General features: G+C 39.5%; 1 protein-coding gene across 1 annotated transcript; it reads right to left on the bottom strand.

Moving 5' to 3' along the window:
- Positions 1 to 40,121: 40,121 nt before the first annotated feature.
- Positions 40,122 to 65,468, bottom strand: ZFP64 (ZFP64 zinc finger protein). The gene is made up of 6 exons (XM_036751284.1): positions 65,261 to 65,468; positions 63,250 to 63,489; positions 51,849 to 52,010; positions 46,595 to 46,657; positions 45,635 to 45,886; positions 40,122 to 42,341 (listed from the first exon to the last, which is right to left on the bottom strand). Exons 1-6 carry the CDS (start codon positions 65,304 to 65,306, stop codon positions 41,008 to 41,010), a joined length of 2,097 nt encoding a protein of 698 aa, XP_036607179.1. The 5' UTR covers positions 65,307 to 65,468; the 3' UTR covers positions 40,122 to 41,007.
- Positions 65,469 to 72,089: the final 6,621 nt, after the last annotated feature.

Genomic DNA, 72,089 nt, shown 5'->3' with positions numbered 1-72,089 from the left:
ACTGCTATATTGAATTGGAGTCATTGGTCTTGGGATTGGATCCTCTGGTGTTTAAATAAATGTTATACTTCCTCTGTCTGCTACTTAGAGAATTTTTCATACTTTGCGATTCTGAACCATATGGACATGTTCATGGTCATCATTGAAGTCATGAATCTTGCCTTACTGATACACCCCTGCTCTGAGAAATGGACCTGGGGATGTTGGTCTCTCTTCTGTGGTATTTATTCTCAGTTTCAGGTACAGGAGGTGATCCCCATGGGCCCTAGGAGATTGAGCATAGTGACCTTAGGGCCAGGATTGCAAGTAGGATGGTATAAGCCAGCCAGCTCATCATGGAAACCCTGAGAAGCCAGGGTGCCTGGGAGTTGAGTCCCATGCAGGTTTAGACTTGGAACTGGCACTGTGTTTTAATAGGAACTGAGTTAAACTATGAACCTTATCTCCTTTTCCCCAGAGACTGAGCTTGGTATAATCCATCTTTTTTCATCTTGCCAATTTCTAGTGAATAAGGTAAAATTTCAGTTATTTTCATTTGAATTCCTCTTACTTTTAGTGATTTGGAGCACATTTTTATGTGATTATAATTTGCCAATCTTTTAAAAATGGTATTTGGGAATAGTTCTTAGTGCCATATGTTTGTGATGATTTCCTGTATATTTTGGATATCAGACATATATTGGTGATATTGAATACAATTGTTTTCTTTTCCTCTGTTTCTCTTATAATAATGTCATTGATTTTATTCATGTAGAAACCTTACATTTTATACATATTTATCTTTTATAATCTCATCTATCTCTTGCTTGGTTAAGCATTCAGCCTCTCCCTGTAGTTGTGTGCCATACATAATCTTGTTCTCTTGTAATTTTTTTTAAAGGTGTGACTTTTTATATTCCTGTCATTTTAAAATTTATTGTAGTATATGGTATAAGATATTGGTGCAATCCTAATTTGTTCCAAACTGCTTTCCAGTTTTTCTAGTAGTTCTTGTTAAAAAAAAAAAAGAATAGTTCTCCCAGTGATTTCTGTTTTGGACATTGGTCTACAAGCTTAGTTTGTTTGTTTCTTGCTTACCTTGCCTATTCTACTGATCTGCTTTTCTATTGGTTTTTAATAAGTACCAGATAATTTTGGTGAATATTGCTTTATAATGTAGTTCAAAGCCCAGTAATATCATGGCCCTTTCATTCAGACTTTTTCTCATTATTTCTCTTGAGATTCTAGGTCTTTTATTTTTTTTTCTAAAGAATGACAAATGTCTTAATTTTCAAAAACCAGTAGAGAATAGAATCTTTACTTTTAGGCTGGTGAGTTTAATTTTTATTCCTGGGAACACATGGAGAGAATGAAGAGTTGATTAAAAAGAGCCAGCATATTTTCCTCAAGAATAGGTCATGTCAGGCTAATCTTTTGGACATCTGAATTATAAGATGCCTTCTGAGCATCTCAAATTCAACACTTCCAAAACAGAACTCATTATATTTTCTCCCAAATAACTCTTGTCTTTCCAAGTTCCCCATTACTGTTGAGGACACCACCACCTTCCCGGACACTCAGGTTCTCAACTTTCATATCATCCTTAATGCCTGATTCTTCCTCATCCTACATACTTATTCCATTGCTGCATCTTGTTGTTTTTGTCCGATTACCCTAATTCAGACCTTCGTCATCTCTTACCTGGACTGTTGCCATAGTCTTCTAAATGATCTCTCTGTCCCAATTCTCTCACCACTTTGCTCCATCCTCCACTTCACTTTCCTAAAGTTTTTTCTAACCATGTCACCCCTCTATTCAATATACTTTAGTGACTCCCTAATACCTTCAGAATCAAATACAAACTACCCTTTTTTGGCATTTAAAGCTTTTCTTAATCCAGCCCCTTCCTGCATTTTCAGTCTTCTTATGTTATGTATGCTTGCCAAAAAGACTATTTTATGGAGAACTCACACAGGGCAAGCATTCACATGGTGGTCAGAAGAAGTGATACAAGGACACTCTCAAGGTCTCTCTTAAGAACTTTGGAATTGATTGTGTGACATGGGAGACACTGGCTGAGGACTGCTCAGCATGGCATGCCCGCATCAGAGAAGGTGCTGTGCTCTATGAGTAAAGCAGAATTGAAACAGCTCAAAGGAAACACAGGATGCTCAAATTTAGAGAATCCATCCCAAATGTTTACATGGGCTATTTGTGCCTGACTCGTGGTAGAGCATTCTGAGCTCCTGTTGGTCTGATCAGCTACAGCTGGACACATTGAAACTTGACTCTAGCATAGTGATGTCATTTTGGTCTTCTTTGAGAATGAAGGACAACAGCCAACCAACCATGTTTTACACCTCTACTCCCTTCCATACATTCTAAGATCTAGCCACACTGGCCTATTTGCTATTCCTTGCATATAATAATCCATTTCCCCACTCCTTGTCTCTCACACTTGGTGACTCCTTCCTAACCTCTGCCTCTTAGTTTCCCCTAGCTTTCTCCAAGACATAGTTTATTTGCCACTTCTTAGAGGAGGTCTTTCTCGTTGTCTCCAGCTACCTTTGCCTTCTCTTTGAGATTGCTTCCCATGTACTCTGTATATATTCCCTATGTACCTAGTCCCTTAGATGTTGTCTCCTCCATTGGAATGTGATTTCCTTGAGGGGAGGGACCCATCTGATACACATGCAACACTGTATAAATGAGAAGTTTATCAACATCAGATCCCTGGGCAATCCATAGGTGTTAGATATCAAGTTTGGCCATGCAAAACATGGGCACAAGAATTTGGCAGACCAAACAATCTTTCTCTTCCCACATGGTGATGCCTGAAGACCTATCAGTTAGGTTTATTCCCCTTTCTACGCACATCAACTTCACTTTTGAAGTCTTTGTCATGACAAGGACAACTCAGCCCTGAACTACATTCATTGACTCCTTGTATATCCAATAACTTTAGACAAATAAGAAAAGTATTAAGTTCAGGACTAGTCCTGTGGAAATGATGGGACCCCCTTTAATATCAAGTGGCCTGGGGTGGGGAGCATGGGCTCAAGGAAACAACATGGAAATCAGTACAAATCTTTCATGGCTCAAAATGATTGGAAGTCTCCTCCCACTGTTTTTCCACTAAGCCATGGCTCTGAGTGCTGGAAAAGCATAATATTCAGTCTGTCACAGTTTCTTCAATTGAATAATTAGGAGGTTGTACTAGATGACCTCTGGCGTATCTTCAAGTTCAAAATCTGTGTTCCTCTGAACCTTTTTGGCTTTGACAATCTCATGATGTCTGCCTTGTCCTCTAGACTAGTTCTGTCTTTAACAATCTTCTATGTTTTCCTCCACCTTTCTCCATAACACTTGTCTCTTGCCTTTCAGCCCTGTTAATTACTTCTGCTCTCTTACTTCTGAATATCTTTGTATTTCCAACTTCCTTATACCTACATTAGAAGGCAGGGACTTAACAATAGCAGATCAAATAACATTGATTGAGCTCCTACTGTGTCAAAGCCACTATGCTGGGCAATGGGGGATACAAAGATGTACAGGTTTTGTTGTTGTTATTCAGTTGTTTCAGTCACATTGGCCTCTTTGTGACCCCATTTGGGGTTTTCTTGGCAAAGATACTGGAGCAGTTTGCAATTTCCTTCTCCAGCTCATTTTACAGATGATGAGGAAACTGAGGCAAACAGGGTTAAGTGACTTGCTCAGGGTCACACAGCTACTAAATGTCTGGATGGATCTTCTTGACTTCAGGTTAGGTGCTGTATCTACTTCACCATCTAGCTGCCTATGGGAGGTTCAAGGCAGAGTCCTTATGTAGGAACAGGCTTTTACAATATGTAATAACAATAGTCCACATTTATGTAGCACTTTTTCATTTTTAAAGAACTTCCCTTATAATAATTTAGTAGTGCAAGGTCCTGTTAGGGTTATTATTCCAATTTTACAGTTGAGGAAACTGAGGCTGGAGGATGGGGGGCAGTTTGCCAGCTGTTCTGCCTCTGACACTATTTACCTATGTGATCTTGGGCTAGTCCCTTAATTTCCTTAGACTTAAGTTCCTTCATCTGTAAAAGGAAGGGGTTGGCCTAAATGGTCTTCTAAAGTCCTTTACAGCTCTAGATCAATGACGTTTGGTCTGTCAGTAACCAAAGGGAGCAGAAAATGTGTTCTTAACAGGTCATTTCCTCTTCTCTGGTCTGATTTCCAAGTGCCTTTACAAACTGAATGAAGAAGCCCAAGCTAAGTCAGTTAGTGACATCTTAAGGTGAGGAGAAGAACTGTCAGCCTACAATAAATACTCCGAGTCTTAAACGTGACCTCAGAATCGGGGACCTAGGAGAACATCTGATTCTAGGTTCCCATACTTTTTTAATAGTACTGGAAAATAGAAACCCAGAAAGGAAAATGATTTGTCTGTATCATGCAGTACTTTTATGTTTAGTCATCATGTTTATAATGATTATAAAGCTTTCTTTCTATGGCACATCAGTATATACATCTTAAAAAGTGTTTTTTTTAAATGCTATTTTGTTTCAGAGAATAATTACTATACTTCTTAAGTAACACAATAAGATTTGTAAAGTACAACAGCTTCCTTTGTTGTCCACAAAGATAAGAGGTAGAAAGTGCAGCGATTTTTTTAAAAAGCTCCTCCCCTACCACCACCACCCCTCCATATGAAACTAAGACAACGGAAGAACTTAGAGGGTTAATATCTTTGTACCTGGATTTCCTGAAGGAAAGAAAATAGTTATACCATTTAGGGCTTGTGTTGGCTCTCTTTTCAAAATTTCTAGGGGGATGGAATAGAGAGAATGCCAATTTTCACTTTATCTAAAACAGGGTCCATGCTGAGTATTAGGAATGAAATCACTAAGAAATGGATGACTTGCTGTTCCCTGACCTTGTCTGGCATTTGACTGTCAAAGGCCCTGCCTAATCCATCAAATGTATTTCCTCCCCATCTCCAACTGTTGAAAATCCTTCAAGGCTCAGCTTAGGAGCCACCTCCTTTGTGAAGCCTTCCTGATTTCCTTTATATGAATGCTATATCTACCTCCTGATGTTTTCTAAGAATCATTTGCCTGGACTCTTCCTTTCTATCATATTCTACCAGTGTCACATTTCTTGGTATACTTGTTTTTTTATTTATTTAATTTTATTTTAAATTTATAGAATAAAACAAGCATTTCCATAGCATGGTATAATAAAAAAGATGATTGTATATGAAACTGCCAATCTATCATGTACAACTTGCTATTCTTTCAAAATATATAATAATCTTATAAATTTTTTCCACTTTTTTTTCCTTTGTTCCCCCCATGGCTACCATTAGACACAAATATGTATATGCATATACATATATATATGTCAAATCATTGTATGTATACTTCTATTTATCACTTCCTTCTCTGGATGCAGATAGTGTTTTCCTTCATATATCCTTTGTAGTTAATTTGGGTAATTAATAATAGTCAAAATGACTCAGTTGCTCAAAGTTGTTCCTAAAAATTACTGTATTCAACATTCTCTTGTTTCTCGTCATTGTGTTCTTCATTATTTTCGTGCAAGTCTATCCATGTTTTCCTAAAATCAATAAGCCCATTATTTCTTATAGCTCAGTAGTGTTATCCCTCCAAGTAGATCTTAGGCATAGGTGGGGCAGCAGGGAAGAATGCTGGGCTTGGAGTGAGGAAGACCTGAGTTCAGGTCAATTCCGAGACATATTATCTGGTAAGAAAGACACTTAACATCTGTAAGCTTCATTTTCCTTATTTGTACAGTGGAGATAGTAAAAGTATCTGCCTCCCAGGATTGTTATGAGGCTTAAATAAGAGGGCTTTGTAAACCTCCAGGCTATATATAAATGTTTGCTATTGTTATGATTATCATCTCGAGGGCTAGGACCATTCTGCTTTTCATCTTTGTACCCCACCCCCAGCACCAAGCCTTCTATGTAGATATTGTTTAGTAAATGTTTGTTGAACTTCTGAATGAATGGATTGGGTTATTAATTTGTGTTTAAACCTTTAGTCTGTGGGAATTGTAAATACAATTTGTGGAGTATAAAGTACACAAGCTAGACCTCCCTCCAGAAAAATGTATCTAGTATCTAGACTGCTTCCAACCAGTTTCTCTCCCCTCATCTGTTGACAGTGCTCAAGAGTGGCGCTGTTACCTGCCTATCAACCTCTTTTAGTAGAGAAAGAATTCTTTTCCCAAACCTATAACCAAAAGATGAGGAACAAAAGATGAAGAGGCTGGAAAGGGGAGGGGGAAGGGGGAGGGATTTGAGATGCTTTCTTTGGCCATTCAGAAAGTGAAATTTAGCCCGTCGCACTCCACATCAGACTGTAGGCAAGGTGTATGAGGCTCTGCAGGGGGAATGCAGAAAAAACTTGAAAGAATCCTGGAGATAATCTAGTTCAATCCCCTTTTCAAAGAAAAGGAAACTATTGCCTAAATAAAAGTGGCATGTGCTGAAAGGGGGTTCTCAGAGGTCTGCAGATTCTTGAGGGTCCTCAAAACACTTCCAAGGAGTCCACAATTTCAAAACTATTTTCATAATAATATGATGATGTTATTTGCCTATTAAAATACTCTTCTCTTTTACAAATACCTGTGTAAGGCTAGCTTTTCTTCATATACATCACACTTTAACCAGAACAACAATTCACAACAGACTGATTGCAGAAGAGAATCCACCTGTCTTCTATTAAGCCAGATGTCAAAGAGATTTGCAGAAATACATAATACAATGTCACTCTTCTAACTAATATTTTTGTTTTGGAAATATAGTTATTTTCACAAAATATGTTATTTATGTCAACACATAATGGGTTTATTATTTTTATATTTAAATGGATAAATACTTAAAAATTTCCACTTCCATTTCTAGTTTGGTAAACATTAATAATCTATAACCCTCACAAACAAAAGCTCTTTGGAGTCTTTAATAATTTTTTAGAGTGTCAAGGGGTTCTGAGATCAAAAAGACTGACTGCCTGAAGCAAAAACTAGTTGGTGGAAAAGCAGGGACTAATAATACCTGTGTTTCTTGACTTCCAGCCCTATGCTTTTCCCACTATGCTACATTAGCTCATAAAGACGTTTGGCACATGACCAAGTTAAACAGCTGTTTGAAATGCTACCTTTGGCTCCTTGTCATGATGCTGGATGGAATCAGCTGGAAGATTTAACTTTGGCTGTGCATATGGGGATTATCTACTTTCTGACTCATCGCCGGCAAAAGTTTTCTCCGCTACTCACCACATTTGGGGCACACCCCTCTGCTTTCGGTTAGAGTGGACTTAGGGAGTGCAAACTTATCTAACAAAAAGCGTAGGAAGCTGTTTATTGCTATGTACAAAAACACAGCCACATATGCCAGAGAAGGAAGACCTGCTTCTATCAGGAAGATTAGTCTGCTTCACATGACCAGAAAGGAAGGTAGTGTGGTAGGGTGAATAAGTGTCAGGAAGACCCGGGCCCTGGTCCTGCCTCTGACAGGTACGGTGCCGCTGGGTCAATCACTTAACCTCTGAGATCCGGGCTGCCCTCTAAGACTGTGAATTTTGGGAGTCCTTCCTGGTAAGAAGCTCCCTACACCAACCGTCTTGGTCCTGTAGAGTAAAATAAGGAAATACACCTGGAGCCCAAACTGCAGTGATTTGTGGGTTAGAGACTGCACCATGTTAGTCCGGATAATGTAGAGTCTTCATCAGTGAGTCCAGCGAGTTCACCTTCAAATTACCTTGTATTTATTTTATATGAATATAAATCTATAAGAGCTGTTAGGGAGCTAGGTGGCCCAGTGGATAGTCAGCTGGGCCCGGTCAAGAAGACCTGCGTTCAGATCTTGTCCTAGTCACTGTGTGATCCTGGGCAGGTAACCTAATCTCTGTCTGCCTTAACTATGAAATAGGAATAACAATGGCACCTTCCTCCCAGGTTTCCTACATATATAGATAGATTTATAGAATATATACATATATGGAAACTATGCTATATTTTAATGCTACATGCTATATAATCAGATACAGGAATTTGTATGTTATGTAACATATATAATATATAACCATACTGTATACTATACACACATCCTTCTCATCTGTGATACTACGTACAACATATTATATATGTAATAGATATGCTATATGTAGTATAGCACACATGAGATACACAATAGAATAGACAAACTATATACTATACAATGTGATATACTATGTATATATTGCATATTGTCATATATTTTGTATGTATACATGTATATACACAGATGTATACAGAAATAGATGAGATATATGATGTATATATGTCACACAATATATAATACATTATAACATACTATATAACATATACATATAAAATGTATATATAACATACATATATAAATAAATGCATATATAAAGCTATTCTATATATAACTAGTACATGCTATGTTGCTATATATATGGTATATGTAGTATCTATATACTATACTATGTAGTATAGTATGATACACAATATAATATATACTATATGATATGTAATACAGCCCATATTATACATAGTATATATTATACATGCTACATATAATATGCTACATATTGTACATATAACATCTAGTATAGTTATATAGAATATAGTGAGCACACAAATATATATATATATATACACACATTATGCATAGTATGCTATTTTATGTATATATATTCATGTTACGGGTTAAATGACTCACCCAGAGGTACAGCATCTGTCAGAGGCAGGACTAGAGCCTGGGTCTTCTTGACTCTCTTATTCACTCTGTGACACTGCCTTTTTTCCTGGACACAGAGAGCAGATCTATCTTTTTGATATAAGTGGGTCTTCCTTTTCTCTACTATATACTATGTAGATAGAGCGTGTATATATCATAGTCCTATACATAGGCATGTAGGATACATTATGTCTATATCTATAACTATCTATCTATCTATCTATAACAGTATACATAGTATATTTTCCTATGGAAATCTCTCTCTCTGTGTCTCTCTGTTTCTGTCTTTCTCCCATGAGAGGTTGAGAGGTACAACAACAGTACAACGCAAAGAGAACAGAACTGGGTGCGGAGAGACCCGAGTTTTTGTTCTGATTACCATTAACTAACCATGAGACTTTTGGCAATTCTTCTCTTTTATGATTTTGGCTCCTCTGCAAAATCGCTAGGTTGACCCATATCCGAGGTTATTTACCTGGGGCCATGGCTTGTTTTAAAAATATTTTGATAACTGTACTTGAATATAATTGGTTTCCTTTGTAATCAATGCAATGTCTTTTATTTTAAGCTTTTAAAAACATCACCCTCCCCCCCCCCGCCCCCTGCCAGGTTTCATCAGATTGCTCAAGGGGTTCCATGGCACAAAAACTTTAAGAACCCCTAGACTGTAGATAATCTCAAAGATCCTTTCCCTTATCTAAAATTCTATGGTTCAATGAAAATAAAGATGACCAGATTACTCCTTTTATCCTTCTTTCCTTAGGTTCTTCCTCTGTTTCCAATTCCTGTATGAATTTTCCTTTCCCTAGGGCTTCTTAAGATGTATCCCTCTATAATCCTTTCTTTTTCAACAGTTTCTACTCATCTTCTTGAAGCTGAGACAAAGCTAATATATAATATGAATGGAATGGGATGAAAGGAAGGAAGTCTCCATTTCTAACCCCTCATGGCACTTCAAACAATTGGCTATGTGTTTTGTGAAGAGTCTTACCCTATTATAAAGCTAAAGGTATTACTTACTGACAGTCAAGTTTGACAGGACAATAGCTCAAGGCAGAGAAGAAAGGGACCTATGGGTATATTTTTGAAATCCTAAGACAGAGAGATAGTGTGGAATAGAAAGAGGAGAGGACATTTCATCATGGCACACACCTGAGAAAACAGACTGGGGACTGATGAGAAAACATTGGCCTTTCTAAAATGACGCAATTTCCCCTAGAGTTGCAGTGTTTTAGGACGAATTAATTTTCTCCCTTTTTCCATCCGTCCTCCAACCTGCTCCCAGATCTGGCAGCGGCTAACAGTTGGTGAGTCAGACTGGCTTGGAATGATGACATGAAATTGAGTAATAACAAGAACTGGAATTACTGATGCATATTTTTGATAAACAACTGCTGGTGTCTATATACAGACTTGACCCTTTATTGTACGCTTGACAGCTAAAATAGAAGATATTATCCTGTTCTGACTGCTCTCTCATTTGATAAAGCTTCTTTAAGGACTGTTAAATTTGGGACTTTGGATTTATCCTATCTACCTCCCAGTGTTGCTTCAATTCAGTTCAATTCAGTAAGCATTTATAAGGATCGATTATGCCCAAGGCACTGTGGATAAAAAGAAAGAAAAAAAAAACCAAAGATAAAAATGAGAGTCCCTCCCTTCAAGGAGCTTATATTGTCCTGGAGAGATTTGAGATTACTGCCTTGTAAAACTTAAAGTACCTTAGAAGAATAAGCTATATTGTTATCATTACTATTCCCAGAGTCAGAACACTGTAATTCAAGTCTTTATTGTTTCTTACCTGGACTATTATAATAACTTCCTGATGTGTTTCTCCACCTTTGGTTTCTTCCCCCTTACAATCTATGATATATCTCACCACCAGATTTGTCTTCAAGATGCACAAATTAGATCATGGCATTTCCTCTCTTTAAATATCTTCTTTGGTTTCTCAAAGCCTATTTATTATTTTTTCCAATTAACAGAATTTTATTCTTTCTCCCTTTCACTATTCCCAATCCCATTAGAAAAGGGAAAAAACAAACCTTTATAACAAATATGTATGGTCAAGCAAAATAAATTTCCACATTGACTGTGTCCAAAATACATCTCTTTCAATGTCTTGACTCTGCCTGGAAGTAGGCAACATGATTCCTCATTGGTCCTCTAGAATTGTGGTCTAGGTGCTTTTTGTACAAAGTTCAAACTTCTTCCACTCAGTGCAGTCCAAAAGCTTGCACAGCCCTATATTTCCAGCCACTGATTAACTCTTTTTCATTCAGTGATAAGTCAACACTTATTAAATGCCTACTGTGTGCAACAAGGCATTCTGCTAGGTACTTGGGATACAAAGACAAAAAAAAACCAAACCCTATCCTATCCTCTAACCCAGGGGTTCTCAAAGGGTGGTCTATCAACACTGGGAGGTCTCCAAAATCTTTTCAGAGGATCCACTTCAAAATTATTTTCATAATAATATTAAGTGGTGTTTTGCCTATTAAAATATTCTTCTCTTTTTCAAATACACATCTCTGTGAGGCAGGACTTTCTTCATCTATTTCAACCAAAACAACATATCAAAACAGATTAAATGCAGAAGCAGATATGAGAATCCAGCTGTCTTCCATTAAGGCAGACATTAAAGAGGTTTGCAAAGATGTAAAACGAAGCCACTCTTTTCACTGGATTTTTTTTTTGTTCTGGAAAATATGGTTATTTTCCATAAAGCATGTTATTTATGTTAACATTTAGTGGGATTAGTATTATTTTAGTATGAATTAATAAAGAAATTCAAAATTTATCAGTTTCATTTTCTTATGTGGCACATATATAACCCGCATAAACAAAAGATCTTGGAGGTCCCTAATAATTTTTAAAAGTTTTCATAAAGGACTCTTGAGACCAAAAATTTGACGACTACTGCTCTAGCCAAAGCTGTCTAGTTCTGACTTCTGAATACAACTAGTACATGTGTCCTCCGTGTGATTCCTGATTCCTGCACCTCTGACAGTCAAAATGCTATCCAATCTTCAAGGCCCAAGCCAAATGCTTCCTATTCTGTAGAGCCTACTTTGTTTGATCCCACCCCAAGTCAGAAGAGATCCTTCATTCTTGTAAAACTCTCAGAGTACTTTGTTTGCACATATCTTATGAGCATCTAAAGCCTTCTCCCACCCTAGGTTGAAAGCTTATGTCTTCTTCATCACTACATCCCTTTTAATACTAAACACAATGTCTTGTCCATAGGTCAAAAAGATGTCTGTTTAACAGAAATTAGTTGAGGAGTTGATCAACAAACTCATTTGCTTACTTATGGTATTTAATTCTATACATTTCAAATGTGTGTTCATTTGTGTCTTGTTTGGCTGCCACACCCATAGTGGTCTTTCTTTCCCTTCTCTTAATTCCTAAGGGGATTACATTAAAAAAAATTAGCAATTGGTTTATCTGTTGACATATTAATATTTGCTTCTAGTGGGGGCAATAAGGAGTAGTGGAATGAATGTTGGATCTACAATTTGGGAATTTATGGGTTCAAGTCTTTCCTTTAATCTGTACTAGCTGGGGCAGTGCAGGTCTTGGGGATACAAATATTAAAATGAAACATTCCCTGCCCTCAAGGAACTTATATTCTATTGAGGGAGATAACAAGGTAAATTGTGGGAGTGTGGGGGAAGGGCATTAGCAGTGGAGGAGATCCAGAATGGCTTTTGTAAAAGATGGTGCTTGAACAGAGAATGGCAAGCCTTTTAAGTTATCTGTACCTCAGTTTCCCTCTCTGTAAAATATGCAATAAAAGAACTGTATAGATGTCAGCTACAATTATTAAAGATGTTACTCTTAGCCTCTCCATCTTTATCCCCTTATTCTTTCTTTGAAAGAAGACAGGAAATTATTTTTATCTCCTGTAGAACCCAGCACATTGCTGGACACACAGTAAACCCTCAATGAATAGTTTTCAATCAGCTTGTCTAAGTTGAAGTTAGAAAACTCCTAGAGAACAGGGACTCTGTGCTTTGCAAAATATTATGGGTACATAAACAGAAAAGGGCTTAACACAGCAAATGCCAGAATCCCTTTCTAATGCAATCATTTCATTTTATACATTAAAAAAACCAGGCCTTTGGGGGAGACATTTATAAGGAAAATGTGTGTTTTTGAAAGCAAGCTTTATAATAACAAATCTGTTACTATATATAAAAATGAATTTTACCATGTCAATTGAACATGTAATATAAAATGTGTTACATGTAATGTAAGATGAACATCTTAATTTAGAGGGTTCATAGTCTATAACAGGATGGACTGGCCAGTGAGTCCAGTCATCAAAAAGACACAGTGAGCCTCTAAAGTGAGCCTCTGCTTCCATCCTTACTACCTGGCTGTGATGAAGTGAGGAGGTAGGGACTAAGCACTCAGTGAGGAGAGACTCCAAACCTTTATCTCCTCAGGGGCCATGAAGCCAAGAGCACGTGCAGTTGCTTCTGTCCTTGTTATAGCTATTTTTTTTCCTGTTTTTAGGTGAAGCAGATTGGAGATGGTTATGACCAACTTTGTGCATTTCAAAATGTTGGGAGAGTGAGGTAACAGAAAGGCAGGAGCTGTAATCTAAGCCAGGATTTGCCAGAAGTGAGAAAGTATGAGGAGCAGAGACTGCAGTCTAGTAGAGACGCAGACTCATTCATCCAACAGCAATGCCACATTTTGAAGTGAACTTGGTAAGGCGAATGCTATGTAGAAATAGTGTTAAGACTATTCTTCCCAGGAAACAAAGTCACATAGGGGCGAGTATACTCCCAGGTGTTGGGGATAATACTTGTACTTCTGTTCTTACCGTATCTTTGGAATAAATGTCTCTTTGTAAAAGCTGATTGATGTTGGTTAAAAGGAACTGGGGTACTAATCACTAGTTGTTAACAGTGGGGAGAGGGAATACACCAACATTGGGGTTCAAGCCTTAGCATTGGTAAAAGATGTCCCCCACCCCTTAGGGCTACCCCAGAAGCTGGAGGGTTAGTTAGCCTTCCCAGCTCTGAAAGAATGATCACAAGGTGTTACTGCATATCTATTTCAGTGTTGAAAGAATTAGTTTTCAATGCCCTCCCAAAATTTTTGGATGAAAATTTCTCAAAATGGAAGCTCACAGATGCCCCTCATGTTGCTAAAAATTAAAACTGTAAAATTCTGCTTTAGTTACAAAAACTCAATGGAAAACTGAATGATATTATTATGTTGACCTAACACAAACACACTGGTGTTTTCTGCTACCAAATTGCAGCTGTTTTAGGAATTATTCATCTGTGGTTGGCTCAGGTCATCAAGCCATGAATTTTCATTCTCACTCCCCAATCATACTAGGGAAGTGTGATAGTAACATCTGCTCAGGGAGGCTAATGACTGCCCAGCCTAGAGGCATAAATGAGAAGTGGTTTCTTCAAAGCTGAAATTAGTCCATTGTGGATCTCATTAGGAGAACTCTACCAAAAACATGCTAGGAGAATATATTATTCAATTTGGACACTATGTTACTCAAGTGGCATTCTCTGGTATATTTTAAGCAGGGAAGAAAAGAAAAGTCTATTGCCCCGGTGTCTTGTGTATCTTTACGAACCCTGGACTTGGAGGCAAAAGGTCTAGGTTTTAATCCTGACTCTGCAGATGCCTCATCGATAGACTAAAGTCACAAGTGACTTCACCTATTTGAGGCTTAGTTTTATTAGATCCCAAATTTAAAGCTAGAAAAAAGCTTAGAGACCATCAAATCCACCCCCTGCATTTTAAAGATAGGTAAACTGAGGCTGAGAGGTGGTTCTCCTCCCCACCCCCAGCTGCTTGTCCCTTGCCCTCTGTCCCTCTGTTTATGGCTTGCATCTACCTAGTTATGTACATGTTGTCTCTCCCATTATAAATGTAAGGTCCTTGAGGGCAAGAACTGGGTTTTTTTTTTTGCTTGTTTGTTTTTGCCACAGTCCCTAGCCCATAGTAATTGCTTAATAAATACTTGTCGATGAATTGATTCATGATTTCTCAAGGTCACAATCTAATGTTAAAAGTATTATCAGGTGTTCCTGACTCCAAGTCCATTGTTCTGTATCCACTGAGCCACCTTGCTGCCCCTTCGTCTATAAAACCAGGGGGTTAGATTAGATGATCTCTGGACTAGGAGCTCTGACACCACCTGATTCTAGAATAAAGGATAACCACTGCCACCTATAAATAACTCATTTACAGGGTTTATCATGTTTCTGCTAAATTATTTATTGCTCATTGTATTCTCCTAAGATCTTTTCCCTTCCTGCACTATATATCCAGGACTGAGAAAATGACATTCTACCCCACTTATTTGACTCCTGAACCCATTTGCATGACCACTTCCCGACTCTGAGTAAAAATCTGAGTAAGCTAACACAACTTCTTCAGACATTTATTCCAAGCATTTGAGAAATATTTTTTGATAGTGATCTCTGAAATGTATGTAAGATGTCAGTATAAAATAAGGAGACTGATTCTACAAGTCAGCAACTTGTACAAATTCCTCCTGAACTCCATCCTACTTACCCAGAGAAGTACATTCTTCATTCACCCCCATCAGTGGGTTTCTTTTTGGGAACTTCTAAGCCCTGCATGGACTACTTGAACCAATCAATCAACAACCATTTAATAAGTATGTATTATGCACCAGGCACCGCTAGCCTGTGGCTCTGTAATCACAAAAGCAAAGTGATTTCTGCCTTTGAGAAACATATATTCTACTGGATGGTCAGAGAGGTGTGTTCCCAAATAAGTAAATACAGAATATATCCAAATAAAAACAAAGTGTGAAACACAATAGAATCAGAATTTTAGAGCTGGGAGGGATCTCAGGAAATGGAAACTATTTTTTGTTTTATTTTAAGAGACGTGTTTCAATTCTCTAAGGTTTTGATGAGTATGTAGGCCTAGCTGTGTCTGGCTTAATGAGGCTAAGTTATTGTAAACATATGTGAATAGCCCTTATGTTTTAGTTTAGAAGATATAACTTTGACCCACTTTTACACCACATACTTTGGATTTAGAGCTGAAAGAACCCCTAGAGATTATCTAATGCAACCCCTTCAATTTGCAGAGGAGGAAACTGAGGTTCATAGAGGGGGAAGGGCTTGCCCCAGGTCTCAGAGCCAGTTGGTGGCAGAGTTGGAACTTGATGTGAAGATCCCTTCTAAATTGTTCTTTTCAGACATGGCAGTGATTCTCCCAACTTATTGCATACTCTTTGTGACACAGGAGGAATCAAAACCAATTAGGGCAACCTAGAAGAAAATCATTACCTACTTCCTTTGATCAACAAATACTTAATGGTGTACTTAGAAGCCATGTGAGCTTGGGCAAGTTTGCAAAATGGAGACGATAGTACTTGCAAGTGGTGAGATTGACATAGTTGGGGGTAGCTAGGTGGCGCAGTGAGTAGAGCATTGGCCCTGGAGGCAGGAAGACCTGAGTTCAAATGTGACCTCAGACACTTGACACATTTACTAGCTGTGTAACCTTGGCCAAGTCACTTAACCCCAATTGCCCTGCCTTCCCTCCTGCAAAAAAAAAAAAAAAAAAAAGAATGACATAGTTGTTCAGAACACCTGGATGAGCTGGGAATCACCTCCCAACTCTAAACCTTCTGGTGACATGAGGCACCGAAGGAACTTTTCATCTGCCCTAGCTAGCACTGTCCAAAAGTCCTCTGTGCCTTGCTATCTCTCCTTACCTGTGTCCTCTAGATCCCTGTGCATTGTTGTCTGATGTTTTGGTACACTCTAAGGACCCCTGGGCCTTGCCATCAACCTGGATTCTGAACCCTTAGAATTTCTGGGCCTCCGGCAGCTGAATTTTTAAAATACATGCTATATCTCATAATTAAAAAATGAGCTCCTTGAGAACAGGCATTATTTTGTTACTGTTTTTTCTATTTGTAAACCCAGAATTTAGCACAGTTCTTCGCACCTAATAAGCTTTTAAAGAAATGTTTTAAATCAATCAATTAGTTAATTTACTGTTACACTACTTATTCCATAAGGGTTGTTATGAGGAAAGTATTTTGTAAACTTCAGATTGCTAAAGTAGTTGACTGATTGTTGTCATCTAATGTTAATGAAAAAAGGAGGAAAAAAGGTTAGTCTAATTTATTTAACTTGCTAGGTACTTGGAAGGGCTGATTGATAATGCAGTTACCGCTCTTCCCAGTAATGAGAGTTCCCATTTCTTTAGCACTCATCTAAGGTTTAGAAAATGCTTTCCTCCCAACAATCCAGTGTGGGGGGGAACGGGGAGTACAGATATTAAGATTTTCCCATTTCACCCAAAGATGAGAGTGGAGCTCAGAGAGTTAAAGTAATTAGCCCACTATTACATAGCTGGGAAATCTGGGAGCCAGGATTCACATACTTCTGACTCCAAGTCTAGACCCCTTTCCACTATGCCTCACTGCTTTAAAATAAACAAACCCCCAAAGTGAGATGCCTACTTTATTCAGAAACTTAACAGGGTTTTGCTCAGTGGTAGATTTCTAGTTATGTTCCTGTAATCAGTTGGCTGCCCTATCACAACAGGCTTTTGTGAAGATTATAACACTGAGCTTTTAGGTTGTTTGGGGGCATTTTCTATATCAGTTTCAGAGGCACCCAGCACGTGCAAATTAATACAGGATCCCTTGTTTCAGCCATTCTCCATTGAAAAACCGAAACCTAACAAAAACTTCATTCACAGTGTCAGTGTCTGGGCTCAGTTGTCAGCCTTACATACGTCCAGCTGCGGTCCACATAAGCTGTGCCTGCACCAATATTCTGAAGCATTCCCCCCAACACCCATTAATAAATGGGGTGTAAATGCCCGTTGATGGCATTGTGCTGAGCCTTGAAAGCTGTAACCATTCTGTGACTATTCCGCATGGACCCCTTCCTTGAAGAGATTTCATTCACTCCCTGATAGAAGCAGCTTTGTCAAGCTGGGTGCATTTTAATTTTCAGATTGCCCTCTGACTTCCTTTAAGTTTTGCAAGCTGTACATTTATTTTATTGTGTTCCTCCCTCCCTTTTCTTGATCATCACTTTGTCAAGCTATGAAGATTTACATTTAAATGTAGAAGTGGACTGTCCACAGAAAAGTCTTTGAGGCTATTAGCAATGAAGGATAATCAATTGGAAATGGTTCCCTGCAGGGCAATTTCCAAGCAAAGTCATCCCCAAAAACCAATTTTGCTGGCAGCTTTCTGAGATCATGAACATCACTATCCAATTAGAAGTTATATCCGCTGCTGAGCTACGTGATTTACAATGCAGGCAGCATTTAATATTGCTTACACAAATTGATGTGTGATAAATTCATCATATCCTGGAGGTAAAAAAAGATTTTCAATATTTTCCCTTATTTCAGTAACAACAGCTATGCTTTTAAGGAATTCAAGTAGCAAATTTTCCTCGTAAATACAATGAGTACAAAGTCATCTTTCACTTTTGTTGCTCATCTTTTACTAAAATGCTGCATTAATACCATTTCGAATTTTGAAAATTGGGAGATATACAGGGATCCTTCTTAAATATTTCTGTCCAGAGCTGTTATTAAAAGATACTTGTATTTCACCGAAAAATAACTAACATGATTAAACTTGCAGTAGGAGTGTTGGGTCTTAAGCTTGCAATAGGAGTTTTGGAATTAAAAAGAAAAAGATAAATGGTGTCATTTTTATTAGCGAATAAAATAAAATCTAATTCTACTTTCATTTGCAAAAATGTATTTTTTTTCAAAATATTATCCTGGCTTGTTTCACCAAAAATTATAAGATATTTTTGTGGGAATCTTTGTTATGATAAAAGTATAGGAACGAAAAGCAAATTTTAGAAGCAGGCAGCCTGACTCAAACCTAGTGACAAACCAAGGCCAAAAGAGGAAAAAAAAATTTGCAAAAATGAGGTTTGCTACTGCCAGGGCCTTTGTACTAATTGAATAAGCTCCTATTTCACCCTGAAGTTATAATCCCCAAGGAATAACAAAGAAAACACATAAAGTCAATCAATTCAACATAGTTCTTACAGACACACATTTGGAAGGCTAGGGGCTTGGGCAGTTCCTAAATTATATCATTAAGGCAATTTAAAAAATTTACATTCTCAAGCAAATACTTTTGGGAAGGGAAGAAATAAAAATATCACAAAAGCCAGATTGGGCAGAGGGAACTGGGCAATTGTTCCTCACCCCTACCCCCATCCTTCTTGCAATTTAAAATAACATAGTTAAGATTTTGATAGAATATAAGGTTTGTGAAGGTTTTTTTTTTTTTTTACTAATTTCACTTCATATTTGGCTTTTCTTTAAATTAATGATAGGCATTGCATTTAATAGTGGGCCGGAGTGGCTATTCAAGCCATTTTTTTTCTGGCCAGAATCAAATTATAGACTGGCAGAGCTAGGTAGAAATTGTAGGGAGTGGCTGTCATGTCAATGGTTTAGGTCTGCTTCAAACTATCATCTAATTGCAGAGAACGAGGGGGTGGGGCGGGGGGGAAGAGGACCAGGATTTCTCCTGGTGTGCCCAGTGAATGCAGAGAAATTCAACTATAAACTTAAGAAATCCGAAAGATAAGTTTGCTTGCAAAAGCAACTATATAATGTCTTCCAAAGCCAAACATAAATAAATTGGGGAATTATCTCAACTATTGCATTTTTTGTCCTTCGTATGTATAATTTGGAATCAAAATATAGATCCAAAACACAACATGTAAAGTTATAAGATCGCAATGCTTTCAGAACAAGGACTGGGAGCATAGCCCTATTAGTGGTCATTTAACCAGCATTCATTGATTTTCATGAGGTTTGAGACTCTTTGTCTATGCTCTGAAGCAAAAAGTGGGATTCATGGTTTCAAAATGCATTGCAAAATGTACCTTTTGGATTTTCTCTAATTTCACTGTCACTGAGACATAGAAGAAGCTCTGTTTGCTTATGTTTTAAAAAGTAGGCCCTTCATTATATTTCTGAGGTGGGAAATACCCCAGACTCTGTTGAACCTTTTTGTACAACTAGAAGGCCCACAAAGTGGTGTTTCAGATCACTTAATTTTAGATACTTGTATAACTCTGGCCTCAGAATTGGTCAGTTCTGGTGAACCAAAATGATGGGGCGGGGGGAGCTTTCATATTTTAGACATATGTGGCCAAGGTTTCTTTGCGTTTCCACTATATAATTAGGAAACTCATTAACCAAACACTTCCTATGTTCATAATGCTACTGTCAGTGATTTTTCAAGACATAAAAGATAGGTTTGTAATTAAATACCATGTTTCATAAGTCCTTCTGGATGTTTTGTGTCTAGAACAAAGGCTGAGAAAGAAATGGATATGTGAGAGAAAAAAGCTTGCCCTATGAAGCCTTTTAATTCACATTGATATCTGAGACATTATTTCCTTGAGGTTTCTGGAGAAACCATTGTCTTATTATACCAAAGGGTCGAATGGATAATTGATAGAGGGAGAACCAGTTGTGTTTAGACTCTCCCTTCAAAATCCAAGTATGTGGAAATATGTTCAAAATGAGTTTCATATGGAGGGAATAAAGTTTTCTCAAATTTAAAGGGAATGATCTATTGAAATCTCCAAAGGAAAAACATGGCTTTAATTACCACTTACCTCACAGGATTATGGTGAGGAAAGAACTTTGTAAACTGTAAATTGCTATATAAATGTGAGATATGGTGATGATGCTTACTGTGAATATCCAAGTTTTAAAAATTTGCAATCTAAATTTCCTAGTGTATTAAAAAAAGAAAAACATTTCTCCAGAAGTGAGTCTGTTTAAAATTCATAGGGTCAGGGAGGAAGGAGGGATAGGAATTTGGTCATAATGTATTTACAATCCTTTTTAGTTACTCCCACGTGCAGTTGAATCCTGTAATGAAGTGCAAAGTTGCACCTGGAATAAGTTGAATTCCAATCAGAAAGCTATTTGTGGCCTTCCAGGAAAAATATTCTCTAAAACGGAGGAATGGTTTTCATGACTCCAATTAGAATCATTTGACAATTTTACATTGTGTGTTTTTTGGATACCTCAAATAATCAATCCTCCTAGCTGGGACTTAATTGGACTGAATGGTTTGGTCCTAACATGGAGGTTCTCAGGTTAGATTTGAAGGATTGTTCAAGGATCTCATCCCCCAAGAAACGTGGTATGGTTTAAGAAAAATAACAAAAAGGTTCAACCGCTGGTTATTGACAGGATTCTGAAACAGTAGCATTATCACATTCTACGGAGGCTGTTGGGTTTCTAACATTCCTTTGCCTCTTTCTTCCAGAGGCCATGGGTAAAACTCTCCAAGGAAGTTTCTTATCCGTGGAAAAGTTTAACACGGCTCATAAAATGAAATGGATTAAGACTATCAGGAGAAAAGAGAAAAATAAATTCTATAAAATTGCTCGAACATGTCATCAATTTAGGAAGTGGCAATATACAGCTTGGGGGTAGCTGTGGCCTGTCTGAACCGCAGCACTGTACAGGGAACTTGGAGTCTGGAAGATCTGGGTTCACATCCTACTGCAGATCCTTACTAGATCTGTGACCCCTGCATGATTTACTTAATCTCTGAGCCTCAATTTCTTAATCTGTAAAATGGGGATCATAGTATTCTTCACTGGGTAATTGTGAGGCTCAAATGAAATGACATGTAAAACACTTTACAGACCTTTAGGTTCATTAATGTGAGGATATTATCCTTATTCATATCCCTCACTGTACCTTTCACAGAATAGATTCCTATTAATTCAATTCAACTGATATTTATTGTGCTATTGTGAGGCCCTGAGGAAGATATAAAATTTAGCTAAGACCGGGTATTTATCCTCTTGGAGCTCACAGCCTCGTAATGAGAAAAGGATACAGATACAAATAAATGTAACATACAATATTACGTGGTAAGGGCACCAGGAAGGTGCAGAACAGGATGCTCTGTGGAATCTGAGGGAGATAGTCATTATAGTCAGAAGAGATCGGGGAAGGTTCTAGTTCTAGAATTGTATTAAAAGTATTTAATGAATGATTTAAACAATCAGTCAAACAGTCATCAAGCATCTATTAAGCATCATTGTAAGATGGGGACGCTAAGAAAAAAAGTTTGAGATAACCAAGAGGCAGTTAGTGATTTGTTACTTATTCAGTCATGTGTGATTCCTTGTGATGCCATCTGGGGTTTTCTTGGCAAAGAGACTGGAGTGGTTTGCCATTTCCTTCTCTAGCTTATTTTACAGATGAGGAACTGAAGCAAAGAAGGTTAAGTGACTTTCCCAGGGTCACACAGCTAGCGAGTATCTGAGACTGGATTTGAACTCATGAAGATGGGTCTTCCTGATTCTAAGCCCATTGCTCTATCGACTGCTCCAGCCTAGATGAAATTCAGGAGAACAGTTAGACCTGGATACAAAGATCTGGGAATTATCCTCATAAAGATGATCATTGAACCCATGGGAGATAACGAGATCGCAGAGTGAGATAGTATAGAAAGAAAAAAGATAATGATCAAGGACAGAACCCTAGGGGATACCCTTAGATGTTGTTTGCCCTTTGTTCTCAAAGAGGACCAATGACATCACTGGGTGATGATTTGATTTGGGCATGAATTGGATTTAAGAGAGGCAGAGTTGCTCAGAGTCATCAGCCTCACTCTCTCTTCTACTTCATCGAAGTCCAGTGGCAAGACAAAAGTCAAGAAGACTGGCAATGGCTCAGGATGCAGTGGATGACCTTGGCGTCTTTGATGACTGACTAAGCTCTACGTGCTCCACAGTGCCTGCTTCAGCAGAGTAAGGGGGATGTCTAATCCAAGCGTGTGAAGACTTTCCCTGGTGGAAAGGGCTGATGAGAACAATATTCCAACGTTTAGTAGGTACGACCTGGATAAAGATTCAGCAGAGGAAACTGAGGAAGAGCTGTTAGACAGGTATGAAAAGAAAAAAGAAGAGTGCTTAACAGTGTTAAAAGTTCCAGAGAAATAAAAAAGAATGAAGATTGAGAAAAGGTGTTTAGATTTGGCCATTACGAGATCTTTGGTAACTTTGAAGATTGTAGTTTCACTTGAATGATGAGAATCGAAGCCAGATTGCAGAGGGTTTAGAATGAGAAGGGAGGGAGTGGAAGCATTAATAGGCTGTATTAAGTGGTTTAGCCATGAAGGGGAGGATATATTTATATGATGTATCATATCAAATGTATCAATAGCTGGAGGGAATAGTTGGATCAAATGAAAATTGTTTTGAGATGGGACAGTTAGGGGCTTTTTTATAAAGAAGGCAGTAGATAAGAAGAGTGAGTGGACTAACAAGTGAGAAGAGTAAGAAGGTTAGTGGAGGTGGGGATGGTAGAGGGTATTATCTGTTGAAGACAGGATGGAATGGAATCAAGAGTATGTATAGAGAGGTTTGCCTTGAGAAGAAGAAGGGCCACTTTTCATATGAGACAGGGGTGAGGGAGTGGCAGAAGACATTTGAAAGATGTGAGATGAGGAGGAGGAGGAAAGAAGAGCTAGCTCTTGATGAATGGTGAGGTATGAGGCAGTGTCTTCACCTGAGAGGGCAGGGGCAGAGAGTTATATGGGAGGCTTGAGAAGGGATGAAAAGGTTTGGAATAGCTGCTGTGGTGAATGGGAATATGAATTGATTAGTGATGTGTAAAAGGATTGCCTTGATGCAGTGAAGGGCCATTGGAGAGCATTTAACATATTTGTAGTAACTGGTGAGCACAGCTTTGTGATTTTTCTCCAGATCTTTTCAGTAACACCTGAATAGGAGAGAAGGAGTTGGATTATGGGAGTAATCCTAGGTTTGGGTTTGGCAGGGCATGATTAGTGATAGGGTAAGGGGGCAAGAGACTTGAGTATAAAGGGTAATAGAGAGTTAAACTACTTCACTAAGGAGTAGAGATAGGGAGAGTAAGAGATTATAGCCAATTCAGGGGTGATGACCTAGGAACCTGAAGGGTAGAAGGACTAGATAGAAGACATGATGAGGATAAAAGGTTAGTAGCCATAAACCAGAGAGAAAGATTGAGTGATAAAATACAATGATCAGATAAAAGAGTTTATGAACATGGAAGAACATTTGTGGGTAATGTCAAGACCAAGGACATGACCATTTCTATATGTAATGAAGTCATGGGAATCATGTAGATTGAGGAAGGAATGTGAAGAAGTGCTTGTAGGAATATCAGTATGTATTTTGAAGGCTTCTAGTATGAGAGCAGGAATTGGGTTTGAGAGAAGACTGTGAGCCAGGCACTGAAATCATTGAGGAAGGGAGATTGTCCTGGAGGTTGGTAGATAACAGTTACCAGTATCTTAACTGTGAGATAAAGTTGAATTGAATGGACATCAAAGGAGAGATTACTACTGAGTGATAGGAGTAGAGGGAGAGTCTGGAAGTAGCAATGGGGAGCAAAGAGTGTTCTGACTCATCCAAGACCAGTTATCTAGAAGAAGACCTGCCAGCTGGATTCCTGAGGGGTGGAGTGGGGGTATCTTTTCTAATTCTATATAGTGAATGAGTTCCCATTGGTATCCTTTTTTCTAAGATTTTCAGTTGAGAATCATTTGTAACCAGATAGACTTAAGCAGCTTTTAGAAAGAGGTATTTTAAAAGGCAGTAGAGTTGGTATTAAACTTCCTGACAAAAATCTGTAACATGTTCTCCCACCAGTATAGAGTGCAGAGGAAAGTGGGTTCAAGCTGAGAGACCATATGTGGCAAAGGGCTAACTCACAGATCCTGGTTGCTTTCAGTCCTCTTCTTTCCTTTGTGGGGTGATCAAGAAGTTCCCCTTAGGCATGGCGTAGCTTCTCTGCTGGATACTTGGAGGAGCTATAAATCTATATCCAGTTTGTCCTTGGCTCCCAATACATAGGCCACCTTCAGCTGATTTGGGTATGTGGTCAGGACACCAGATGCAGATGGTAAGTTGAGAAATAATAAAATCTTCAGATCCTTTGAAGCTCACAAAATCCTTCTCCAGCCAAAAGGTTCTGGAGATCTGCACCAAGGCCTTGCCTTCCCCTCAAGTGGTTCCTTCTCAAGGTTTTGTACGTACTTGCTCCAATCTCTGTAATACAGTTCTAAAGTGGCTTGCTATTTCTTAGATTACTCTTAGGGCGTGGTTATGGTTCTTTAGCCAATCTGAATGTGATTCCTGCATGACATCACTCCAGTTTGAAGGAATTTTGCTTCTAACGTCTATGATTGATTGATTGATTGGTTGAAACTAAAGCCCAGGATTGAGATATGGATTGATATTTGTTTTCACACTCTTAAGATATCTAGGCATTTTGTCACTTATATTAATTGACATTGGGTGATTTGATTGATTTACTCACTCTATTCTTACAAGTGAAAGTGTAATCAGTACTATAAGGGTGGCCAGGGATTGTCATCAGGATGGAGTCAGGTGTCGGTGAATGTGATAAAATAGAAGGAATGAGAAAGGAAAATGTTTAAGATGAAGGCAAGTTTGTCACTTATGGAGTGGGCATTTGAGAGAGCACAGTGGAAGAGGTAGATAGATTTAGAATGGGATATTATGGAGGTAGGTCAATGAGGGTGGGATTAAGGGGGTAGGCAGTGGGGGATGTGAAATATGGTTTGTATAACAATAGCTGGTGATTCTGAATCACTGGGATGAGGAGAACATGTAGCAGTGAGAATATGCTAACCAGGGGCAGCTAGGTGGTGCAGTGAGTAGAACACCAGCCCTGGAGTCGGGAGGACCTGAGTTCAGATCCAGCCGCAGACACTTGACACATTTACTGGCTGTGTGACCTTGGGCAAGTCACTTAAACCCAATTGCCTTGCCTTCCCCTCTCCAAAAGAAAAAAAAAAGAAAGAGAATATGCTAACCAGTGAGGAATGAATCCCGGCAGAGTATCAGTGGCTGGAGAAAGATCCACTGAGAAAGGCAGGTTGATTAGATTGTTCAAGTCCCTCCCATGATGCTTGAACCATGAAGGTGTGTATCTTATGAGGCCAAAGAGACCTGCTTCATAGCAGGCAGCAACAGGTGAAGGTATGGTCTGGGAGGCAGGAGCTATTTGAGTGGAGTTTGAGTTGGGTATGGTCTAGGATCAACCTTCTGTGTGCTGGAGAAAGCCTTAGGGTGAAGACCAAGACCTCTGAGGCAGATAGACTAGATCAGGACTGACACAGGGCTTCCTGGGAAGACCCTGGAGCAAAAAGGTGAGGGCAGGTGGCCTGGATCCAGGTCTGATGCCGTATAGAATAACACTGACTTATGTGAGACTTTGAAGGACATATCATTGTCTGCTTATTTTGACACACGTGCATAAGCCGTGTCATGTACATGCATCATGGAGAACTGATATTCAATTCCCTTTTGAGTGTTTCTCTATTCATAAAGGGACGATAATGATAGTACAATCTGACATATATATGTACGTTGTTGATGTTTGTCCTTTGTTTTTGAAGAGGACCAATGACATCTAGGTGATGTTCTGACTGGTGTGTGAATTGGATTTAAATGAGGAAGAGCTGGGCAGAGTCATCAGCTTCATTGTCTCTTTCAGAGTCATTGAAGTCCAGTCACAAGACAAAAGTTAAGAAGACCGGCTATGGCCTGGGATGCAGTGGATGACCTTGACATCTTCCATGTCTGACCAAGTTCTAAGCATTCCACAGTGCCTGCTTCAGCCACCTTCACGGCCATTTGAACAAATTGTTCTCATCCGTCAATCCACCATGCAGAAGTCTTCACATGCCTGGGATAGACATTCCCCTAACTCATCAACAGGTATGAGGCCTGTAGGTTACCCTCAACCTGGTTTAGCCCATCTGTGAATAGATGAATAAAATTTAAGGGGGCAGATATACTAGCCTGGTATCCCCTATTCTCGAGGAGAACAGAGTGGCCAAGTTTCTTGCTCCAACTTCTTGTTTGCCCTCCTGGCAGAAGTTAAAGTCTTCCTTGGAGAAGGGTGGCAGGGAGAGGAGGCTATCAATGTCTATTCTGCCTCCTTTGGAGCCACACAACACCCACATGCTGCATGTCTTGGATAGCCCTTGCTATCCATCTAGCTCTGTCTGTCTGTCTATCTATCTATCTCTCTATTGATATATGCATATATACATATGTATATATAATTTATAAAGAATTTTGCATTAGAATCTCAATTCTAACCACTATTCTGTGAGACAGATACTGATTATCTACATTTTACAGATAAGGTAACTATCTCAGAGAGGTTAAGTGACTTGTTCATTGTCACATAGCTTAACATTGGCTAAGCCAGAATTCAAAATTAAGGTGTTCCAATAATGAATACAATTAACCAAAGCTGCTTCCCACAGCATGAAATAACAGGCCATTTAAAAAAATGCACACAAAACTTAAGTTTTTGAAGGATATAACTTCAAGAAAAAAATAGCTATAAATCTGAAACAAGAGCATGCAAAAGATTCTAACCTTTCACTTTAAATTTTATATTTTTTGCAGCATTCTTTTTTAGCATGGTAGTGTTGGCATTCCTTTCACCATGCCAAATCATTCTCTTTCTGTGCCTTCTCTGTATATGTGCTTAATATTTTAATGTTTTTTTTAAAATTTCTCCATTGAGGATATAAGTAATTACCACTACAGTTTACTAACTCTGTTCCCTCTCTTCCTCCCTTGAGTCCCTCCCTACCTCAACTTTGCTCAGAGCTCTCCTTATGTGTCTTGCAACAACAAAAAGACAAACAGGTCAAACATCTGAGAAACTTATTCCCTAGTGTTTTATTGGTCACAGAGTTCTCCCCAAAGCCCAACATCCTGGAATGTCAAGTTTAATTTCCCTCCTTATGAATGCCTCACAGTTCTCTATTCCCTTTTCCCCAAATCTCATTAATTCAAACTCCTGAGCTGCATTTATTAGTTTTAATTTAAAAAAAATTTTCAATTAATGAGCATTTATTCTTTCTACTTTTTACCACCCCCATCGAAAGCCAAACTGAAAAAAGAAAAAAGGAAAAATCCTTGAAAGAAATATGCACAGTCAAACAAAACAAATTCCCATGCTGGCCGTAATGTATGGCTCATTCTAGGCAGCTAGGTGACACAGTGGATAGAGTGCTGGGCCTGGAGTCAGGAAGACCTAAGCTCAAATTTGGTCTCAGAAACTTACTAGCTGTGTGACCCTGGGAAAGTCACTTAACCCTGTTTGCCTCAGTTTCCTTATCTGTAAAATGAGCTGGAGAAGGATACTAGATACTCTAGTACCTTTGCTAAGAAAACCCCATATAGAGTCATGAAGCCTAAGACATGCCTGAGATGACTGAACAGCAAAAACAACAGATGGCTCCTTCTGCATCTTGAGTCCCTTATCTCTCTGTCAGGAGGTGGGTAGCTTGTTTCATCCTCTGTCCCATGGAATCCTATTTAGACATTCACTAGTCAGAGTTCTTAAGTTTTTTAAAGTTGTTTATCTTTAAAATGTTGTTATTGTAGAAATTTTGCTCCTGATTCTGCTCAAGTTTGTACAAACCTTCCCAGGTTTAACCGAAACCGCTCCTTTCATTATTTTTTATGGCAGAATAATATTCCATTATATTCATATACCATATTTTGTACAGTCATTCCCCACCTGATGGGCTCGTTCGCCAATTGATGGGCTTAGTTTCCAATTCTTAGTTTCTTAGTTTCCAGTTCTTTGTCACTAAAAACAAAGAGCTGCTAGAAATATTTTAATATTTTATTTTTATTTTGAACTTAAAAACCAGAAATGAGTATTTCCATATGTACAGAAGAACAAAAATGGGATTATATATTAAACTGAACCTCTATTTCATATCACTTGCTTTAAAATACATAAATATTTGTATTGTAAAAAATATTCTTTGTATTTTAAAAAAATGTTTCAGTGCCCTCTCTCATTAAAAACTGAAAGAAAAAAAGAATCTTGCAACAAATAAGCATAATTAAAACAAATTCACATGGAGGCCATGCCCAAAATAAATGTCTCTTTCTACATCATAAGTCTATCACCTCTTTGTCCAAAGGTGGGCAAGCACGCTTTAACACATGTCCTCTGGAGACATAGCTAGTCAATGCACTGAGCAGTGTTTCTAAGCATTTCAAAGTGTTTTTTCTTTACAATGTTGTTCCTGTATAAATTGTTCCTCCAGTTCTGCTTATTTCAGTCTAGAACCATTAACACCTCATAGAATTCTCTGAAATTGTATCTGTCATCATTTCTTCCAGCACAATAATTTCCCATTACATGCATTTCTTTAGCTATTCCTCAACTGATGTGAACCTCTTTAGAGTCTAGTTCTTTACTTTTCTTTTTCCCTTTTCATCTCTCTTTTGGGTGTCAAGAAGTTTGTTTGGCTATTCCCTCCTTAATATTATATTACCTTTTAAACTGCCCCCAGCTATCTTTTCTTGTTTCCCTGTTGAATTTGATGTATTTCTTTACCAAATGCTGTATATGTTCAGTCTTTCATTGCCCATTTCAGATCAAAGTGAGGCGCATATGATGCTCTCCCTTCATACTCGCTCTTTATTTGTATACTCTTCTTCTTACACATCCCAATTATGAGAAATAAAAAGCCCCACTACCTACTTCCTCTTTTCTTCTCCAGTGTATTCCTTCTTTTCCCCTTCCTTCCCTTTCCTCTTTTTCTTGGAGGGGGAAGGCAGGGCAATTGGGGTTAAGTGACTTGCCCAAGGTCACACAGCTAGTAAATGTGTCAAGGGTCTGAGGTCGCATTTGAACTCAGGTCCTCCTGACTCCAGGGCTGGTGCTCTACTCACTGCGCCACCTCGCTGCCCTATCCCTTTCCTCTTCTTAAACCTCAGAACATAACAAATCTATTCCCCCTCCCCATCTTTTTCTTACTTAATTCCCTCAATACCTTCTGAAATGGGTAAATTTCTGATAGAATACATGCTAGAACTACTTCATTATACAATTCCTTCCAATTGCTCCAAGAACTTTACCTTTCTCTGGATTCTCTTGTTTCAAAGTTCCTACTAAACTCTGGTCTTTTTATCAGAAGTGCTTAAAAGTTCTCTAGTCCATTAAAAGCCCATCGTCCTATTCTGAGATTTTCTAGGTAAGCTATTATTTGTATGCCTACCCCTTTTGCCTTTTGGGATTTAATTTAGATCTTATGCCATAATCTTTTCTTGTTTTTAGTAGAAGCTTATCTTGTGCAATTCGTCTTTAGTATAAGTTTGTCTTTAAGGTACCTGCCAGGTCTTGGATAATCCCAACTGTAGTTTTCTTGTAATTGAACTTTTTTTTTTGGAGGGGGGAAGGCAGGGCAATTGGGTTTAAGTGACTTGTCTAAGGGTCACACGGCTAGTAAGTGTGTCAAGTGTCTGAGGCTGAATTTGAACTCAGGTCCTTCTGACTCCAGGGCCAGTGCTCTATTCAATGCGCCACCTAGCTGCCCCTGAACTTTGTTTCTGGATGTGTACAATACATTTTTTTTCTTTTAAATAGTATTTTATTTTTTTGTGTACAGTATTTGTTCTTTGAAATAGGATTTTGTCTATAACCTTCTTGGAACTTTTCCTTCAGAGGTTTCTTTTCAAGAGGTGTTCAGTGGATTCTTTCTATCTTTACTTTGTCCAATGGATCTAATAGATCTGGGCAGTTATAGCTTATGATTTCTGGAAATATAGTGTCCAAGCTTTTTTTTGGTTCATAGTTTTCAAACAGTTTAATAATTCTTACATTAATTCTCTTTGACCAGTTTTCCAAGTCAGTTGTTTTCAATATCAGATATCTTATATTTTCTTCTATTTTGTCTCATAGAGTCAATGATTTCTGTTTGGTCTATACTAATTTTCAAGGAGTCTGTTCTCTGGATAAAATTTTTCAATTCTTTATTTTCCTTTTAAATTCTTTATTTCAGAGCTTTTATTTTATTTTTAAAAGTCTTTTACTTTGTTTCTTCTAGGTATAGTATTTGTGTAGTACTTGTGGAAAATCCTTTTTTCCCCCTCCTTTGAGTCTCTTCTGGTAGTTGTTATTGTATTACTTGCTGTTTCTTTTTGGAGAATTTTAGATTTACAGTAATATTTGTACTGTTTTATTTGATTTAGTCATCTCTGGCTTTGGTTCTTAGACTGGGGCTTTGTGCCAGGGACAGGCTGGCTGTACTTTTGGGTGGATTCTCCTTTTCCATTGTTCCTCACTCCCAGAACAATGCAAATTATTGCAAGTTTCTGTCCCATGGTAGAGCCCCACCTCTACCATGTCTCTGGTTATGCAGCCTGCCACTGTTCCATACTCTCCTCTGGTTACTGTTTTTTCCCATTTGCCTCAAAATTTCCTCTCTGAGTTCACGCTCTTTCACTTCAGGAGGTGCCACTTGTCTTAAGGAGTTTCAACCATGACATCCCAAGGTAGGATGAGCAGACTTTTCGAGCACCAAATCCTCCAGGCCACCTCTAGCACAAGGTTCCTATGTCCCTTTACAGATCCTCTTCTCTTCACTCAGGAGCATTCATCAGTGGAACCCTCTCCCACCACCAAAGCAAGGTCTTCTACCTTTTCTCCCTTTTTCATCCTTCCCTCTTTTCTTCATCCATTCCCCAATAGGCTCTTCTCTTTCTGAGACCATAGGGTCAGCTTCACTTCATTACTAACTAGCCCTTGATTTGACCTGGTAGATCATACGAACAAAAAACAAAAGCAAAAACAGTGTTGTCAGGTTCTGTCCATAATACTCCATGCCTCCTTCTTTATTGTTACTGCCACCAGTCTCCACCTTCACCCTGTCTCCTTGTACACCTTTAGAAAGTTTCTTACTGATCTCTCTGCTGCCATTGTTGCTAGCTGTCTTTAGTGGTTGCATTTATTCAGTCATCCTGCACTTCTGTCGTTTGGGGTATTTGAAAAGCAAACAATCTCTTAGGCTCTGGTTTTCATTCTAAAAAATATTTCAAACATCTCTTTCTTATTGAACATGCCTTTTTTTTCATGCATAGTCAAGCTCAGATTTGTGGGTAGGTCACTCTGGGTTGTGTCTTGAGCTCCAGTGACCTTCAGGACACATTCCATTACCTCCTCTGTTTTCTAGTGGGTGCAGAATAGTCTTGTGTTATTAAAAATTTCTTTCCTTTGTATTTGAAGAGTCTCTTCCCTGATTGCTCAAATAACTTGTTTGTGAATTGTTAAATTTAACCAATATGTGTCTTGGAGTTGGCCACCTTCATTTTTCCCCCTTCTGGAAGTGATCTGTGAATTCTTCCAGTTTCATTTTCAATGTGCAAAAGTTCTGGGCAGTTCTCTTTTATTATTTTCTGCATTGTGGTGTTAAGGGTTTTTTTTTTTGTCCTGTTTTGTTCTTTAGGGAGACCTATGATCCTTAGATTGTCTCTATGCAGCCTGACTTTGAGATCACTAGGTTTTGCTTGCACAATGAGCATATTTTCTTTTAATGCTGTCATTTTTATTTGGCTTTCTCTTCTTCTAGATTGTCCTTTACTTCTATATAGTTGCATTCCCGACCCATTTTTCTCACTTTTGTTTCTTTGGTGAGACTTTTCTATCCTGCCCATTATTTTTGATAAGGGAGCCATAAATTGTTTTCCTAATTCACATATCTCTTTTGAACCACTAAGGACCAGTCTGTTGTGGTTCTGTGTTCTCCTCACATTCCACAAGTGTCATCAAATGTTGGACCATTTTCCTTTGTTTTGTAGTATTTATTCATAGGTGCCTGAACTCATTTACTCTATGTGGAGTCTGAATTTCCTCCTGTTGTTAATATTTTCCCTATTGATTTATCTCCTTATGTTCAAGGTTTTCTTCCTGAGATCTTTGGTCATTTCAGTCTTTCCCCTTCTGATTTTCTTCTATTCACTTTCTGATTCTCTTCCCTCTGACAGTGATTTCCTTAGGGGCTAATCTCAAAGCACCTCAAACTCCACCCACCCTGTGCCATTCATGGCTCACCAGCCTAGGTTTCTGCCCCAAGTGACTTTTGGGTATTCAGAACTGACCCCACCTGGAAGTGGTGCTCTTTCCCTCTGTTTTGGTGGAGTGCTGTGCACCTGCTCTGCACACTCCCCCCTTCCCCCATAGTCTCGCCACTGACAGTGTCCAGTTGTCCTTCCTCTGTTTCTTAGTTCTCTGGTCTGGAACAAGCAGTTCAGAGATCTGCCCTGCTGGTGTTATGGAGGTGTCTGTTCTGGCCCTGACCATTTAGAGCTGTAGAGTGCTGTTGCTGCAGGGTTGTGGCCCCTGGTAGGCTTCGTTCCTGAAAGGCTGTAGCTGTCTGTCTGTCATGGCCCAGGTAAACTTCTGCAGCCTGGAGCCCGGACTTCTCATAACTGGAAAGAAGAAAGGGGAACTAGGATGCTGGAATGGACTATATTCTATTGTAAGCCTTTGTTAGGCCCTTGGGACTGCTAGCGCAGGCTCCTTGCCAATAGCGTGGGAGGTGAGGGCGGGGTGCTGAGTGAGCATCAGTTCATGGGTTTCTTTTTCTTGTTAACTTTATTTTGGATTCTGAGTGTCCTAGTTCATGGAGACAGCTGAAGTTGCTTTATCTCCAGCACGTAATTTCTGTTTTGGAGAGGTTTGAGTAGTCATGATAACCAGAGAAAATGTCTGGTCCTCCATCTTGTTGTTCATATGACCTGGTCAATTGATTCTTAATCCTTTTTTCAACAGCTCTTTACTGAACATAATTTTATTTCATTGTAGTCATTAAAAGACGTGTCTAATAGTTCAGATGTGTTTTATAGTTCAAATATCTATGATATTTAACTTTTGTGAAATAACATTTAGGTTTAGATTTGTCTTAGTGTGAATGGGAGTATGTCACCCACTATTATAGTTTTACTCTATATTGATTCTTGCAACTTGTTTTCCTTTTAATTATTTTGATTATTTTGGTGCCTCTGTATTAGGAATTTATATTAATTCATTGCCTATAGGGTCTTTAAATCTATTTATTTTTGTCTTATATGAGATCATGATTCCTTCCCTTTTGAAGTTTAGCTGAAACATAATAAACTTTGTTCCAATCACTTATTTTTACTCTGTGAATCCTTATCTTTCAAGTTTTGTGTTCTGTTTTCTAATCCACTCTGCTATTTTTTGTGTGTTTCATCCTATTCACATTCAGTTATGACTGTTGATTTTATATTTTCTTCTGTTCTATTTTCTTTATATTTTTGCCTCTCTTTGCTCTCTTCTCTTTTGCAGAGAAAAGAAAGGTAGTGAGAAGTGTGCATGACTGTAGTTATCTATGGTTTGTGCAATTTATTAATGCTCCTTTGTCCCATTTTTTATCCCTTTCCTCAGACAATAATCACAGATTGTTACCTGTTCTTTCTTTCCTTTAAACTTCCCCTTACCCCTCATGATTTACCCTCCAAGGTTGAGATTTATCTTGTTTATGAGTAATCTCTCCCTGAATGTGCCCTCTATCTTGCCCTCTTACCTCTCTTAGTTCCTACCTGTTTTCCTGTTGAATTGAATTTATTTCTATCCCAATCTGGGTAGTTTTCATTCATAATTTCTTGAAATATGATATTCAGGCTCTTTTTTGGATCATGGCCATCAGGTAGTCCAATGAACTTTGATATTTTTTCTATGACCTGTTTTCCAGGTCAATTATTTTTGATATGAGGTATTTTAGATTTTCTTCTACTTTTAAAACTTTTCTTGACGTTGTTTTAATATTTCTTGTTGTTTTATGGAGTCATTAATTTCTGTTCAGCTCATAAATTTCAGAAGAACTTTGGTAAAGTTTTATACCTCTTGTATTATTAGCCTGTTAATTATCTCTCTAATTTTTTCTATATCACTTATTTCTTTTCAAACTCTTTCTTTAAGAAATCACATATTAATTGCATGTGTTTTTTTTTTAGCTGTTGCCACATTTTTTTCAGAAATTCTAGTTGACTTTGTGGCCAAGTTGAATTTTTCTTTGAGGCTTTGTTTGAAGATATCATGGAGTTATTCAATTAATCAACTAGCATTTATTATCTGCTCTGTGCCAGCTACTGTGCTATAAGCACTAGAGATACAAAAAAAGGTTGAAAAACAATTCCTGCTCTCAAGGAATTCACAGTATTTGGGAAAACAACATGCAAACAGTTATATACAAATGTCACATAGTCTCAGAGGAAAGGCACTAAGATTAAGGAGGACTGGTAAAGACTTCTTGCCATAGGTGGGACTTTAGCTAAGACTTGAAGAAAGTTACCCACTACTGTTGGGTTTGTGTTTTGGGGTGTCCTTGGATCCATAACAGTTCCTCTTTATCATTACTGTCTTAAATTTACTTCTTTTTCCAGCCCTGATTTGCAAATTAGGACTTTGTGTTAGGGACAGGCTCTGTGCACTTCTGGAGGGAATGTCACAGCCATATTAAGCTATGTTCAGTGTTCTTTGGAGTTCTGCTGCTGCTTTCCTCCAGGTTTATGTTTGTCAAGAATCTCAGGGATGGCTCAGGCTACAGACCCGAAAACTTTCAGCATGTTCTGTAAGTGGTCTGATCTATAGTGAAGTTTGACTGTTGCCCTCTAGGTTTGGGCTTTGCAACCCCAGTTAGAGTTTGGGTGACATAGCTGCAGACTCGCCCCCTGGTTAAAGTTCCAAGTCATAGCTGTGAAATCCCAGCCCCTGTCACCTAGGTAGAAGACTGAAGATTAAGAGAAACAGGTTTACTTGCAGCAGAATTTCAGATTCGCCGTTGGGCTGAGCTCTTCACCTTGGTTTTTTAGCGGTAGACCCCACCACAGGGTTGTGAGCTGGATCTGTGACCTGGATTCTGAGTCAGTCATACAGCTGTTATTAGCTTCTTTTCCTGATTCTTGTGCAGTTCACAGTCTTAGACCCCATCCATGCAAAATTTCTAAAACTCCTGGATCAACCTCCTGACCCAGCTCCAGGGTCAGAACAACCCAGGACTGTCTTATTTTTGTCATCGTGTCCCTAGTGCCTAGCAGAGTGCTTAGCATATAGCAGGTGTTCAATACAGGCTTATTGAATAAAATTTCATAATACCAATAGCTAATATTTATATATCACTTGAAAGTTTGCCAAGCATTTTATATACATTATTTCATTTGAATGGATCACAAAATAGCCCTTTGAGACAGATGGGAAACTGAGGCTATGAGAATTGTTTGACTTGTCCAAAATCACACAGATAATGTCTGAGTTGGGATGTGAATCCAAGTCTCCTTGGCTCCACATCTAACACTTTTCTCTGCCACTCTGCCTCCATTAAACCTAAAAGAGACCTGATAGGAGGGTCAAGAAGCTCTTTGACAGTTTGGGGGAAATCCCTTTTCAGAATACTATTTCTAAATGCATAGAATTACAATGGAAACCAATTATATTGAAATATAGTTAGCAAAACATTTTTTAAAGATTGAATTATTTTTTAAAGTTCTAAGACCTCAGGCTGGACCTTAGAGATTTTCCATTCTACTCTTCTCATTTTACAAATGGGGATAGTGGGTGCCATAGAAGTGAAGTGATTTGCACCAAAGATGAAAAAGAACTAGAGGAAGAACGCAGTTTTTTTGATTTGTAGTTCTGTGCTTCAACACAGTGGGTTGGATATGCTTTTCATGTTAGGAAATGGGCTTTATACTGCCCTCTGGCCTATAATAAGCCACAGCTGTTTATCAACTGGCTACATCCTAGTTAGCCTAGTTACATACTGCTTGAAAGATTTTGAAGTATCTTTAAAAATGTTAAATAGTTCATATTTTTCACCATTTCAAATGAACTTTTGACCTTCAGTTTCTATGCATTTCAATTCAGTATTCATTGGTTTAGAGCTAGAAAGAACCAGAGATCCTGAAGTTCAATCCCCTCATTTTACAGACGGGGAAACTGAGACCCAGAGAAATTAAATTTAGCACTATCTGCCCCTCACTAGATCTGTAACCTTAGGCAAATCACTTCCTCCCTCTGGGCCTCAGTTTCCTCATCAGTCAAATGAAACACATTCCAAACTCTGTGAGTCCCATATGGGCACCATTCTGGACCCTTGCAGAAGATGCACAGTCAGGTAAGACCTCGCTCTTGTCTTCAAGGAGTTTTTAGTCTATTAGGAGAATAGGACATTAACAAAATAACTAAAACACAACTTAATACCTTTCCTCAGATTAGTCCAAATTAATCATGTTGCTTTGTTGTTGTTCAGTTGTTTCAGTGTCCAGCTCTTTATGAACCCCTTTGGGGTTTTCTCAGCAAAGATACTGGAATGGTTTGCTATTAATTTTCTTCTCCAGCTCATTTTATAGATGAGGAAACTGAGGCAAAAATGGGCTGATGTGATTTGCCCAGGGGTCACAAAATTAGTAAGTGTCTGAAGTCAGATTTGAATGATGTGCTGTAATCATGAAACCTACGTAGTCCCAAGGATTTCGATACAAGATCATGACTTTAAAAACATTCCCTAAACAACTGATTCACAGGATCATATGACAGGGACTTTTGAGGTTAACTAGTCCCGTCCTTTCATTTTATAAATGAGGGAACTGAGGCCATAAGAGGCAGTGACTTGTCTAAGGTCACACAGGTGACAGAGTTGGGATTTCATCCAGGTCCTCTGGGTTCAGATCTGACATTTTCTTTCTGCTCTAATCAGGTTAATATTTATTTGTCTTGAGAAGTATGTACCAGATTAACAAGAATTGCTCACATATGTATTTATGACAAAAATCTATTCGTCACTTTAAATGTCAGTAGCCTTTTTGCTTCTGGAAACTAGACATAGAAAATATTCTGTGAAGGGAGTCGAATATAATTTCCAAAAGTTGTATTCTAGTATCTGAAAAGATTTTCTTTGTGTTGTAGTCATTTCCTTATTCATCTCTCAAGACAGTCTTGCTCTAATAACCTATTAGCACCACCTCTACTTTGAAAATAAGGAAAGTAGCATTGAGTCATCAAGAGAGCTGTGTTTACTCATAAACATGGCTTTATTTCCTGAGTTCCTACTTGGCCACTTCAAACCTGTTAAATTATGCAATTATAATGATTGGTCCCATCTTGTTCCTGTGAGAGGCTGGCTGATGAATTAAGAAAGAATGCCTCCCCTCGCCTCCCCCACCACTTGGAATCCAGAGAGATCTATAAAATATGTAAATATCTACAAAATATGTAAAAGCATCAACATTTGGCTTGAGAAGGGCAACCAAGAAAAAAAAAAGATAGCATTTTATTTTTCTCCAATTATATTAAAAACAATTTTAGCATTTGTTTTTGAAAATTTTGAAGTTCAACAAGTATTTTAATTTATAACTTGCTACTTGCAGAGGGGAGAAATCAGGCTGGAAAAAAAATTAGGTAAAATGTAAAAACGTGGCTTCAATAGCTACAACTCTTATCTTGATCTCTGGCACCACCTACAGGCTAAATCTTTTAACTGCAACTTAGAAAACAGCAAAAAAGAAATCCGTTTCTAGAGTGAAGTGTAAATAGAATTTAAGAGCCTGAAGGGGTCTTGGAAGTTGTCTAGTCCAGTCCTCTTATTTTACCGATGAGGAAACAGAGACTCAGAGAGATGGAATGAGTTATCTAAGGTCACATAACTGCTAAGGCCCCTGAAATATTTTAGTTTTACAACTTCTCAAAAATTTTATTTTTCTGACTGGGTATGGAAAGTCAAACATGTCTGTGGAGACTGACTCCAAAGAAAGGAGTGTAAGCTGCAGAGGGGCAGGTTTATGTTTGATGTAGTGAAAAAATCCCTAACAATTAGACCTGTCCCGAAGTATTCAGTGGAAGAGGTTCATCAGCATTGGAGATTTTTGAGCAGAGATTGGATGGCTCCTTGTGTCAGATAGTAGGTAGAGAGGATTCTTGGTCAGGTAAGCACTGGATTAAATGTCCTCTGAGCCTCCTTCTAACGCTCAGATTCTATAAAAGCTTCTATTAATGAACCCATTAGTAATCTGAGTTTTATTTTCCCACTCACATTATGCTTTGGAAAACTCAAGTTTCTCTTATACTCCCAAATAAAATATCAGCAACCACAGACTTAGAAGTAAACAGGGTTGACACAGAATTTTAAAAAAAAAAGAAACTTTTTTTTTGTCCCATGAAACGCTGTGATATCATTATTCAGGCCTTCCAAAAGAATTTGCCAGCAGAAAAAAAATCATGCTGTGAGCCTAAGCTTTCAAAACAGAAATAAGAGTTGTAATCTTTGTGGCTAATGCAAGAATTTCAATGTAGAATTAACAGGAAGTAAAGAGTTCTCATAATATTTATACCTCTGCATGTAAAACATCTGCCTCTTCCTGTTAGCTTGTTGTTATCATGAGACACCACAACCAGTCTCATCGTTATAGGATAGGATCTCGGTGGGGCAGCTGTTAGGGGTTTGGGGAGTAAGGAGCTGGGGGGTGGGGGCAGCTTCTTACTGCTGTGGAGCTCCTGGGATTACCACTTTTCAATCCAGAAAGCTTCTTTTACGTTCCCTATGTTTTTCTCACCTGTTTCCCTTTTTCCATCACCATTACCTTTGCTTCTGACCTTCCCTTCCTGTCTGACTTCTTGTAGTTATAGTTCAGCTTGTCAATATCCTTCCTAAAAGGGGCCCGGAACTGAACATAATATTCCAAATTAGGACAATGAAGAGCAGGTCTAGCACCAAATATTCCACATGCTTTTATTAAGTGCCTACCACGTGTAAGGCACTGTGCTCCATTCTTGGGAATCTAAAAACAAAACCAAACCACCTTTTTCCAGTTCTCCAGGAGTTTACATTCTACAGGGAGATAAGAAGGGGTACAACCAATACGCAAATATCCTCTTTCATAGGCTGGCACTGAGTTGGAAGATGGTGATAGTGATGCAGAAAAAAAAGAACATCAATGAAATATTTAAAAATACACAGACGAGAGCAGAAGGAAGTTCAGAAGGGGACACAGACAAGCAAGACAGTTTTGTTCCTGTTAAATTTAATAGACATTTTTTAAAAAAAGCTGTATATAACAGAAATCCAGGTTTGCATACAATCCTCCTTTCTGTTCTTTGTATCTTGAAACATTCATGTTTGTTGATGATTAATTCACAATAAAAAAAGATTTTTTAAAAAAGGGTCTAATACCTTATTTAGTTCTAACGTTTATTTACATTTAAAACTTGTTTTCAAGGAAGTGAAATATATTAAACTTGGCACCACCAACTTAAATTAACTACATACAAAGTCTTTTCAATCAATTTAACATTTGTTTTTGATAAAATTTAAAAAAATCCTAAAGTATCAAAAAGTCTCCTTCCTTTTCTTAACTCTAACCCCATTTTAGACTCCATAGGGAAGGAGAGCTGTTCATAAGTCTGATGTTGAGTCTTTGTTCAGAAGCACTCAAGTCTATTTCCTTATAGGAGCTGAGGCAGGTCAGGGCAGAGAGTGGGATGAAGCATCTGAATAGAAAAGGCAGCTGAGATGCTGTTGTGGGGTGGTGGGATAGGCAAACTTGGATTTTCCCCATCTTCTCTCTTCCCTCTGTAGATATCACCCTAGGGTGAGACAAAATTACACAAAGGCCTAATGCAGGAGTCTTTTATACTTGAAGGTGTGAAGTTGGGTTAAGGAGAGTCGGGTAAAGTGTAGGGGGATGTCCCAAGCAAAAGCTGGGGGAGGGTAAAATGCAAAGAAAATCCCAAAGGGTGTTGTCAGGGTAAGAAGACCATTAGTTGAATTAATGTATATATAACCTTTCATATGTCAGGGTCATATGTAAGTCAGAAATGTATATAAACCAGGATTAGGAGGTCATGGACAGGCTAGATTTTAGAAAAGGAGCTCCATAAGAAAAATAAGCAAACAATAGTTTGTTTCTTTTGACCATGAATTTTGTGTTAAAAAGCCACATGAGACAGGAGGGAAGTTTCTCCCCTGTACTGGAACTTTATTGGAGGTGCTGGGAACAAGTCTGTCATCCAGGTAATGAAGGCATAAGGTACCCATATCAGGGTAAGGAAATACAAGAAGTCAAAAAATACTTGCATTTACTATTGCTTAGAATGCTTTATTTTTCTTTATCTGATCAGTGGTGTCTCGGAAGCATTTTCATGTATAGTGGTTATGACATGGCATTTCAGAAATGATCTGCTCTCAAGGTTTTTACAATGTGAAAAAAATTATCATATATGACAGTATAAAATTATAATTTATTTTTCAAGGAGCCAATCTGGAAGTACTTAAATCATGATGAGAAAATTTCACAGAATTCCACTGATGTGTTTTAAACAGGTGAAAGAGATTATTTTGAAGGGAAGACATTTAAAAAAAGTTAATCCGGTATGGAATCTGCAGGGCAGAGCAAAGCTGCAGGGTGGGCCCCACCCTGAATGATGGAATAAGTCTGTTTAGGCAGTTCTTGGTGGGAAGAAGAGGAAAAGATAGGAGGGGCAGTGGTCGATACGGTGATATTTTGGCCTCCGTCACTGACCACAGTCACTTCTGTCGCCCCTTCCTGAATCAAAGCATTGAGGCCTTCCAGATCGGAGCAGCTAATGCCCGAGCTTGTGATGAAAGTCTGGTTGGCCGGGCCTTCGTGGTTACTGCCCGAAGGGGCAGGGATTAGAGTCTGGTGCAAAGCAGCCCCTTCGGTCTGATCGTGAGTGGTCAGCAGAACCGCCGACTGGCCGATTGGCCCGGCCTCGTTCTGGCACACAGATGGCTGAGACGGGGCAATCAAACTGACCTGGCGCAGAATCTGCAGCCGGTTATTGGCCGGGAGGTCTTCCTGACCTTGGCCGACTAGAGCCGGAGGCACTATGTTCACCGAAGTTGCCTGGACGATGGCATTTGTCTGCGGCATTTGGTGGCCCACGATGATCTTGACCCTTCCTTCGCTGAACTGGGGGATCTGGCTGGGCTGGAGGGGCACCTGGAGGGGATTGACCGTGAGAGGCGTGCCCACCTGACGGCCCGGCTCCATCTGAAGCTGCAGAACAGCCAGTTCGGCGTTTTTATTGCCACTGTATTCACTGTGTTGTTTCCGGTGGCTCCGGAGGGAATCTTCCCGCACGAAGGACGCTTCGCAAGCATCGCACTGAAAAGCCTTCTTGGCATCGAGTCTGGCCACTTGGCGCGAGCTGCCGGCTTTGGGCCGGTCGCCTCCTCCTCCTCCGCCCGCCCCTCCTCCTGCCCCAACGCCCTTCTTCTCCAGGGCCTGCTTCTTGCCCTTGACCTTGTCCCCGTGGACCTTCTTCACGTGCGTGGTGAGGTTGCTGCGCTGCTTGGTGTCGAAGCTGCAGAAGTCGCACTTGAAGGGCCGCTCCTCGCAGTGGATCCGCTCGTGCACCTTGAGCGCGGCCTTGTGCGCGCACGAGTAGCTGCACTCGGGGCACTTCTCGGGCTGCTCGGGCTGGTGCGTGCGGCTGTGGTGGCGCAGGCTGGTCTTGTTCCCGCACTGGAAGTCGCACTCCGCGCACTTGAAGGTGTTCTCCGTATTGTGCTTGATGCGGATGTGCGACTTGAGGTTTCCTTTCATGGCGCAGCGGACCTCGCAGAACTCGCACTTGTAAGGCTTCTCCCCCGAGTGCACGCGCAGGTGCCTCTTCAGGTCCGAGTTGATTTTGAACTTGGCGCTGCACATCTGGCACTGGAACGGGGCATCCCCTGCCAAGGGAACGAGTGAGCCCAGGTTAGAAAATCACTTCCTGAGGAGCCCGAGTCGCTGCAGCGCAGAGGAGAAAAAAGGGCATCTGCTCTTTCTTCCCCGAACCTAAGCTATCATCATTTATTTTGGCACTGGGAGATTAAAAGGGGTCTCTAGTTTTCCCAAATCAAAATATAATTTGTGGATGTACTTAGTGCATTCTTCCTCTTTAATAAGCAAGCTACCGTGCACATGGTTAATTTGCCCACTTTACCAGTTAATGTTTCAGAGTGGTATAATTTTGCACAATTTGTTGATTGAGTTACATATTACACTGATTTTGCTACATGTTTTTGTATCATGCTGTGCTAATCAGAGTATATTTTAAGAATGTTTGAAATGCCTAGCTTGGATTTTATGCAGATTTTTATTAATAAAGATGCATTGTTTACTGCTCTGATTTATTTATCGTACAATCCCAGCTGCATGCTCTGCTAGTGGAGTTATATAAAACCCAGCTGCTGGGTTTCTTAAAAAAAAAAATCCATTTCACTGAAAGATGTTGCTCTTGACGGAGGAAAATGCCTCAGCAAACACTGATTCCAAATTCCAAATTCATTTGCTTGTGGCCTGGCTAAATTCTTTCAGGTGGCTGTATTTAAAAAAAAAAGCCACAGAAAATGGGGAAAGGATCTCCCTCATCTTTTCTTAACTCCCAGGACCTGCATATCAAATACAATGCTACTTTTCTTAGGCTGCACAGCATTTTGCTATGTTATAAAGGGCAGCTAGGTGGCACAGAGGATAGAGTGCTGAGCCTGAAGTCAGGAAGACCTGAATCCAGATTTGATCCCAGACACTTACTAGCTCCGTGACCCCAGGCAAGTCATTTACCCCTGTTTGCCTCAGTTTCCTTATTTGTAAAATGAGCTGTAGAAGGAAATGGCAAACTACTCCAGTATCTTTGCTAAGAAAACCCTAAATGAGGTTATGAGTTGGACACAAATGAAACCACTGAACAGCAAAATGGCTATGCCATATATACTCTACTATCTCATTTGTTCCTTACAACAAATGAGAGGAACAAAGGGGAAGGAGATGTTATTACCCCCTTTTTACATTTGGGGAAACCGAGGCTGAGAAGCTAAATGACATGCCCAGAGTCACACAGCTAGTAAGTGAAACAACATTTGAACTCAAATCTTCCTGACTTCAAGTCTATTTCACTATCCATTGTACCGTCAAAGTGCCTCTACTGCCTAGCACAACGCAGGTAAGTGTTATTGATGTATCGGTTTTTTTATAACAAGAACAAGGAGAAATAAATGTTAAATGTTAATAATCATCTTAAGAAAAAGTTATACCTGAGAACACATATTGAAACCCTGAATTATAATCTCTGAGGTTCCCCTCTTGCATGTTTTAATCCTATGATCTTATTTGGTCTTTCGCGTGCTTTCTTTAACATCTGAGCATATTTTGTGTGTGTGTGTGTGTGTGTGTGAGAGAGAGAGAGAGAGAGAGAGAGAGAGAGAGAGAGAGGATGAGAATATCAAATTCTTTTTTGTGGTAGGATGCTGCAGAGCAGAATTGTCAAAACACCCAGCCCATAACATTCCCTGGTGTGGAAATATTTGACAAAATAAATAAAAATACAATTAAGAATAGATAATGTTGCTGTGTGGTTTTGTAAGTCACTATGTCGCCTTCAAGGATTCTTGCATGTGGCACAGTGGCCCCCATTTCTATTTGAGTCTGACATTGTGGTGGTAGAGGAAATTCTTGCGCTAGGGTGTGGCAATCGATGACCTTTGAGGTACGATTAAACTTGAAGAATCTCCTTCTATGCAAACCGTCAGAAGGCTAAATCCCAGGAAATTTAGACCTTTCATAGCTAAGCTGTAGAGCCTAAACTTTTTTGAATACGGGAAGAATTAAAGTTTAAATGAATCTCTTCTTTTGCCAGGGATTTATTTTTTAATCAGTAAGAAACAAATCCTTCAGAGCACAGGCAAACCAATATAAAGGGAACTCAGAGGGAATTCTCAAGTTTAGGTTTCAAACTAAGAGGAAGTCCTCATTAAGATTTCCCTTGAAGTTCACCCTCAAGATGGCAAAGGAAAAAAAAAATTAAATAATTTCATAGGTCAGAAGCTCAAGAGGGACAGCTAGAAAATGACATCATTTCCACTTCCTAGGCTAGTTTAAAAATATTTCTGTTACATATGACAAACCCTGTTTGTTAATACGGAATAACACAATAATAATAACTCACATTTCTAAAGCAGTTTTAGGTTTGGAGGTAGTGAGTATAAGCACTGTTTCTATTTTACAGGTGAGGAAACTGAGACAGGAGACATGGAAAGAATTCAATACTGAAGGCTGGAAGAAACCTGGGTTCTAATCTCACCTCTGACATTTGATTTCTGTCTGTCAGCTCCAGTTTCTTCATCTGTAAATGGGAATAATGCCAATTATGCCTAATTAATGGGGCTCTTTGAGAGTCCAATGAGGTAATGTGTGATAAATGCTTTGTAAACCTTAAAGCACCACAGAAAATTTGGTTATTATCATTCCTAGCTATGAGTAAGTCACATAACTGCAGTCAGAAAAAGGATGAAAAACCTGCTCCGCTGGTTATTGTTATTATTATTAACTTAATGAAAATGAATAATAATGATAACTAATAATTAATAATAATAATGATAAGGTTTGCAAAGCACTCTATAGTTATTTTATCTTCACAACGACCCTGACAAGTTAATGCTATGATTATTCCCCTTTTACAGATGAGAAAACTGAAACAGAAAGAGGTTAAGTGACTTGCTTAGGGTCACTCAGATAGAAAGTACTTGAGGCTGGATTTGTGCTTTATATAGTGTTTTAAGTTTTGCAAAGCATTTTACAAATATAATCTCATTTTCATCCTCACAATGACCCAGGGAGGCAGGTGCTATTATACAAATAAGGAAACCAAGGCAGAAAGAGGTTAAGTGACTTGCCCAAGGTCACACAGCTAGTAAGCATTCGAGGCTGGATTTGAACTCAGGTCTTTCTGTCTCCAGGTCCAAGGCTCTATCTACTGTACCACCTAATCTGGTAGTTCCTGCATGATTCTGTGCTGCCTTGTCACGTACCCCATTTATCTATCCATACCAGTGATTTCTGCTTTTCTATAGAGGTAAGGCAAGATTCAGAACTAATCCTTTCTGTACCAGCTATAGCAGACCTCAGATTTCCAAAATACAAGCAAGGCATGTTGTAGATAGAGAGATAAGCCGGGAAGAGGTTTCCTGGCCAGGCTTCTCCTTACCAGTGTGGGATCGGAGGTGCACAGTCAGCTGGCTGGAGTTCCTGCTGGCATAGGGACAGATCTGGCATTTGAAAGGACGCTCGTTAGAATGTATTCGTTGGTGTTTGTTCAGGCTACTGCTGTCGGCAGCAGCATAGTCACAGCTCTTACACTTGTATGGCTTCACGCCTGTGTGTGACCGCATGTGCATCTTCAGTTTGTCTTTCCGGCTGAAGCACTTGCTACAGACCTCACACTTGTGGGGCTTGTCTCCTTCAAACAAAACAGACATTGTTGGGTGGTCACGATTGGAAAAGAGGAAAAAGGTCATGGGTAGGGAGTCAGGTTGGGATAAGCTATTTCAAAGGGCAATGACACATTTAACTTTTTTTGTGCCACTTTTGGGGTGAAGAATGAGCCCATGCAACTTGTATGTTCCCATGTAGCACCTAGGCTCCCTGGGAATCTGTCCAGACTACTTTGTAGAGAGATATAAAATAAAACACTTGTTGCCTCCTACACATAAATGACTTTAAATGTAGGATGGCAATCCTTAGACCAATTAGATTACACAGTTTATCAAACCTCACAGCAATTTTGCTTATAGAAATCTAGTTTATGAAGTTTATCTACTCTATTTCAGCTAATAATTTATAATACAGTGGTAAAGTGATCAACTGTTTGCATGCATGCATTCCTTCTGCAAACGTTTGTGAAATGCTGGCTGGCTATATGTAAAGCTGAGGCAGATACAAAGATATATTAGACAGAGTCTTTGTCATAGAGGAATTTATAATCTAATTCTAGAAGCATACCTGAGTTCTTGAAAAAGGTGACCAATTTCAGAATTTTATAACTTTCAAAGATATGATCCATTTTATAATACAACCTATAAACAGCTACAAAAGGTATCACACAGTAAAACATTAAAACACACTCAGGGAACACATGAAATAAAAAGAGAAGGTCACGGACACTTACCTGTGTGGGTTCTTAAATGACGTTCCATATCTTTCATGCCATATGCTGTCTTGAATTGGCAACCTAAAAAAAACCAGTAACTTTTAAAATTTCTCCTAAGTTTAAGAACCAGTCAGAACGGGAACATGATGAGGACCTGAATTAAGGTAGTAGCTATGTGAATACAGAAAAGACTTTGGATTTGAGAGATGTTGTGGATGTAGAAATGGCAAGAACTGGCAACTGACTGGATATAAGAGGTGAGGAATTGAGGATAAAGCCACAGTTACACACCTGGAGTACTGGAAGGATGGTAGCACTTTTGGCAGAAATAGTGAAGTATGGAAGAGGAGTAGATTTTGGGGGAAGATAATGAATTTATGTGGAGTTTGAGATGTTTTTAGGCCATCCAGTTTGAAATATCCAACAGGCAACTGGTGATGAGGTACTGAGATGTGGGAGCCATCTGCAGAGATATGATGATTAACTCTATGGGAGGTGATGAAGTTACTGAGAGAGTAGAGAAAGAAGAGAAGGCCTGGGACAAAACCTTGGGGAAGACCAATGTGAGAACTTTAGAAAGGGGCAAAACAAAGTACTAAGTGAGGTCTGAGAAGAGAGATCATCACTGAGGGAGGTGGGAATCAGAGAAGGCTTTATGCAAGTGGTATCTGAGCTGGGCAAAAAAGAATGGGAAGGAATACAACAAAGAAAGCAAGGAGGGATGGGGAAAGAGCCTGAGCAAAGGCACAGTAAAGTAAAAGGACAGTAAAGTACAGACTATTCAGGGAAAGAGATTGGTAGGGACAAATTCAAGAGATGTTATGAAGATAAAATAAATAGGACTCAGATAAGATAAGGGGCATGAAGGAAGAGGCAGACATAAACCTAAGATTTCAAACATCGGACTGAATGATACATGTGGAAGACAGAAATGGCCAAGTCAGAAGGAGGAACAGATTTAAGACAATTTGGGTTTGGACACATCACGTTTGATTGGGGCACTCATGAATTCGAGTGTTTCTGGGCATCCAGGCATCTGGAAATCTCAGAAGAGAGATTAGACCTGGGGATACAGATCTGGGAGTCATCTGTATTGAAGTGCTAGTTAAAGCTAAGGAAGTGAATGCATTTACTAAAGGAGAGAGTATAAAGAGAAGAGAAGTGAGACAAAGAGAAGTGAGAAAACCCATTAAAGGGGCTGGTAAAAGAATGAGGAACAAACAAAGAAGTAGTGAGAAAGGAAGCAGGAGAACCCCTCTGAGGCCAAGTGAAGAAGATATCCAGAAGGAGCCAAGTCAGCAGTGTTAGATGTGGTGGAGAAGTCCAAGAGGATGAGGACTGAACAAAAGACAATGGATTGAGCAACCAGGAGTTAGGTTGTACCTTAGAGCTGTAGAGAGGTGGGGTGGGGGAAGCAAAATTGCAAGTGATTGAAGACTGAGGGTGTGAGGAAGAAGGTATCACTTGATAACTAGATAACATGATGACTAGATGATTTTTTCAACAATTTTAGAGGAGAAAGATAAGGTGTCATAGTTGGATAGAACGGATGGATCAGGAAGGCTTTTTGCCTTTTTTAAAGGACTAGGAGGTCACAGCATGCTGGAAAGCTGACAGCAGGAAGCTAGAGGAGAGGGAGAGGCCAAAAACGCACATGAGAGACAAGGACAGTGGGAGATACGGACAGAATGAGATCAAGGGTACAGGAAAAGAGACGAGTCTTAGTAAGGAATAGGGATATCTCTTCTTTTGTGAGTAGAGGAAAGAAGATGATGGGAAGTTATGAGGAACAGAGTAGGTAAGCCTTAATCTCACTGGAATAGGAGGCTAAGTCATTTGTATTAAGTGTAGTGGTTTGAGCCTGAAGAGTCTCTCAATGGCTCCTCTTCCCCTCACCCTTTCAGCCGAGAACCTTGCCTCATATTTTACTAGATAATTGAGACCAATTAAAAAAAATGGAGACCATTCACTGAGAGCTCCCTTTTCTCTCCCCATCTTATATCACCCAGGTGCCTTCTGCCACCACCTCTTCCTTCACCCTTCCCCAAATGAAGAGGAGGTCTTAACCCCTACATGCACAAGTGATCTCATTCTGTCCATCTTCCCTAAGAGACTACCTCCTCTATCATACTCACTTTCTTCTATCTGCAATCTCTCCCTGTGGATTGGCAGCTTTTCTACTTCCTGCAAATATGTGTATGTCTCCTCCATCTTCAAAACCCCCTCACTTCATCCTTCCATATCTGTCCTAAGTTTTGTGGCCAAATATATTGAGAAGGCTGCCTATAACAGGGACCTGTACCTCTCTTTTCACTCTTAACTCCCTACAATTAGGCTTCCTATCTCATCATTCAAACTAAACTGCTCTCCAAAATTACTAATGATTTCTAAAGGCTTTTTCTCAATCCTCATTCTTCTTACCTCTTTGTAGCCCACGACCCTGTTGATCACCCTCTCCTCCTTCATATTTTCTTCCCTCTAGGTTTTCATGACTATTCTCTCCTGGTTCTCCTCCTACCAGTCTCACTACTCCTTTGCTGCGTTTTTATCCAGGTGAGATCCACTAATCATGAGTGTCCTACAAGGCCTTGTAGGCTATCTTCTCTTCTCCCTCTATACCCTTTCACTTGATGACCTCATTAGCTTTTATGGTTTCAATTATCATTTCTACATTGATAATTCTCAAATCCACCTTATCTAGGCCTATCCTCTCTGCTGACCTCCAGTCTCTCATCCCTAACTGCCTATCAGACACTTCAAACTGAATGTCCTGTAGACATCTTAAACTCAAAATATCTCAAATTGAAATAATTATCTTTTCTCCCAACACTCTTCCTTTCCAAATTTTCCTATTACTATTGAGGGCACCACCATCCCCTTGGTTCTCTAGTATCACAACGGATGTGTTATTCTTGACTCCTCACTCTCTCTTGGCTCTCATAACCAATCTGTTGCCAAGGCCTGTTGATTTTATCTTTGTGATATTTCTCACATATTCTCCCTTCTCTACTCTTGATACTGCTACCACTCTGGTCCTCATCACCTCATGCCAGGACTATTACAGCAGCCTGCTGACGGGTTTGCTGGTCACAAGTCTCACCCTACTCTAGTCCATCCTCCACTTAGCTGTCAAAATGATCGTTCTTAAGCACAAGTTTGACAATGTTAAACTTGTTAAACTCTTACTCAGTAAACTTCAATAGCTTCTTATTACCTCCAGGATCAAATGAAAAAGCTTGTTTGGCTTTCAAAGCCCTTTATAACCTCCCTCTGAATGCCCTCCATCTTTCCAGTCTTCTTATATCTTATACCTCTTTACTAACTCTTCAATCCAGTGACATTGGCCTCCTTGCTATTTCCTGAACAAGATACTCCATCTCCCAACTGCAGGAATTTTCATTGACCGCCCCACCCCCACATTGATGGAATGCTCTCTCCTCATCTCTGTCTCTTGGCTTCACTGGCTTCAAGTCCCATCTACAATCCCGTCCTCTACAGGAAGCCTTTCCTGATCCCTCTTCATTCTAGTACCATTCCTCTGTTGATTATTTCCAATTTACCTTGTATATAACTTGTTTGTACATAGTTATTTGCATGCTGTCTCTCTCATTAGCTTGTGAGGGCCTGGAGGGCAGGGACTGTCTTTTAACTTTCTTTGTATCCTCAGTGATTAATACAGTGCCTGGCACATAGTAGGTCCTTAATAAATGTTCATTGGCTGATTAACTAAAAGTTTGCTGACTGACTAAAAGACTAGTCACTATAGGGAGTAAGAAGAATTTGATAAGAGTAGAATAAGTGAACTGGTGAGTGGTAATGAGGACTCAGCTAGCATCATGCACCAAAAGCATCCGGTAGATTTCCTCCAACTGCAAATGCTCTCCTACTTCCCTAACTACCTTGAATTTATTTTCTTTACAATTTATTTCATATATACTTTTAATGATACTTATCTCCCCAGTTAGAATGTAAACTCCTTGAGGGCAGGGATTGTTTCACTCTTTGTATTTGTACACACAACCCTCAATTCAACACCTGGCACATTTTACATGTTAATAAATGAATGCTAATAGATAGTAGGTGAGATCATTTCAATTTTGTAACTTTCTCCAGTGATGCTCAGAAACCCAGGAGAACCAAAAAATAAGTAAGATTGTGCATGTGGTGACAGAATGAAACATGTATATGTGTATGTAAATATATGTGTATATATGTGCATATGCCCTCATATGTGTATTTATACATATATATGTATATGTATATACTATACAAATAATGAGGGAATTTGTTTTGCTTGACTTTGCATATTTATTACATTTTCTCTTTTTAATGGGGTGGGGGAGGGTGGGAGAGAGATAAAACAAATTTCTGTTAATTAAAAAACAATTTAACAACATAGAGGGGGGAGGAGCTCCACATGTGGAATGTTGGCTGCACTTTCAGATGCGGTCACTGTAGTCTTAGCTTTGCTTATTTGCTTTATTTTGTTACAAGAGACCTCTTGTGAAAAAGGGAAGAGGCTCTAGGATAGTAGTTAATGAAGTACTGAAGTGTATGATTGCAGGGTCAAGGCTGGATATGGAGGCAGGAGATGCCAGAGTGGGAGGGATGCTCCAGAAGGACAGGGACACACTAGGGGTCTAAGGGCCACCTTACGGATGAAGCATAGTTTTTGTGTGAGCCACAGAGCGGGAGCAGTGAAATGTTAGAAGGTTGTGACTGGAGGGCAAGAAATTTCAAGTTTCAGATCTTAGTGCAGTTCTCAAAGATAGTAAAATCGAGGTTGTGACTGTGTCGGTGTGGCTGAATGGAGGTAATCTCAACTGGGGTTAAAGAATTGTACGGTCAGCTGGGGATGAGGACTTGTTAATCAGCATGAATCAAATGCAGTTCCTAAGGATAATGGCAGGGGGTGTGGTGGAGGGGAAGACCACAGCCTACTGAGGTCATCCGGAAAGCTTGGGAGAGGAGTGATGTTAAGGTCAGTAAATAACAGCAACAAGGATGGAAAGAGAATGGTACACTGGAATTTAGAGACTTCAGAAGGAAGTTGACAGAGGTCTGTGGCCTTGGCAAGTCACATACCAGGCTTAAAAACACTGCAGGACTCTTTTGGACTAAGTAAGCATCCAACAGTGGTTGACAATGATGCCGAGTATGCTGGCGAAGCTGGTATAGACGGGATGCAGAGTGAGAGAACGGGAAACCTGAATTCCCCATTTTAAGTCTGCTTGTGTTGCTCATGAAATAAGATACAATATATTATGTTTACCTGGATAGCAACAGTTCAGTTTCTTCTGTGCAGGTGAGGCTGCAGGCTTTCGAGACCGTGACTTGGGAGGGACCGAGATGACTGTGGCAGTCTGGGTGTCACTGCTGTCTGAGGGCAGGTAGGTTTGGTAACCATGTTCAAAAACAAATTCTGGAGCTGAAACTAAAGATATGAAAAAGGTTACTGTCATATGAGCATTTTTATAATTCTTAATGTAATCATACATCATGATTAATAGTAAGCTGAACTATTAAAATATGAAAAATGATTTACAATCTAACTAATCTAATAAAAACATACGAATATTTATTCCCACACTAAAAAACACAGCACTTCTCCAAAAAAATTCTTTGCATGTGTAAGAATTATGTCATATTGAACACTGATAGGAATTAAAGCATCACTGTCAGTATCTCAGAAATATTATTTTTCTTTGTACTTAGATTTGTGTTGATAGGCTCTGATCTGTGATAAAAAAGTTAACGAAAAATTACATACTTTTTCATTGCATAAGTTCCTCAGTGTTAGGGGCTACTGCATTATATTCTCCTGTCTAGAGTTTAGCATGAGTATCATTCTTCGCATGCTTAGATAAATGCCGTGTCTTGGAATATTTTGCCAGTTGTGGTGATGAATTTCCGGTGAGTCATCCACACTCTCTGGGCTTGTCAGTAAAGGCATACGGAAACAAAACACTAGGTTGGGAAGTACAGACCATAGTATGGCAATTACTCTGTTCTTCCACACAGTGGTATCTGTGGCTGTAGCCAAGTAGCTGCTAGAAGACAGAATTCACTGCCCTGGCATTAGGAGAGCATGCATTAATTTTTTCATTCATTCACTGACCAAACATTTATTAAACAATGGGGAAGAAACCAATATAAAGATATGGTTGCTGCCCTAAAGGAATTTAAAACCTAAAAAGGGGAAGGGATGACACAGACACATATAAATATAAATTAGTATATGTTAAGTGGATAAGAGGAATGCAAAATGCTAGAACGTAAGATGAAGAATGGACTATAAAAATCATATCATTTCCCTCTCATTTTACTGATATGGAAATTTGAGGCCCAGAGAGTCTGGATGACTTGTCTGAGGTTACACACATCATAAATGGCAGAGCTGTAATGTGAATCCAAGTTTCTGGACTCTAACTCCAGTGCTCCTTCCACTCTTACTTCCAGCTTGGAGGCATCATAAAAGAAGTGGCATTTGAGCTAGGCCTTGAAGGGAGAATTTGGGAGGAGTAGAGTACAGAAGGCCGTCTAAGGCACGAGGAAAGCTCATTTTACAGGCAATGAAACTGAGGCCCAGATAATTTAAGGAAGGGAGCATTAACAACTAGGGGGAGAAAAAATCAGGAAAGGCTTGACACAGGAGCTGGAGTTCACAGGTACTGAAACTAAAGCCTGGATGGAATCTAGGAATTCTAGGAGTCAGAGGCAAGGGGTGTCAGGGGTGGGGAACCTGTGGCCTTAAGGCCACATGTCACCTTCTAGGCCCTCAAGTGTGGCCCTTTGACTGAATACAAACTTCATAGAACAAATCCTTTTATTAAGGGGATATAGATATATATAATACAATATATGATACATATGATATATATAATATATACATACGTATAAATTTTATATTATATAACAAAATACATAGAAAAATTTTATGTATATATGTGTACATATATGTATACATACATATATATGTATATATACATAGAGTTTATGAAGTGCTGGGCTAGCCCATAATATAGTTAGATGGATTTGGAACTGGTTGAATGGAGAGCCCCAAAGAATAGTTAATTAATGGTTTGATATCAACCTCGAAGGTCTCCAGTGATTTTTTCTTGGCCCTGTACTGCTTAACATTTTTTATCAATGACTTGGAAAAGGATATGGATGGCCTCCTTACCAAATTTGCAGATGACATAAGGCTAGGAGGGAGAGAGAACATCCTGGATTACAGGATCAGTATCTAAAAATATCCTGGCAGGAGATAGGCTAGAGAATAGGGCTGAATCTAAAAAGATGAAATCTAATAGGGATAAATGTTAGAGTCTTACATTTTGATTTGAGAAATTAACTTTACAAGCATGGCATCACGTGGCAGCAACTCAATTAGGAAGAAATTTGTGGGAATAGGATCTCAGGGTTTTATAAGAGACTAAAAAGGACAATGAGTCAGCAGTGTGATGTGGCAATCAAAAAAGCCAACATGATCTCGGATTGCATTAAGAGAAGCACAGCTTCCAGGAACGAGAAGTTGATAATCTAGATTTATGCTGCCCCAGTCAGACCATATCTGCAGCCCTGTTGTTCAGTTCTGAGCACTACATTTCAAGAAAGACTTTGATAAACTAGAATGTCCACATTGGAGGCAAAAGGTCTCAAATACATTCCATATGAAGAATGGTTGAAAGAACTGGGGACATTTAGCCTGAAGAAGAGATTGGTGAAGACATTAAAGCTTTGCCACTTTGTAGCTAAGTGATCCTGGACGAGTCACTTAACTTTTCTGGGACTTGGTTTCTTTATCTGTAAACGAGGGGCTGGGGGTTAGAGGGCCTCTCTGGTTCCTTCCAGCTCTTCATAAATGACCCACTATATTTGCAAGACTGTTTTATGGACAGGGATTAGACTCAGAACTAGGAGTCATAAGTAGAAATCAGAAAGAGGCACAACTTCACTCGATGTCAGGAAAAGTTTCCTAAGAGTTGTTCAGTCATTTTTCAGTTGTGTCTGACTTTTTATGACTCTCTTTTTTGGTGGGGGGGCGTTTCTTGGCAAAGATACTGAAGGAGTTTGCCATTTCCTTCTGCAGCTCATTTTTTACAGATGAGGAAACTGAGGCAAACAGGGTTAAGTGACTCGCCCAGGATCATACAGCTAGTGTCTGAGGCCAGATTTGAACTCAGGAAGATGAGTCTGACTCTAGGTCCAGCACTTTATCCACTGTGCCACCTAGTTGCCCCTCCCTTAACAATCTGATTTGTTCAAAAGTAGAATGAACTGTCTTGGAGATGATACACTGGGATTCTCTTCACTGGAGCAAAGGCTAGAGGACTGCCTATCGGGTAACTGATAGAAGGGTACCGTGTGACTCTGAGGTTGTGAACTTGGATGACAGAGGATGGTGGTATGTTTAAGAGACACAGGGAAGCACGGAGGAGGGATAAGTTTAGGGGGGAAGATATGGTGAATTTGAGATATCGTGAGATACCCAGGCTGGAGCTGGTGATTTGGGATGAAAATTCAATGAAGATTTGGGCTGAAGACAAAGATTTTGGAACACTGTAGCTGTGGAGAGAGTGATCACCAGGAAAGAGTATAGCAAGAAGGGGTGGGGGTGGGGGGGAAGGGAATAAGCATTTATTAAATGTCCGCTATGTGCACTGTGCTAAATGTTTTAAAAATGTTTCATTTTATCCTTTCAACAACTCTGTGAGGTAGGTACATTTATTATCCTCAGTTCAAACAGAGGCAAACAGGTTTGCCCAGTTCGAATGGCACTTCTATGATGCCTACCCATCTAGAAAAAATAGTGGAAGGAACACTGATTTGGAGTCAGAGGTCTGAGCTCGGGTCTTCTTGTCTCCAGCGCCAGTGCCCTAGCCCCTGATCCACCTGGACGCCCAGTGAGAGATGAGAGGAAGGCCCAGGACAGAGCTTAGGGGACACTCCAATTTGAGATGGTTGTTCATCAACGTAAACTGAGGAGTCTTCAGGCAGGTACGAGGAGAACCAGGAGAAGGGTAGTGCTGTAGCCAAAGGAGTAGAGAATATCAAAAGCTGCAGAGAGGTCAGATGTGATGAAGACTGAGAGAAGGCCTTTAGATTTAGCAGTGAAGAGATGGCTAATAATTGTGGAGAGAGCAATTTTAGTAAAGTGCTGGCAGAAGTCGAGTCAAGTCAGCAAGCATTTATTAAGTGCCTACTATATGCCAGGCACTGTGCTAAGCCTTGAAGACACAAGGAAAGGCAAAAGACAGTCTCTGGTCTCAAGGAACTCACAGTTTAATGGGGAAGACAATATGCAAATTATGTACAAACAAGATATACACAGGATAAATTGGAGCTAATCCTGGGGGAAAGCATTAAGATTAAGGAGGATTGGGAAAAGCTTTTTGCAGAAGATGAATCTTCAGCTGAGACTTTAGGGAAGCCAGAAGGTAGAGATGAGGAGGGAGAGAGTTTGAGCCATGGGGGATGGCCAGAGAAAGTCCCTAGAGTCGAGAGAGTATCTTGTAGAAGGAATGGCAAGGTCAGTGTCATTGGCATAGAGTACATGGAAGGTAGCAAGGTATAAGAAAGGTGACAAGGTAAGACGAGGTCAGGTTATGAATGGCTTTAAAAGCCAAACAGGATTTTATATTTGATGCTAGTGCTAACAGGGCAGCTAGGTGGTGTGGTGGATAGAGTACTGGGCCTGGAGTCTAGAAGACTCATTTTCCGGAGTTCAAATTCAGCCTCAGACACTCACTAGCTGTGTGACCCTGGGCAAGTCACTTAGCCCTGTTTGCCTCAGTTTTCTCATCTGTAAAATGAGCTGGAAAAGAAAATGTCAAACCACTCCAGTATCTCTGCCAAAAAAAAAAAAACCTCAAATGGGGTCACAGAGAGTCAGATGTGACTGAAAAAAATGACTAAACAAGTACTAATAGGGAGGCATTAAAGTTTATTGAATAGGAGGGTAATGTGTTCATATCTGTACTTTAGAAAGATCAATCTGACACCTGAATGAAGGATGGACTGGGCTGGGAAAAAACCTGAGTCAGGGAGTCCAACCAGAAGGCTACTATAATGGTCTAGGTGTGAAGTGAAGAGGGTCTGCACCAGGGTGGTAGCAGTATCAGAGGGGAGAAAGGAGAGCATATGAAAAATGTTATCAAGGTAGAATTGATAGGACTTAGAAACTGATTGGATGTGGAGGGTGAGAGAGAGGGAGAAGTCAAGGATGACACTAGGTTTCAAGCCTAGCAGACCAAGAGAATGGTGAAGTTTGACGTTTAGAAGTGGAGAGTTTTGGGGGAAAGATAATGAGTTTCTGATGTTGAGCTTACGATGTCTATGGCGTAACCAGTTTGAGATGTCCAGTAGGCTATTGGAGATATAGGACTGGAAGTCAGTAGAGAGGTTAGGACTGGACAAATACATCTAAGAATCATCTGCTTAAAAAATGATAATAGAATCTACGGGAACTGGTGAGGTTGCCGAGCAAAATAGTATAGAGGAAGAAGATGAGAGACCAACACATAGCCTTGAGGAAACCCATGGAGAGCATGCAAGATCTAGAGGAAGTTCTAGCAAAGGAGATGGAGAAGGAATGGTCAGACAGGTAGGAGGAGAACCAGGAAAGAGCCATCACAAAAACCTAGTGAGAAGATAGTATCAAGAAGAGGGTGACTGACAACATGAAAGGCTACAGAGATATCAAGAAGGAGGAAGACTGAGAAAAAGCCATTAGATGGGGCAAGGAAAAGATCACTGCAAACTCTGGAGAGAAAAGTTAAATTATGAGATCAGAAGCCAGATTGCAGAGGATTTAGAAGAGAGGAAATGAAGTCAAGACACTGATTTCAGATGGCTTTCTCAAGAAATTTATTCATGAAAGAGAAGAGAGATGTAGGACAGTAATTAGTAGGGATGAACAGACCAATTGAGGGTTTTTTGAGAATGGGGAGACATAGGCATATATACATAGGTAGTAGGGAAACAGCCACTAGAGAGAGATCGAGGGCTAGTGAGAGAGTGGAAATGATAGAAGGGACAATGTGCTGGAGAAGATGGGATGGAAAGGGATCACCTGTGAATGCAGAGGGATTAACCTTGGTAAGGAGTAAGGCTAATATCATAACGTGAGACAGGGTGAGGGAAGAGGTAGTGGCAGGAGGTATCTGAGTGATGTGAGGTTAGGAGGAAGAGAGAAGAGGGAGCTCGTGGTGAATGGCCTCAATTTTTTCAGTGAAAGATGAGGTTCTCAGCTGAGAGGGGTGGGGAGGGGGATCTGTGGGAGGTTTGAGGAAGGATGAAAAGGTTTGGAAGAGCAGTTGTGGAGAGTGGGTAGTGAACTGAATAGGGAGGCATAAAAGAATTGCTTTTTCACAGTGAGGACTGAGTTGAGATTATATAATATAAATCTGTAGTAGATCAAGTCAGTGTAGTTTCATGATTTTTCTCCACCTTTGTTCAGAGGCATGTGAATGTAGGAAGTGAAAGCAGTGGATGGTGAAGTAATCAAAGGCTGATGCTTGATGGGGAAAGAACAGCAACAGGATCAGGGGACAAGGGCCTTAAGGAGACAGAATACAGTTGAACTGGTTCATCAAATGATCAAGATACGGAAAAAAGGAGACTGTGCAGGGCAGAGGTGTTGGCCTAGGAAAGAACTGATGGTAGAGTAAGTAATGAGCGATCATGGTAAGAAAGAAAAACAGAATTTGAGATGCAAGGCAGAAGAAGATGTGAAATGATAACAGATTATAAGATCAAGGAATTTCAGACTTCATAAACAGAGGTGGAATGCTTGAGAGTGAAAGCAAAATCAAAGTTATTACCATCTCTGTGTGTAGCTGAGGTGGGTAGAGGAGCAGGTCTTTTAGAAATTGAATAAATTAAGGAATTCAATTAGGGTTTTTGCAGGAATATACATAAACACATATATATAGATGTGTGTGTATATGTTTAGGTGTATATATATATGTGTATGTGTATGTTGAAGTCCCCTAATATGAGGGCAGGAGTTGGTGAGGAGAAAACACTGTGAGCCAGACACTGAACTCATTGTGGGAGGAAGGAGGGTATCCTTAGAGGTTTGTAGACAACAGCCACTGGAATCTCGATTGGGTAATAAATATGGATTAAATGAACCTCAAAGAAGGGGAGGCTGCTTAGTGGTGGTGGTGGTGGTGGTGGTAGTGGAAAGTCTAGAAGTGGCAATGGGGTGCAAGGAGTGTTCCAACTCCCCGACCATGACCAAAGAGAGTACAACCAGTGATAGAGAGGGTAGCCGGATCTCAGGGATTACAAGAAGTTGAAGGGAACAAAAAAGGAAAAATTTTAAGATGAAAGCTAATTTGTTACCTGTGAAGCAGGTATTGCAGGGAATACAACAGAAGGGATGGTTGGCTTTAGAGTGGGGGGCGATGTGTGTGTGTGTGGGATTGGGTTGATGGGAACGGGAATAAGGGAGCAGTCGGTGGGAGATGGAGAATGAGGTTTGGACAATGGGATGGGGAGGGGTCACCCAGAAGTGGAGTTGTCTCAGGGAGTCAGCTAGAAAGTATGGGGAACGAGAGGAGGAGAAAGCATGTGCCCACTCGGGGACAAGGCAAGGTTTCTGGAGGTTGAAAAGTGAGTGGGAGATAATGAAATGAAGGCAACGAGAACAGATGTTTTCTGGGAGTTTGGTTGTGAAATAAAGTTGAGATACAGGGTAAGATTTTGAAGAGATAGCAGGGTAAGTGAAGTTTGTTTTTTCCTTTAGGATGGAGGGAGACTTGGGCATGTTTGTAGGTGGTAAGATAGAAATGAGGAGATTAGGAAAAGACGGAAATAAGAGTCAAAGAGAGTATGATTTATTGGAGGGACAAGCTCCCGGAGGAGGCAGGAGGGAATAAAATCAAGGAAGCAGTTACAAGGATTGGCTTTGGTAAGAAGGGCTACTTCTTCCTCAGAGACTGGAGCAAAGGAGAAGATAATGAGGGATAAAATAGAAGGGTTCTGAGGTGTGGAGGAGGGAGGAAGAGAGAACTCAGTGGACAACCTAGATTTTTTTTCTCCCTAGATTTTCTTAGTTAAGTAGTAGACAAAGTTAGGGCCCGTAAGGGAGGAGGTGCTCTTAGATCAGCGGTGTCAAACTCAAATAGAAATGGGGGCTACTAAATTGCACATAAAGAAACCTGTGGGTTGCATATTGACTTAGTTGTAAAATGTAATATTATCTATGTTTTATTGTATTTTTACTTATTTTGTTATTTTAAAAAAAATATTTTCCAGTTATAATTTAATCTGATTTTGGGATGCATGGGATATCGGCCACATGGCTTGCCAGTTTTTGCTATCCTTGGCATAGAGGACTTGAGGAGGCTTGGAATAGCTGCTACGGGGAGTATGGTAGAGAATTAATCAAGGAAGAATGAAAGGACTGCTAGGAAGCACTGAGGACCCAGCTGAGATTAAATTACACAACTCTGAACAATAAAATAATATTAAAATATTAAAGAACAATAAGCAGCCAGTACAGCTGTGTGGCTTCTTCAGTGGCATTTTGGAGTATTCAGCAGCATGGTAAAGGAGGATGGTGGGGGTAACCCAGGGTAGTGGAAGGGAAGGAAATAAACATTTGTTAAGCACCTATTGTGTGCTGAGAGCTTTAAAAATATTATCTAATTTGATCCTCACAACAACCCTGTGTTGTTTTTGTTCAGTCCTGTTTGACTCTTTGTGACCCCATTTGGGGTTTTCTTGGCAGAGATAAAAGAGTGTTTTGCCATTTCCTTCTCCAGCTCATTTTACAGATGAGGAAACTGAGGCAAACAGGGTCAAGTGATCTGCCCAGGGTCACAGAGCTAGGAAGTATCTGAGGTTGAATTTGAACACAGGTCTTCCTGACTCTAGGCCCAGAGCTCTAACTACTTCACCATCTGGCTGCCTCAGCAGTTTGGAAACTTGTGAGTAGATGTTTAGGAAAAGGGGGCAAGTATGTAGGACAGAGAGCAGGATGTAGTTGAACTGGTCAGTTATAGTGTGGAGGCGATGAAGCAGTGAAAGTGAGGTTTCAGACTAGAGTGGAAGGACTATATGTTGCCAAAAGCATAAAGCCTAGGTTTAGAAGGAATGACACTGAAGCAAGGCAGAGAAAAAAGAAGAGGTTATGATCAGAGAAGGGAATTTAAGAATTCAGTATCATAGAGGCAGCAGTAACTGGGGCTAAATGATATCTAAAGTATGACCAGCCTTGTGCCTAACAAAGTGAAGATATAGGACATGCAAGTTAAGAAATTTGATGAATTAGGAGTATAATGAAGGAGCAGAGAGGAAGGTACTGGAATCCTTTGGAAAACGGGGAGTGAATCAGGGGCAGTATCTCACACTCACACACACACGCACCCATGGATCTGGACTGGGTGATAGAGGCAGATGGAGTAAACCTCAAAGGAGAAAAGATAGCTGAGGGTCAGCAGCAGTCAATGGGTCTGGAGATGGTAGTGATGAGTGAAGAATGTGTCTACTCTTTCGTCTGGCTTAGCATGGAATGGGAGGAGAAATCTAGTACTGAAGAGTGATGGAATAAGGAAGAAAAAAAAGGAAGATCTAGAGTAGGAGATAAAATGCTTCTCCCTCCTTATTAGGTATTTCGAACAAGACGTCCCAGACATATCTCAACCTCAACGTGTCAAAAACAGAATTCATCTTTCCCTGAAAACCTTCCCATCTACTGACCTTCCCTATTTATGTTGAAGGTGCCATCAACCTTTCAGCCTTTCAGATTCATAACCTTTATTTTCTCATTCTCTCTCATCCCCATCCATTTCAGTCCTGCTTTTCCTTCCCTGGTCCTTTTCTTCATTGTGTTTCCCTTCCCTCTAGAACCTATGCCTTCTTGTTAACAAATTCTTCTTCCTCCTAGAACTCTTTTTCTTACTCTTTCCATCTTATGCTCAAAGAAACCTAAATTTCTATAGAGGATATAAAGAAGGTGCCAAATTTTTTCTCTTTTCTACATCCACAACAGTTCTAGAATCTGATCCCTTTTCTCTGTTCACTGCTCACTTGGACTACTGCAACAATGGACTAGTTTATCTTTTGTCTCAAAACTTCCCACTCCAATCCATCCTTCTTCACACAACAGCCAAAGTGATTATCCTTAAGTATAGCTCTGACCCGATTCACTAAACTCCAGTGGTTCCCTATTGTCTCTAGGATAAACTATAAACTTCTCTGTTTAGCTTTTAAAGCCCTTCATAATTTGGCCCCAACGTCTCCTTCCTGCATCATTGATTATACATTGCTCCCTTTTCTCTACTCTATAATTTAACCAAACTGGCCTTTTCTCTATTTTTCACACATAGCACTCCACCTCTCATCTCATGACCGTCTTCAATGCCTGGACTATACTGCCTCCTTACCTCTACCTCATAAAATCTCTTACATCCTTGAAGACACAGCTCAAGCACCATTTTTTACAGGAAGTCTTTCCTGATCCCCCCAAATGCCCTGCCTCCGTAACAATCTTTCATTTAACTATATTATATATATATATATTTTGTATTTATTCTTTTTATATTTATTCTGTACATACATATGTACAGTGGAACATAACATCTTCAAGAGTAGGGATTATTTCACTTTTTTACATTTGTATCCTCGGTACCTAGCATACTGCTAAGCATACTGTAGACACTTAATCAATGCTTACTGATGGACCGATTTTGCCTTGTTATTCAAAGTTCTCCACAGTTTGGCACAATACTATTCTTTCCAACATTTCAGCCTTATCTCATATTACAAATAATTTCTGTTCTCCCAATGAGTTCTTACCTCTCTGCCTCTGCTTATGCTGTTTCTTTCTTATGCCTCACATCTCTGCCTTTTACTACCACCCCATTCCTCAAACCCTTATCCACCCTTTTAAAGCCCTCTTCAAATGCTGCCTTTTCCAGGAAACCTCCACTGGTTAGGAGGGATCTCCCTTGGATCTCACAAAGAACTTTGTTTTGCATCTCTCTAATGTACTTGTCAAGGTTAATTGTGTATTGCAGATAATTATCAGTGTATGGGTTTTAGTTCTTTACCAGACTCAAAGTACCATAAGAGCAGAGACTGCTGTCTAAACTTTGTATCCCTCCTAGTATCTAGTCCCATGTTCTTAACATAGTAGCTATTTGTTAACCATTTATTTAAATGTTTGCTGAATGAATGGGAAGAGGGTAGAGTTGATAACCACATCAGAAACTAATAATTTTCTTCCTTGTGTTAAAATATAAACCCCAATATTCTGAATACAGAACTTTCTTGTATTGTATACAAATAATTGAGTTTACTGATAATGATGACTTCAATCCAGGGGCTTTCTCCTCACAGAGGATAGTATTGCACTAAGAGAAAAGAATCAGGAAAACTGGGTTCTGGTCCCAGGTCTGCCATTAACTAACTTCCTGTGACAGTTTTAGCAAGATATTTGCCTTTTTTGAATCTCAATTTTCTCATTTATAAGAAAAAAAGTCTGGGTTAGCTAGAAGAGAGACGTTTTAGTGCCCTCTGAACTTCAGGATTTTGTGACTTAGCCTCCTTTCCAGACAGTGGTAAAAGCCTGGGATACTCCAAGAGCTGGCATTTAGTCACAAGGATCCTGCCATGTACGGCTACATTTTTATTTTCCAGGTGATTAAAGCTATACATACCTGTGATGGTCTGGGTCTCTGAAGTGATGGTTCTTGTGGTGGTCTGAGTCTGGGTTGCTGGCACCGTTTCCTCTGACACGAACTGAACTGTGCTGGGAGCACCCGGGGTAGTGCTAGTCAGCTGACAACCACTTTGCTTATGGGCTACAAAGGCATCCAGGTTATTAAATTGTTGCTTGCAAATGCCACAGATGTGGATATCTGGGGTTAGCTCCACTAAGACCGTAGTGCCACCAGGAACTACATATAATGAAAAGAAAAAATTCACAAGTGAATAAAAAACATTTTCAAAGTGCAAATTGAATGGGCTTTTACTTTTGGACTAATGATAAAGATCGTAGATAGGGGTGACAGGTTTAGAGCCAGAAGGTACCTCTGAATTCATCAAGTGAAACCTCTTCAGGGAAATGAAGTGATCTGTCCAAGGTCAAACAGGCAATAAGTGCCAGAACCAGAATGTGAACCCGGGTCTTCTAACTCCAAATTAAATGCTCTTTTCAGTACAATTTTTTTTTAAAAAGGTAAATTCTTATGACCCCACTAAAAACCTACTTGATGGTTTAACCTGGCATGGAGGTGACCCCAGATTCTCCAAGGTTCTGCCGGGGAGGGCAAACTCTTGGAGGGCCTGCCAAAACGTAAAGACTCCAAGAACAGCTGGACAACAGACCACCTGAGGAGCAGATTGGCTAGGTGCAGAAAGACTTCAGGAAAAGCCTGGCCACAGAAATTTATAAAAACAGTTATTAAGTTATACAGAGACTTATGTCTGGGTGGAGGTACAACACTGATTTTTTGAAACGCTGATGAATTTCTTGTGAATTTTAAAATAACAAGCCCAATTAAATTTACATTGACAAAGCAAGTTAATATTTTTTTTAAAGGAGTGAGGCCTTCAATATATGCTATCTAGAATAATTGGATAATTTATTCCCCCCCCAAAGAACAGGTGTCCTGTATATATTTACTTTTAGTAAAGTAGCAAGCCCAAAGTTATTCTCAGTATTTTATTACTGATATTGCTATTATAATATTATCAATAATAACTTTAAATTTAGATAACCTTTTTTTTTTCCTAAGGAGCTCTAAGTCCTTTATAAGTATAATTTCTTTGTAGCGATTCCTCCCACCCACATTTGGCAGCTGGGTTAACTGAGGAAATGAGAAATGAAGTGACTTAGGGGAGAGTATACATTTTTTCACTGACGGATCGAGGCCTCATCTTCTAATTAAGGTAAATCTTGAAAGAGGCAGATATGTAACTCATAGTGTTAAAAAAAAATTTCCAGATGCTTTCTAATCCAAGGGACAGCAAGGGTTAAAAAAGGATGATGTTAAAAATAAAGTAGTTTTCCCCACCAAACCCCAACCCACCCAAGGAAGCCTCTTGCATCTTAAGCTAACCTTGATTTCTTATTAATGGGGTCATGCAAATGCTTTTTCCCCAGTTATGAATGCTGAAATCATATTCCTCAGCAATGCAGGATTTGGTGTGAGTGTGGCAGAACTTTTCTAGCTTTATCTTTGCAGGGATTTCCTATTGCTTCCCCTTCCTAGCCTCTCTCTCCTGACACAAGTGTCCCTCAACTCCTGGCCACTAGCCTCATGGGGGAGGGGACCACGAACCAAGGGTGGGGTAAACTCAAACTTTTTCCCAAGCTACCGTCCCCTGACTCCTTGGGAGGGCCCTCTAGATTCTGCAGGGGTGGGAGATAAAAGCCTTCGGGGCGCTGATGCTGGAGCTGTCCCTGGATGCAGCCGCAGCCCACCCCGCCTCCCCCGGCTCGAGCGTAGCTGCAGCGCTGCCCGGAAAAATGCAAGCGAGCAGCGTCCCAGGCTCCCACGCCCTCCTCCGCTCGGCAGGCGCGCGCTCTCTCCCAGCCAGGTTCCCGGGCTGGAGCTCGCGCCGGCAGGTTGTTGCTACCCAGGTTTCGGGGCTCCCGACTCGGCCCACTTCTCCCTCAGTGTGTTCCAGCCCGGACCCCGGAGCGCGCCGTGCGGCATAACTTACACTGGACTGAGCCGGGGAAGCCCTCGCCCCCGCCGCTCGCGTTCATGGCCTGGGGTTGGAGTCTCGCTGGGGCTGCAAAGGCCGGGGTGCATAGGGTTGACGGGGCGAGGGGGGTGGTGGTGGTGGTGGGGTGAGAGCGCGTGTTTATTTACATTATGCAGTGACTTTTCCTCTCCCCTCCCTTTTCCCCCTCCCCCCTTCCTCTCCTAACTCTGCTATTCGAGAGGACGGATGTAAAGAAAGCCACACTTCCGCTGCCTAGAGGGCGCTTTAAGGCGGGCATCCACCTGCTCCTACTTCTGCACGCTCCCTTATATGCACGGGCTGCTGCAAACCACTGAGAGCCGTCGGTTGGCCCCGCTTTGCTGGGGCTATTGCTCCTGCCCCCGTTGAGAGGACAGCGGCCCCAGCAGCCACCCTTGCCGCGCACATCGTGTCTAGGAGTATTGCTCCTAGAACTCAACCCCTCCCCCTTTCTCTGCAGCTGTTATAAGGCGGCTGCAATGACTTTCTCCCGGTGTGTATTGCGCGTGCGCGCTCTTTCCCCTTCAAGGAAAGCAGAACGGACGTCTCCCCCTGCTGGTCAATTGCAGAAGGCAGTGGGCGGGTCGGCTCTTAGACAAGAGAACAGGAGTTATGTTGGGAGTGTAGGAGCCACCTTATTAAAGGAGGCATTTACAGGCGGGAGAATCACAGATTTCTGGAAGCATTTTAAATTAGCGCTGTAAAGACCCAGGATCAGAAGGTTATTTTTTAAAATGTATTTTTAACTCATAAATTTTTTTTGAGTTCCAAAATCTTCCCTCACTCATTGAGAAAGCAAGCAACATGACATTAATTATACATGAGAAAGCTGGCAAAACATACTTCTGTATTAGCAAGAATTTTTATTCTGGGGCTCGTTTTTTAAGCAAACGAGGCTTACGTGCTTGGCTCAGGGTCACACAGCTAGTAAGTGTCTGAGGAAGGATTTGAACTCAGGTCCTACTGACTCCAGGGCTTGCGCTCTACCTGCTGTACCGCCGGATGGTCCCTGGTCCATATATTTTTTTTAAAATAATATTTCAAGGTAATATTAATTTTTAAATATTTGATAAGTATTTAAATAGATTTGGCTTTATTTGTAATCTTAGGCATTTTATAGGCAGATGGATGTAGCACAGTGGATAGAGGTCTGGAGTCTGGAATATCTGAACTCAAATCCTGCTTTAGGCACTTAATAATTGTGTGATCCTAGGCAACTGGCTTTCGAATTTAGCTTCCTTTTCTGTAAAAGGGGAGCGATAATACTAACACCTACCTCCCAGGGTTGTTGTAAGGATAAAATGAGATGATGTTGGTAAAACATTTTGAGAACCTTAATGCTGTATAGCGGTGCTAGCTCATGCATGATTTTCTTCCTTTTTTTTTTTTTTAAAAAAAAAAAGAGTCATAGGTTCCACCAAACTGCCAATTTCTGTTTGTGTCAACTCTGTATGGGATACTATGCTAAGTGCTGAGAACACAAAGAAAGGCAAAAAACAGTCCCTGCCCTCAAGGAGTTCGTGGTCCAGGAAACAAAAGTGGTTCATAACTTCTGCTCAGAAGGGTATATAATATCTTGACAACTGAGGCCTAGAGAGGAGAAGAAATTTTCTCCAAAGCCTCTCTTATTTATAGACCTGGTATATTAGGATTATAGTATTCACAGCTGGAATGTACTTTAGGTGTCCTCTAGATATAGCTCTTCTTAAACTGTGAATTGTGACCCCATAAGGCATAGATGGGGAACCTGCTGCCTTGAGGCCACATGTGACCTCTAGGTCTTCAGTCAAAGGGCTGCACCCAAGGACCTAGAAGGCCATATGTAGCCTTGAGGCCGCAGGTTCCTTATCCCTGCTATATGGGGTCATGGTTTCTGAACATGCAAGGACCAAAAATTAATTAAAAATCAAACGTGTAATGAATCTGAGGTGTTTCTGGAAGCTCTTTCATTTGTTGCATTGCGGGACTTCACTGTAGCCTTGGTTCTGAACACAAAGCATGTGCACTTTGCACTGTTCATGCCATCACACCACACAAGGCCAAAGAATGCTTCCAGAAACACTTTATCTCAGATTTGAGACTATCGTATGCTATGAATTGCAGTGTTTTTACTGTACATACAAAGTTTTCTGCTGTTACAGAAATGTAGTAGTTTAATTACGGAAAATAAAGACTTTTAATATTTTCCTACCATCATTCCTCAGCATGTAAGTACCAAATTAGTATATCTTTGAATTGTATTGTGTTAGAATGTTTGATTATGTTTGATTTTAAAGATTGCTGTTGTCTCCTTTTACAGAAACATAAAGTGTTTAATTGAAGCAAGTAAAGACAGCCCTTTAATGTTTCTCTACCATAACAACTGTCTGTATATGTAAGTGTGAACATCTAAAATTAAGCACAAACAAATGTAATTTCATAATCTAAAGCTAGTATTTATTTGAGAAATTATTAGCAATATTTATATTTTAGGACAAAAATATTTTTTTGGTTAGGGTAGTTTTGGCTGTGCAGAGCATGAAACCAACCAAACTAAAATGACATAATACTAAGCACATAGCCTGCTGCAATAAACCAAAGGAATACTTTGAATGACTTTTAAAATCTTCAAATAAAGAAAAACAATGTTTTGAGAAGTTTGCTACTGTCAATGAAAAGTATTTACTTGCAAGTTATGAAACTTCTTATTTAATTCCAAAAACTATGTGATAGGAGATCTCATATTACCTGTTGCTATTAAAATGTCAGAAATAGTTCATGGGGAAAAGTATAGGAATGAAATTTGTAAAATTCCTATGTCAAATGATACTGTTTCCAAAAGAATATCTGAAATTAGTAAGGACCAATTCCAGCAGCTTATTACCAGGCTTAAGGGCAGCCCAAAGTTTGCAATTCAGTTAGATGAAACAACTGATTTTTCTAACATGGCACAGTTGTTACTTTATGTAAGATATATTTATGAAGGAAGCATAGAAGAAGAATTATTATTATTCTGTCACCCTTTGGAAAGGGTGGGACAAGAGGGGACGATAAATATCTTAAAGTCGATGATTTTTTCACAAATGAAGGTTTATAGTGAAAAATTGCATTGGAGTCTATACAGATGAGGCTGGAGCAATGATGGGTGAAAATGTTGGATTCATAGCAAAAGTTAAAGCTGGTGGCAATGAACATATCACTTTTACTCACTGCATGATTCATTAGGAGGCACTTGTAGCCAAAAAAAAAAATAACCAGAGTTAGATGTTGTGCTTTGTGATACTATCAAAATCATTAACTTATGCCTTTAACAGTCGTTCGTTTTCAAACCTTTGGAAAGACAAAAATCCCTATTACAAGAGCTTTTTTTACTATATGCAGAGGTAAGGTGGCTTTCAAGAGGGTGAAGCTTAAACAGATTATTGAAATTGAAAGATGAAGTTGGTATGTTTTTGACTGACCAGAAATCCTGTTTTATTAATTTTTTCATAATGACTTACAGTTTTCAAAACTCTGTTATTTGTTGGATATTTTCAAAAAACTCAATAATTTAAACATGTTCTTTCAAGGAAAAAATTGTAACATTCTTGTTAAAAGATAAAATTGAAAGTTTTATTTAAAAAGTTAGCATATAGAAGAATAGGGTGGAAATGGTTCTTTAGTAATGTTTGTAGCTACAGATGATTTTATAATTGAAAATAACTTTCCCAAAGATTTAATTATGAGAGTTATAATTGATCATCCGAAGTGCCTGGAGACACAGTTTCAAAAATACTTCCCTTCAAATTTTGATTGTAAAAAACTAAGTTGGGTTCATAAGCCATACTCAATTGAAATAAAAAACCTCAATCATCTGCCATTAAAAGTTTAAGAAGAATTTGCCGAGTTATCAAGCGACATGTGTTTAAAACTCGAGTTTCCTAAAAAATCATTAAATGAATTTTGGCTTGGGATTAGGACTGAATTTCCAACAATTTCTGAAATGGCTCTAAACATACTTCTGCCATTTAGTACTATGTATTTATACGAAGTGGCGTAGTTAGCATCGACAACTGTAAAATCAAAGTATCAGTCAACACTGAAAAACGTTGAAGATGCTCTATGTCCTGCAGTATCAAATATTCCACCAAGATTTAATTCTTTATGTAAAAATAAACAAGCACATCTATCTCATTAGTATGCAAATTTGCTTTCACCTTTAATAAATGGTAAAATTATATGTATACTAAAGAATTGTTTTAAAATAAATTTCTTTATAATTTGTTTGCAGTAAATGTTTGATTTGTATACTTATTTTATAAACCTAAATACTTGGAGTCACATAAAAATTTTACGGATGAAAAGGGGTTGTGAATGGAAAAAATTTAAGAAGCCCTGCTCTAGAGAAAGGAAACTGGGCAGCGAGATGGTGCCATAGTGCACAGAGCACTGGGCCTGAAGTCAGGAAGCCTCATCTTCCTGAGTTCAAATCTGGCCTCAGATACTTTCTAGCTGTGTCACCCTTGGCAAGTCACTTCACCCTGTTTGCCTCAGTTTCCTCATCTGTAAAATGAGCTGGAGAAAGGAATGGCAAACCACTGCAGTAACTTTGCCAAGAAAACCCCCACAAGGGGTCACAAAGAGTTGTACACAACTGAATAAGAACGACAACAGAAAGGAAACACTAGTGAGTGGATTGAGAGGTGCACTTGGAGGGAAGCTTTGGTTTCATGAAGGGCAGTGGTTAGAGAATTGGACCTGTGGTTGAGACAGACATGGGTTCAAACCTAAACTCTGACACTGTGTGACCCTGGGCAAGTCATATAAGGTCTGCCTCAGTTTCCTCATCTAGCACCTACCTCCCAGGATTATTGTAAGCTTTACAAAAGCCTGTATTAATGCCTGCTATCATTAATCATTATTCAAACCCTGTCTCTGACCCTTGCTGTATAACCAACCTTTTTGTATGATGAATCCTTTTGACAATCTGGTGAAACCTACCTACCTGAATAATGTTTTAAAGCATATAAAATAAACCATTTAGGATTACAAAGGAAAGCAATTTTACAAATTTACATATAGTTATTAAAATATTGGTTAAAAAAGTTCACAGGTCCCAAGATTAAGAACCCCTTTTGATGTTATTTATTGTAAGGCTCAAATGTGGTCACATGTAAAACACTTTTCAAACTTTAAAGCTTCCTTCTTTTTTATATAATATTTTATTTTTCCCCCAATTACATGTTAAAACAATTTTTTTAAACATTTAAAAAAAGTTTTGAGTTTCAATTTCTATTTATCCCCCCTCCCAAGCAATTGAATATAATTTATACATGTGCAATCATGTAAAACATTTCCATATTAGTCATTTTGTACAAGAAGACTCAAATAAAAAAAAGAAGGAAAAAAGAAAGTGAAAAATAGCATGCTTCAGTCTATATTCAGACCCTATCAGTTCTTTTTCTGGAGGCAGATAGCATACTTCATCATTAGTCCTTTGGGATTGTCTTGGATCATTGTATTGCTGAGAATAGCTAATTCATTCATAGTTCTTCATTGTACAGTACTGTGTACGATGATCTAAGTTCATCGATCAGAGTTAAGTCTTTCAAAGTTGTTTGTCTTAATAATACTTTTATCATATACATTGTTCTCTTGGTTCTGCACATTTCACTCTGCACCAATTCAGGCAGGTCCTCCCAGATTTTTTCTGGAATGGTCTGTTTAGTCATTTCTTATAATAATGATGATGATGATGATGATGATGGTTAACATTCATGTAGCACATTCTATGTGCCAGACATTCTACTAAGCACTTTACAAATATTATCTCCTGTGGTCTTCATAACAACCCTGGGAGGGAGGTACTATTGTTATCCCTATTTTACAGATGAGAAAATTGAGGCAAACGGAGGTTAAATGATTTTCCCAGGGTCACACAGCTAGGAAGTATCTATAGTTAGATTTGAACTCACATCTTGACTTCAGGGCTGGCACTCCATCCACTGTGCCACCTAGCAGGCTGCGATAATGTTTTATTACACTTATATGCCATTGTTTAGCCATTCACCAATAGATAGGATACCCCTTTCGTTTCCCTTTCTTTGCCATTGTAGAAAAGAGCTGCTATAAACATTTTTGTATTTATGATATAGCTGGGTCAAATGTCATGCACAGTTTATAAGTTTTTGTGTGTATTTCCAAATTGCTTTCCCGAAATTCTGGACATGTACCTGTTTTCCTATAGTCTCCCACCAATTGTTATTTTCTTTTTATGTCATCTTTGACTATCTTATGGATGTGAGGTAGAACCTTAGAGTTGCTTTCGTTTTTCATTTTCTCTAATTGTCAGTTATTTGGAGTTCCCCCTTCCTCCCATTTTTTAATAAGATTGCTTCCTTTTAAACCTACCTGCTTTTATCCTTTGGTCACATATATTGGCACATTTATCATGCTTATGAATTTTATTAGTTTCTTATGTATTTTGGAATTCAGATTTTTATCAGAGAAATTTACTTCAAGGAATTTTTTTTCACCATTTACCACTTTCTCATCTAATTTTAGTTGCACTGATTGTACTTGTGCAAAAAAACCTTTAAATTTTACATGATCAAAATTTTCTGTTTTATATTCTGTGATCCTCTCCTTTATTTATGAACTTTCCTCTTATATGTAAACCTCTCCTTGCTCCTCTAATTTGTTTATGATGTCATCCTTTATATCTAAATCATGTATATATTTGGAGTTTATTCTTATCTGTAGCATGCATGAGTTGTTGGTGTATTCTTATTTTCACTGCTTTCCAGCTTTCCTAATAGTTTTTATCAAATAGGGATTTCTTTCACCA

Source organism: Trichosurus vulpecula, chromosome 3, assembly GCF_011100635.1.
Source record: "Trichosurus vulpecula isolate mTriVul1 chromosome 3, mTriVul1.pri, whole genome shotgun sequence".
Taxonomy (NCBI): Eukaryota; Metazoa; Chordata; class Mammalia; order Diprotodontia; family Phalangeridae; genus Trichosurus; species Trichosurus vulpecula.
Note: the sequence above shows the minus strand (reverse complement) of the source record. Positions and strands in the feature narration are given on the sequence as shown.

What these genes read in the sequence shown, in the direction of transcription:
- ZFP64 (XM_036751284.1), bottom strand. Translation starts at nt 65,306, where the DNA reads ATGAACGCGAGCGGCGGGGGCGAGGGCTTCCCCGGCTCAGTCCAGT. An exon ending in AGAGACCCAGACCATCACAG is followed by an intron (nt 52,011 to 63,249) that starts GTATGTATAGCT and finishes TCATATCTTTAG; the next exon opens with TTTCAGCTCCAGAATTTGTT. An exon ending in GCACCTCCGATCCCACACTG is followed by an intron (nt 42,342 to 45,634) that starts GTAAGGAGAAGC and finishes TTCCCTTGGCAG; the next exon opens with GGGATGCCCCGTTCCAGTGC.